General features: G+C 35.6%; 3 protein-coding genes and 1 non-coding gene across 11 annotated transcripts; 2 read left to right on the top strand and 2 right to left on the bottom strand.

The window, feature by feature from the left end:
* The first annotated feature begins 20167 nt into the window (after nucleotides 1–20167).
* Nucleotides 20168–25212, top strand: LOC141687445 (lipid phosphate phosphatase 2-like). Of its 3 annotated transcripts, XM_074492724.1 has the most exons (10): nucleotides 20168–20302; nucleotides 20453–20491; nucleotides 21544–21636; nucleotides 22816–23037; nucleotides 23143–23230; nucleotides 23324–23433; nucleotides 23537–23627; nucleotides 23823–24011; nucleotides 24104–24163; nucleotides 24796–25212. In XM_074492724.1, the coding sequence occupies exons 4-10, from the start codon at nucleotides 22822–22824 to the stop codon at nucleotides 25053–25055; spliced, it is 1014 nt and encodes a 337-aa protein (XP_074348825.1). In that variant the 5' UTR covers nucleotides 20168–20302; nucleotides 20453–20491; nucleotides 21544–21636; nucleotides 22816–22821; the 3' UTR covers nucleotides 25056–25212. The 3 variants fall into 3 exon arrangements, with proteins under 3 accessions (XP_074348825.1, XP_074348824.1, XP_074348823.1); XM_074492723.1 differs by lacking the exons at nucleotides 20168–20302; nucleotides 20453–20491 and adding an exon at nucleotides 20321–20452; XM_074492722.1 differs by lacking the exon at nucleotides 20168–20302 and having other exon boundaries at nucleotides 20355–20491.
* Nucleotides 25213–25886: 674 nt separating this feature from the next.
* LOC141684654 (uncharacterized) lies at nucleotides 25887–32286 on the top strand. 2 transcript variants are annotated; one of them, XM_074489728.1, is made up of 8 exons: nucleotides 25887–26000; nucleotides 26139–26381; nucleotides 26923–27048; nucleotides 27208–27408; nucleotides 29987–30083; nucleotides 31187–31290; nucleotides 31506–31557; nucleotides 31691–32286. In XM_074489728.1, exons 2-8 carry the CDS (start codon nucleotides 26158–26160, stop codon nucleotides 31919–31921), a joined length of 1035 nt encoding a protein of 344 aa, XP_074345829.1. In that variant the 5' UTR covers nucleotides 25887–26000; nucleotides 26139–26157; the 3' UTR covers nucleotides 31922–32286. The 2 variants fall into 2 exon arrangements, with proteins under 2 accessions (XP_074345829.1, XP_074345828.1); XM_074489727.1 differs by lacking the exon at nucleotides 25887–26000 and having other exon boundaries at nucleotides 26051–26381.
* Nucleotides 32287–33712: 1426 nt separating this feature from the next.
* On the bottom strand, nucleotides 33713–37567 carry LOC141682491 (uncharacterized). Of its 5 annotated transcripts, none has more exons than XM_074487187.1 (7): nucleotides 37419–37567; nucleotides 36254–36347; nucleotides 35967–36029; nucleotides 35818–35865; nucleotides 35668–35721; nucleotides 34547–34610; nucleotides 33713–34015 (listed from the first exon to the last, which is right to left on the bottom strand). In XM_074487187.1, exons 2-7 carry the CDS (start codon nucleotides 36317–36319, stop codon nucleotides 33978–33980), a joined length of 333 nt encoding a protein of 110 aa, XP_074343288.1. In that variant the 5' UTR covers nucleotides 36320–36347; nucleotides 37419–37567; the 3' UTR covers nucleotides 33713–33977. The 5 variants fall into 5 exon arrangements, with proteins under 5 accessions (XP_074343288.1, XP_074343286.1, XP_074343290.1 ...); XM_074487185.1 differs by lacking the exon at nucleotides 37419–37567 and adding an exon at nucleotides 37065–37311; XM_074487189.1 differs by lacking the exon at nucleotides 37419–37567 and adding an exon at nucleotides 36649–36670.
* Nucleotides 37568–40050: 2483 nt separating this feature from the next.
* On the bottom strand, nucleotides 40051–40157 carry LOC141688204 (small nucleolar RNA R71). Its single transcript, XR_012561663.1, has one exon. It is a non-coding gene; the product is annotated as a small nucleolar RNA R71 (small nucleolar RNA).
* Nucleotides 40158–72089: the final 31932 nt, after the last annotated feature.

A 72089-nucleotide genomic window follows, 5' to 3' on the forward strand; every position in this document is an offset into this window, starting at 1 on the left:
TGAGTTAAATTGATGGTTGAAGGCATAAGAGATAAATATATTTTATCCCCTGTAAGTTGGGAGGATTTGAGAAAACCTTGAGATAGTTCGAAGGATAAATATTGAGGCGCGGATAGACTGAGGAGACAAGAAAGTAAGAAATTAAGAAAATTGGATGAAGGAAGTGACCTTCAAGAATATGAAGTGTAAGACCGGTGGCTTGATACCCAAAAAGGGAGACGCCAGGTATGAAAGATATCCCAACATTGAGATGACTGTTGAGATAAACAACAAAAGTAAATAAGGAATTATTAAAAAGAAGTTCATGTTGAACATGACCAATATCTTCCAGAACATCCATGTTATCATTACCAAATCAGGAAAGAAAAGCGGATGACCATTGTTATCTTTTGGAGGCCATATGGATTGACCTCAATTTGAATAAGGATGCTATTATGAAGTTAGGTATAGACTATCGAGGTGGGAATGATTGAATAAGACACCCTTATCAGGGATATATGACTTGATTATCCATGGAAGGATGCATGTACCTTTTAAAGGTGGAAGGATAGAACATCGGTAACTTAAAATGAATCCTCGGGGAATGCATAAAGGTTGGAATTTCACCCTTAATAGGGATAATGTGAGTTTTGACAGTATGAATTGGAAAGGATTAAGGTAATAACAACCTTTAAGAATCAGTGGAGAAATTTTTCAGAAGTATATAGACAATGGTTCTAGTATTAGTAAATGGTATTTTGATATGCCCTGTATATAGGGAATACAGGAGGAACGATTGAAGGATAACCTTAGAGGTTTTACAAGGAGAAAGGAAATATTCGAAATTCTCAAGAATAAAAATGTTGATAAAGGAAATATGACATAATTATAATGATGCCAAGTGGGGCACGTGTTAAACCACGAGAAGGTATGGATCGAACCAGTAATGGTCGAAGTTGTTCAGGGCAATTAGGACTTAAGATAAAAAGATGTTCTAATTATGATTGAGAGTCAGTCGTGACAGTGATTAACCTCTAAAGACTGAGGCAATAACTTATGGAAAAATGGTAATATTTTTTGTTACTCATCAGATTTTAAAGAAAACATCTTCACATAAGCTGTGATTGAAATAAGGTAGAAAATTTATTTGGAGGTGGTTAAAATGACATTGACTATAAGGAAATTTTACTATCAGGAAAGGCCAAAGAGGTGGCCGACACTTTAAAGGTAAGAGGATAATTATAGGCGCTTGTGCCAAAGGAATACAGTGATGATGGTTAAAACTGTGAAGGTTGTATTATGGTTTGGAAGATTGACATTCCTTCTGATGACTGTGCAATACCCAACCGTAATAGTAGTTGGTAAAAGTTTAATTCGTGTAATCGCCATGAACGGGCTATCTATCTTAGGAGGTCCTATCTTGGGATAAGCCAGGACCATGTTTCCAAAAGGACTAGACGAACCTTTGAGTTAAGTCTTCTATTTAAGGCATATGATTAAGAATGGTATTAACCTGCTATCATTGCTTTGATTGAAACTCTTCTGCAATTTTATCTGCTTCATGTCATGAAAGTACGTCAGAGTTTGGAGTGTTTTTCATGAATTGTGATTGGTGGTTATGTTAACTCCTTAGGAGAATTAGATATGTCATGTATGGACTCCATATGGTTAGATATTAAGATTTCATGGAAAGTGAATGACGACAGTAGGTCAGTGGTGGACCATAGTAAGGCAGCAATGATTCTGCGAGTAATGAGCTGATTACAACCGTGAGAGTTGTATTGGAATGGGTGTTGAGATTGAGTACCACTAATCGGGTCGTGGTAGTGTATAAGTTATCATTGATAGACTAATTAAGTAGAGTATCTACCTAGTGAATTATTATTCTTTCTTATCAATAGAGAGTCGTATTATTATACGAGGAAGGTTGCGGTGCAAGCATAGAATTCTAGTAACGATGATGTATAGAATGAGATCCCAGATTCGATTTTCGATGTCGAGGGAGTTTCAAAGGTGATTGTGTATAAGCTCGAGGAAGAGCATGGGTCCATAGAATGATGGACGGAATAGCAAAAATATTTAGGCATGTGAAATAGGATGCTATAATACTTGATGTTGATATAAATACATATATGTTTTGTTCTCCTATGACAAACCTCTATAGTTCAGAGGTAGGTTCCAAGCCAGATATTTTGTGGCAGTATATTTTTTTTTATATATACAATTCTCTTCAGTTCGTTCTTTTCTCTTCTTTTCATTTCATGTAAGTTGAGAAGAACAACCCTTCCAGAAGGGGAGGTATTGCCGAATGACTGTCTATCTGTGTGATAGAAGCCTAGTAGGATACCAACTATTGTTTAATTGCTTGTCAAGTACTAAAGGCTGGCCACCTTCTGTACTAACTATGCGAGATAACAAGTGTTCATGATCATAGTGATCTCTCAATAAATTCTTTTACTTCTATATGAAGGATTAAGCTTTCGAAAATAGAAACATCTGAAAAAGGAGTAGTAAAGTTATGGTGGTATTCAGAATGGGAACACATTCGTAATACTAAGGTTGACGTGGTTATTAAAAGGTTATAGAACGCTAACGAGCAAAAGTATAACCAGTATAATATTAGGAACGGAAGATAGTAGCGACTACGAATTGGGAAAAAGGATGGGTAGTGAGAAGCAAAAGCTCTAATGCTAAAAGCTATAATGAGAGTCTGTGCAATAGACTTGAAAGAAATTGGAATGATCACTTAACACGGGTTGAGTTTTCTTACGACAATAGATCATATGTCAGTATCGAGGTGTCACCTTATGAGATTCTTGAGGGAAGATAATGTCGATCTCCCTTATGTTAGGATGAAGTTGTAGAGCGCAAGATGCTCGGACCCGCAGTAGTCCAAAGGACCAAGGATATAATAGATCTAATCATAGGACGGCTGGTAGTAGCCCAAGATGGACATAAGAAGTATGTCGATTTGACATGAAAGGACAAGGAATAGGAAGTAGGGGACCTAGTGTTGTTATAGGTATTCCCTTGGAAGGGGTTAATGAGATTTGGAAAGAAAGGAAAACTAAGCCCAAGATACATTGGACCTTTTGAGATACTAAGACGGATTGGGAAGTTGGCTTACGAGCTAGCCTTACCCCCGAACCTGCAACAAGTTCATAACGTGTTCCACGTATCAATGTTAAGAAAGTGTAATTCGGGTGCCAGATAAATAGGGGCATATGAGCGCATAGACATGCAACCCGACGTAACCTATATGGAGCAACCAGGAAGGGTTATAGAGTGAAAAGGAATAAGTGCTAGGAGAAGGGTTATCAAACTAGGCAGAGTTTGGTGGTAGGACCACAATGTGGGAAAATTGACTTGAGGGTTAGAAAGTGCAATGCTAAGAAAGTATCCCTATTCATTTCTATCTGATTCCGGGACGGAATCCTTTTAAAGAGGGGAGACTGTAATAACCCCAAATTTTTGGAAATTTTTGAAACCCTTATGAATAGTGTTTTTGCTGAATGAGAAAACTTTTCATGCCACACTATGTAGGGGTTCTGATATGGATATTCTGAGATTTTATTAGTACTTTATATGGGATATAAGTGTATGTAAAGATCGTCAGAATCCAAATCCGAACACTTTGATTTTTCCCGGAAATCCAATAGATACGGAAAGAATTGAGTATAAGGTAACAGGATAAAAGGATTTAAATTAAAGGATTATAATAGAGGATCATAAAAAGGAATACAATATATTGAGAAAGATTAAGGGAACCTAAGTAATAAGATCCCGGGTATGATCCCTCAAACGATAAACGAAAACGAAAGTTAAGCGAACCGTACAACAGATCAGCGGTCATTAGGCAAACGATTAGGAAGTTAATCAAGGGGATTAGTGGGGATGATGTCATCCAACCATTAGAAAGAGGACAAGGAGGGGAGGATGACATCATGAGGATGACACAAGCATGACATGGGAAGGAAGGAGATGTGGTGGCTTTTTAACCACACAAAATCAAGGGCAACTAGGTAATTTACTAAAACAAACACAAAAATCAAACCAACCAAGCCAAGCAAATCATTTTTCATCAAAATCAAAAAGAAACCAAGGCATTGTTCTTCATGCTCTCGGCCAAAACAGAACCAGAACACCAAAACTGCTGTATCTCCTTCATTTCTCACTCAAATATTGTGTTCTATAGCTCATTGGAAAGGTATTGAGATGGCCTACAACTCTTGTTCACAAGTCTCGTCCAAATAATCATGGTAAGACCCTCATTTTTACAGTTCTTTAAATCGGACTTTTAGAAACTTCAAAGCCTAACTTTGTGTTCTTGATTTCTTTGGAAAGATCAAGCTTGTAGGAGGCTCCCTAAGGCTTCCTAGCAACTTAACACCTCCCAAGGAAGGTATAAACTTCAAACCCTAGCCTTTACTTTATTTGTTAGTAAGTTTAATGGTTGGTGTTGTGAAATGAGAAGCATGGATTGTGATTATTAGTAGTTTGGTTTGATTTGGAAGTGTTTTGGTAATTGAAGCTTGATTATAGTTCATAGGTCTTGATTGTGATTGTTTGAGTTGAAAACCTTGGAGATTATGGACTGATGTGGTATGGTTTAGGTGAAGTTTTGTTGTATTGATGGTTATGAGTTGGTTGGTGGTTAATTGGAGTAGTTTAAACATTGGTAATCGCGTAAACATAGCCGTCGTAACGTCCGATTTTCTTTGGACTGTTTTTGTGCATAACATTAGGACCCGAGAACCCCCTGCTAGATTATGACCACTGCCATTTTTAGATAGCTCATGTGACGAGCTTCGTTTTGATATGTAGTTCGTTCGATTCCGATGCACGGTTTAGGAGAAACGACCGTTTCAAGTAACGGCGTTTCGCGAACGAAACTTTTCCCCTCGCCTTACTTTGAAACATAGGTTAAAGACCGAAAAGGGTTAATTAATGTATGAAACATTTATGGTAAGTGTGTTAGGCAGTTGGTAAGACACTCGCGAAGGAATCGCCTTAAAACTCGTAAAGGATTAAATTATTAAAAATGGTGGAGCCGAGGGTACCCGGGTGACTTAAGCAAATCAGTAAGCGTAAAACAAGCGTTAGAGTCTAAGTTAGTTAAAGAATAGATTTACAAGTGACTTTGGTTTAATTCCAACTTACTTGTTGTTTATAGGTTACCAGACTCGTCCCGAGCCTTTTATCACCCCAAGTCGCTCAGGCAAGTTTTCTACCCGTTATACTGTTGTTGTGATGTATATGTGTATATGCATGATCTTGTGATAAATGCATATTTGTTATTAGCAAATTCTTGCGATATATTGTAGCATGTGATATGGTATATATGCATGCATGTTTCATATTCTTGATTTATATATCTGTTGGTTCAAATGCTTATAGTTGCATAATACCTATGCTAGAGATAAACGGTATTTGAGTTTACCCTTAGTATAGGGGATAAAAGGTGAACATATTTCTAAACCGGGAGGCGAGGCTCCCGAGTATAATATATATTTATATATATATATATATTGATATAGTTTTTAAAACTATTAATCGAATAAGGTTTATTCGATAACTTTATTTTATTTAATGAATATTATTACGAATATTCATTCGAGGACTTATGACTCCTTTTATTTTATTATTTGAATATTATTTGAATATTCATTCGAGAGCTTATGACTCTTTTATATTTTTTATTGAATAATATTTGAATATTCATTCGAGGGCTTATGACTCTTTTATATTATTTATTGAATATTATTTGAATATTCATTCGAGGGCTTATGACTCAGTTTATATTAATTAATGAATATTATTAGTTGAATATTCATTTGAGGATCTATGACTCCGATTATTTGCTGAGATATATTCTTTATTTTATTAAAGAATAAGGTGTCAATAATCAAACTTATTTTCGATTATTCAAATAAAGATAGTACTTTCATATAAGTATATCTTTGGTTATTTAATACTCATTTCAAGTATAAGTCTTACAACTTCTACTTCAATTATTTGTATAAAGATTATTCTTTATGGGAATATTATTTAAATAATAATATTCAGACATTTTCTAAATATTCTGGGGACTGATTTACTTCATTAAATCAGCATTACTCCAAACACTCTTTAAAGTGTTTTCGAGTCTTCAAAATGATATTTAAAAGTTAGAGCGGATCCCAAAACTCATTTATATATTTAAGATCTTCCTTTTAAAGGGGATTTAAATACTCGTTCAAAACCTGAGGGATCCGGCTCTATGGTGTATTTTATATTCGAAACAAGGTTGTTGTTTTGATAAATGAATTGATTACTTGCCCAATGTTCGGGAAGTAAGCCCATCTAATTGAGTCGGCATAAGCGACAGGCCGGGGTACGGTCTATCAAAGTGTAAGTGGCTGGGTGGCAGTCCATCAACGCGTGAGTGGCCGGGTAACGGTCTAGCGCGAGGTCCTAATACGGCCAGGGTGATGACCGGTGAGGAATTCATCCATCTACAGTAGAAAAGGTTACTTATTGGTATCTTTGCCTGATCAGCAAGATATCTGGTTTATGCCAAAATTCTTTTCCTTTCCAAAATTCATTGGATATTATAACTCTGTTCATACTTTACATGACAGAGATTTTCAGGAAATGTATGAGATATATATATATGGATATATATATCAGGACTTAATGAAGTATCTCGTAACTTCATTATTTATAATGATATTTCAAAGATTGAATCTATTCAAGTCTTATCTTGTAGTCTCATCTGGGTGATGAACTTTGAAACTAATTATAACTTGAACGGTGGTAGTTCAAGTAGTATTTGGAAAAGATATAAGTATATTGGAGTATCTTGTAACTTCATCTTTTAAACTTATATCTAGTAAATGATTATCTTATGCATGATAAAGATTTTCAGAAAAAAACGTTGAGACAAGGTTAGATATATGAGATCACCTTGCAACAATATTTTTATACAGTTATAAACTGGAACTCTGTGTATATTATGTATGGAAGAGGACTTCCAAGATTGTGAAAAGTATATATGTATATATACTGAATATTTTGCGACTTCATCGCATTAAGATATCAACTTGGTTCATTTCTTTTGACCAAGACTTTCATGAGTACTATGAGAAGGCTCATATACTATTAATCATTATACATATTATTTTGGTGGGCTTGCTGCTCACCCTTGCTTTCTTCTTTCATCACACAACAACAGATAGAAAAGATGAACAAAACCAAGCTCCCGATTCGCAAGCGATTAGGAGACGTTCCGCAGTTTTCTAGAAGCACTGATGCCGCCGTAGCTGAGGTAGGAACTACCAATAGGCTAGGCTTTCAACTTCTGATGTACCAGATTTATGTATATTTATGAATTGTAATAATGGCAAAGAAATGTAAATTTAGTGAGAAAACCTTTTAAGGTGTATTGGCAGATAATTGTGGAATATAAGGACTTGTGATTATTTTTTTGGATGTTCATCTCTGAGACTATAACGTGTGGTGTGTGTGTTTATTGTGGGGTCACAGTGCAGAGTAGTTGAGAAATTATTAAGATTGGATGTTATTAAGGGAAATGGAACTCGTGACGACCCGGATCCCCGACCCCGGATCTAGGGGTGTTACAGACCCGAAGTGGTCCAAAGGACCAAAGACATAGTGGATCTCATCAGAGGACGGCTGGTAGCAGCCCAAGACAAACATAAGAAATATGCAGACCTAGACCGAAAGGACAAGGAGTATGGAGTAGGGGACTTAGTACTACTAAAAGTATCCCCTTGGAAAGGGTTAATGAGATTCGGAAAGAAAGGAAAACTAAGCCCAAGATACATTGGACCTTTTGAGATACTAAGACGGATTGGGAAGTTGGATTACGAGCTAGCCTTACCCCCGAACCTACAACAAGTTCATAATGTGTTCCATGTGTCAATGCTAAGGAAGTATCATCGGGATGCCAGACACATAGTGGAGTACGAGCATGTGGATATGCAACCAGATCTGACTTACGTGGAGAAACCAGTAAAGATTATGGATAAGAAGGAGCAGGTGCTTCGGAACAAAGTGATCAAGCTAGTCAGAGTGCTATGGCAGAATCATAATGTGGAAGAATCAACTTGAGAGCTAGAGAGCGCAATGCTAGAAAAGTACCCCCATTTGTTTTCTATTTGATTCCGGGATGGAATCCTTTTAAGGAGGGGAGACTGTAATAACCCCAAAATTTTGAACTTTTTGTAACCCTTATGAATAGTGTTTTTGCTGATATTGCTGAATAAGAAAACTTTTCATGCCACACTATGTAGGGGTTCTTTTATTGTTATTCTGAGATCGTAATAGTACTCTTTATGATAAATAAGTGTATGTAAGGATCGTCAGAATCCAAATCCGAACACTTTGATTTTTCCCGAAAATCCACTAGATATCGAAAGAATTGAGTATAAGGTAACAGGATAAAAAGGATTTAAATTCAAGGATTGTAAGAGAGGATCATAAAAGGAATATAATGTATTGAGAAAGGTTAAGGGAACCCAAGTAATAAGATCCCGGGTATGATCCCTCAAATGATAAACGAAAATGAAAGTTAAGCGAACCGTATAACAGATCAATGGTCATTAGCCAAGTAATTAGAAGCTAATCAAAGAGATTAGTGGGGATGATGTCATCAAACCAATGAGAAGAGGACAAAGGTGGGAGGGTGACATCACATGGTGACATAAGCATGACCAAAGCAAGTGTGTTGTTGGTTGAATTAGAACCACACAAAAGTTACCATGGTAAAAGGTAAGAAAACAAAGCAAAACAAATCAAAATGTCAACCAACCAAGCCAAAACATTTCATTTTCACCAAAAACACAAAATTATTTCATCTTCTTCATCAAAGCTCTCGGCTTTTCTTCTTTTCCAAAGAAAGAAAAATCAAAATCTTAGTTCCAAGCTTTGTTAATTAGCAAGGTAATTATCCAAAACTCCTTATGCATAGATATAGCTATCCTATAAGTTTGAGCTCCTAAATCATTCACAATCTCTTCCTAAAAATCATGGAAGAAGATGGTGAATAGTGTTTTTCAAGAACTAAAATTTTTGTTCTTGAGTTTTTGTTTAGATTAATCTTGGATAAGGACTTTTAAGGGTGATTCCAAGCTAGTTACTTGATTCTCCACTCTCCAAGGAAGGTATAACCCCTCCAAACCCTAACTTTATTTGAGTAATTAGGTTTAGTTTTGTTGTTATAATTCATGAGAGGCTTGTTTGTTGTGAATGTAGAGATTAGTTGGTTTTGTGAAGTTTTTGGAGTGGTAATTCTTGGATTGTTGATTAATGAACTTAAGTGTAGTCTAAATTCATGTTTAAGAATAGTATAAATTGATAATGTGGAGTTGTTGGGGCTGTTATGATGAAGTATGGATGGAGTTTGGTTGGGATGTTGATTGTGAGTTAATTGTGAGATGATTTGGAGTGGTTTAAATTTGGGTAATCGCGTAAACATAGCTGTCGTAATGTCCGATTTACTTTAGGCTGTTTTTGTTCTTAACATTAGGACCCGTGAACTCACTGCTAGGTTTTGACCATTGCCATGATTAGATAGTTCATGTTACGAGCTTCATTTTGATATGTAGTTCGTTTGATTCCGATGTACGGTTTAGGAGAAACGACCGTTTTAAGTAACGACATTTCGCGAACGAATCATTACCCCTCGCCTTACTTTGAAACATAGGTTAAAGACCTAAAAGGACTAATTGGAGTATGAAACATTTATGTAAAGTGTAATAGGCAGTTGGTAAGACACTCGCGAAAGAATCGCCTTAAAACTCGTAATGGTTAATTTATTAAAAATGGTGGAGCCGAGGGTACTCGAGCGACTTAAGAGAATCAGTAAGCGCAAAGCGAGCGTTAGAGTCTAAATTGGTTAAAGTATAGATTTATAAGTGACTTTGGTTTAATTCCAACTTATATGTTGTTTATAGGTTACCAGACTCGTCCCAAGCCATTTGTAACCCCCAGTCGCTCAGGCAAGTTTTCTACCCGTTAACTGTTGTTGTGATGTATATGTGTATATGCATTATCTTGTGATAGATGCATGATTGTTATTAGCAAATTCTTGCGATATATTGGAGCATGTGATATGGTATATATGCATGTCTGTTTCATAATCTTGATATATATCTGTTGGTTCAAATGCTTATAGTTGCATAATACCTATGCTAGAGAGAAGCAGTAGTTGCGTATACCCTGAGGATAGGGGACCCAAAGGTGAACCCTTTTCTAAAATCGGGAGTAGATGTTCCCGAATATATGATATATATATATATATTTATATATATTTATATTGATATAGTTTTCAAAACTATTAATCGAATAAGGTTTATTCGATAAGTTTATATTATTTAATGAATATTACTTGAATATTCATTCGAGGACTTATGACTCTGTTTATATTATTTAATGAATATTACTTGAATATTCATTCGAGGACTTATGACTCAGTTTATATTATTTAATGAATATTACTTGAATATTCATTCGAGGACTTATGACTCATTTTATATTATTTAATGAATATTACTTGAATATTCATTCGAGGACTTATGACTCAGTTATATTATTTAATGAATATTATTTGAATATTCATTTGAGGACCTATGATTCCGATTATTTACTGAATAATATTATTTATTTTATTAAAGAATAATGTGTCGATAATCAAACATACTTTTGATTATTCAAATAAAGATATTACTTTCGTATAAGTATATCTTTGGTTATTTACTATTCATTTCAAGTATAAATTTTACAACTTCTACTTCAATTATTTTTATAAAGATTATTCTTTATGGGAATGTTATTTAAATAATAATATTCAGATATTTTCTAATATATTGGGACTGATTTACTTTATTAAATCAACATTACTCCAAACACTCTTTAAAGTGTTTTCGAGTCTTTAAAATGATTTTTAAAAGTTAGAGCGGATCCCAAAACTCATTTTTTTATATATTTAAGATCTTCCTTTTAAAGGGGATTTAAATACTCGCTCAAAACCGGAGGGATCCGGCTCTGTGGTGTATTTTATATTCACAACAAGGTTACTGTTTTGGTAAATGAATTGATTACTTACCCAACGTTCGGGAAGTAAGTCCATCTATCGAGTCGGCATAAGCAACATGGGCTCAGTGGGCGTCCGTGAAAGTGTAAGTGGCTCAGTGGGAGTCCATCAAATGCGTAAGTGGTTGAGTGGCAGTCCAGCATAAGGTCCTATTGCGACCAGGGTGATGATCAGTGAGGAATTCGTCCATCTACTAGTAGAAAAGGTTACTTATTGGTATCTTTTCCTGATCAGCAAGATACCGGGTTTATGCCACAATTCTTTTCCTTTCTAAAAATTCATTGGATGTTACAAACTCTGTTCATACTTTACATGACAGAGGTTTTCAGGAAATGTATAAAGAGATATATATGTGGATATATATATATATCGGGACTTAATAAAGTATATCATAACTTCATTTCATTCAATAATACTTCAAAGATTTAATCTATTCAAATCTTGTCTTGTAGTCTCATCTATGTGATGAACTGTTGAAAGCTCATTATACTTTGAACAGTGGTAGTTCAAGTAGCTTTATAAATGATATAAGTATATTGAAGTATTTGGTAACTTCATCCCTTGTTTTTGCTTATATCCAGTAAGTAATTATCTTACACTTGATAAAGGATTTTAGTAAGTTATCCATTTTAGATACTTGCATTATTGTTTACACTATATATTATCTTGCGAGCTGTAATGCTCACTCTTGCTTTATTTCTTCATCACACAACAACTGTTAGGAAAGATGGCCAGACTCAAGCAGACCCAGCGCAAGAGCGTGGGAAGCGCCCCGCGCCTTCCCGTTGAGATCATAGCTGCTATAGCTGCAGAGGTAGATCTATCTGTAGATCAGACCTTCTACTTTTGGGAATCAATTATGTATAATTATAACTTGTGGCAGATAATTGCAATTAATTGTAAACTTATCAAGTAATCATTTTGGGTTGTAATAACTTTTAAATTGTGGATTCAAAGACTTGTACTTATTTCAATTTCATCTCTGAGAATATAACGGGTTGTGGTGTGTGTTAGTGTGGGGTCATAGCATAAGGTTATTTATTATAATTAAGTGAAGTGATATTGTGGAAAGAAAGACCGTGACGACCCGGATTCCTGACCCCGGATCTGGGGGTGTTACAGTAATAGACTAGATAGTTTTTGTTTTATTATCCAGTCTCATTACTTTGTAATCTTGGTGATATATAAACCAAGAAGTAGCAACTAAGAAACTATCAAAACTAAGCAACAAAGCAGAGAAACATTTGTAAGCAGAATTCTTAGCATTTCTCTATAGTCTTAGTTGTTCAATTATTGTAAGCAGCTGTGAGCATTTTGCACACAGGGTTCTCTCGATATATAATATATATCTCTGGTGGAATCATTCAAATCCACCAGAAAGTTTTTAAAGATTCTTATTTTTAATTACTTGTTATATATTCGAGTTAGAACATCTTTATTTCAAGAAAAAGTTTCAAGAATTCCATTCAACCCCCATTCTGTAATTCTTGTCATATTGTTAAGGGAATAACAATTACAATGTATAATCTTCCTCGTGAATGATAACACATATAGTGTAAACCCTAAGCTGTGTTTATATAGTACACAGTTACAAGATATCTTCTAATTGATATGGAATATAATTATGTCTCCTAAAATATATCAATCAGATATTATCTTCTACAAGTCTTCTAGTCTTCTAACTCTTCAAGCATATCTTCTATTGTTTTAGTCACGATCATTTCCTGTAAATCAGCTGCATTCCTTATCTGAAGTATCCACACTTAAGTCCTGATATGAATCCTGACGACCTTAAGTTCTGATATAAGTTCTGACTTCAATAAGTTCTGATTTCCAGTAAGTCCTGATATTAAGTTCTAAAACTAAACACAACAGATTAGACATGACATCTCAAATATATCTAACATAGTAAAACCTTTCTTTTCCAACACAAGGTTTTTCAAATGAATTCCTGATGGATTGGATTGAGACGTAAGAGACTAGTGGAACTAGTCAAGTCATATAAGAGACTAGCGGGGTTAGGCCAGTTTAAGGCTGAAATTATGCCGTAGGTACCTTAACGACCAGATGGAGGTCGGTACGGGCTGATCACCCGTATTATTATTATGAATTGAAAGTTGAAGTAGTCCAATCAAAGGTTCCCTATCACTTTATAAAGGATATTGAATACATTGCTTTAGCAAATTGATTCTTTGAAAATAAAATGGTTTATAATGATTCAAAATGAGTTGATTGTGTTAATTTTTAGCATACAGCTATGAGAACCCTGATTCTTATTCTGATATTGTTATCAATCATATAATTGATTCCCAGAGTTGAAAAGATTCTCACTTTCCATTTGAAAGATCCTTGAGATCCTGTTGATGATTTGTGATGAATGTCGGCTTTCGCCTTATCTTGAACCTTGATTCTTGAAAGCCCAACTATCCCTTCATATCCCTTTCATAGCCTAAAGACAAAAATCTGCCACCTAGAGTTTTAAAAGAGAATGCCTCAAAAGTAATTATGAAAAGATATTATTTATTGCATCATAGAACTATCATTTAGTTACTTGCTGAGTTTTATACTCATAAATTATGCTTTGTTCTAACTATGGCAGTTAAGCAAGAGGATGGTCAGACTTAGGCGCACTACTCGTAAGAGCGTACCTGGTGGCCCCTACCGTGGGTTAGGCTTCCAGATGCTAGAGCAGGTAGTACAGGTTATGTGTGAGCAAGCGCTTAGTCGAAAAGTTTGTAAAGATACAATGAGTTATCCGTCCGTTCCAAGTCGGAATTGATTATGTAAATTTGGTTTCATTTTGGGTTGTAATATATATTATATGGTTGGTAATTGTAATCTTGTCTCAAACTTAATCATGTTTGATCCTGTTATTAGTTAATCGAGGTTTATGTTTATTTATTGTTAGTTTAATGGTGTGTGGGTCCTCATTTCCTAACCCCGAGATTGAGGGTGTCACATCAATGATTCATATGACTTTCTTCACTTTGCCCTGCACACAATGACTTTTAAGTGTGTTTAGCAACCCAAACAGTGTTGGGTACTTTCTTCTTATTAACTGATTTTGCAGAAGTAGAATGAGTTGTTTCAGATAAAATAGAGTTCAATGACTGTTGTGCATTTTCTATATCTAATGTATACCCAATTTTTGTTTCTTTAAGGTCTACTCTCAGTTTGTGACAACTTTTCATCACTTTCAAGTTGCAAGGGAAACAGTCAAATTTGTCACAGAATGAGTAGGGATCATTTGCATCTGCTTCATTGTACTTGCATGCTCCTTCAGCTGGCTTGCTAACAACCTTTTTATAAAGGTGAGTTAGATGATTTACAGAGCCACATTTTTCACACTTCTTTCTTGGAGCATCTGTAACATAAGAAAAATTATTACTTTTGTTTATCCCAATTTTCCCATTTCTATTTTTCTTCTTCTTTCTTGCATCTTTAGTCTTGGTTTCTTTGACAGGTGTCTTGGAGCTTTGTTTATCCATGAGCTTCTCTTCAGCTTTGGAAGATGGAGTTGCTCTGCATCCTTCTTCTCTTTATCTTCATCAACAATATCTTGCTTGATAATCAACTCTTCCTCACTCAAGTTTACCTCACATGCCTTGAACATAGGTGAATCAACCTTTTTCAGGATGGTTGGAACATTTTCAGCTTCTGTTTCTTTCCCTTTGTCACCTATATTCTTCTTCTTGTTGTTCAAGACATCATAATCAAGACCAATGGCAATGTTTGCACTTGGCTTGTTTTTCTCAAGGTACTGTCCAATTAACTCAGATGCATTCTTAAAGGATTTCAATTTAACTTCATTCTTTTCCAGCTTCTCCCTTAGCACTGCTTCAATTTCACTTGCATACTTGAGCTTGTTCTTCAGATATGCATTTTCTTGTCTTACAGTTTCAAGCTCCGCCAACAACAATTCAGCTTCTTGTTTCTCACTTTCAAGCTTCTCATTTATCTTTGTCAGTCTGCTAACTTCTTCATTAGCAGCAACCAGACTTGTATGTATGTGAAACATTTCTGTGCTCATCTTTTCTACAGTTTCCTTATATTGGCTTACATTTAAATCAGTGGTAGTAAGAGTTGGTACCTGTGATTTTGATGAGGATGATTCTCCTTGCTCCAAGGCCATTAAAGCATAGTTTCCAACTTCCTCATCTTCATCATTATCAGAATTATCCCCACTTTTTCCCTCTGCAATATAAGCTTTACTTTGTTGTTTTCTCAGAAGAGCTTCATACTTTGCTTCCAGTTTAAGATAAGCTTTGTCTTTCTTTGCTTTCTTGGGTTTCCTGCATTCTGTAGCTAAATGGCCTAGCTCATCACAGTTGTAGCACCTTATCTTAGATCTGTCAACGATTCCAGTTTTGTAACCATTCTTGATATCAGAAGTGTACTTCCCTTTTCCTTTCCAGCTGCTGTCTTTGTTAAAAGACTGTCATTTACATTTGAAGTATCTTGGCTTCTTTACTCTAATGTTAGAGAATTTTCTAGCTAAATAGGCCATTGACTGATCTAGCCCATCCAGTTCATCAAGAGTGTAGAACTCATCTTCTTCCAATTCTAGAATGACTTGTTCCTGTGAATCATTTGGTTTTTGCTCAATTGGTGAGGCAACTGGAGTTTGAGATCTTGGATCATCATTAGATGTTTGGCTTTCATTTACAATTAAAGCACTTGAGCCATCTACAACATGTCCTTGACCAGATCTCAATGATTTCCTTTGAAACATTTCTAGTTCATATGTTTTAAGTATTCTATATAGAACTTCCAGTGTTATTCTGCTCAAGTCTCTCCCTTCCCTAATTGCTGAGATTTTCTGTTCTAAATGATCAGGGAGAGTAAGCAAGAACTTTAAGTTCACTTCTTCAGCTTTATAGTATTTGTCATGGAGCTGCAAGTCAATTATCAGCTTATTGAATCTTTCAAACACATCAGTTATACTTTCTTTTGGCATGGCCATGAAACCCTCATATTGTGAAATCAGTATCCTTCTTTGATTGGATCTAACTTCCTCAGTTCCTTCACAAAGTATTTCAATCTTTTCCCAAATTTGCTTGGCAGTGTCACAGTTGATAATGTTATTGTACATCACATTATCAAGTGACTCTATCAATATCAATTGCAAGCCACTATCCAGGGAAACTTTCTCCTTTTCAGGCTCAGTGTACTCAGAAGGGTCTTTTGGAGCATAATGAGCTGGAATGACCATATCATCATCTGTTGATTCTTCAACTCTAACCATAGGAGTGAAGGGCCCATTTTTGAGAATCTGAATATAGAGTGGATTGGCCATCCTGATAAACAACAACATTTTCTTTTTCCAAAGAGTGTAGTTAGCTTTATCAAATGTAGGAATTTTGATGCTACTGATCTTCTGTATATTCATTCTTCCAAGATCTTGAATCTGTTTACTTTCAAATTTTGATCTGATACCACTTGTTAGGAAATGAATAACACACAGAGGGGGGGGGGATGAATGTGTTTTACTGTTTTTATGATTTTCTTGAGCTTTTTATGGTTGAACAAAGTAAATGAAATCTTGTAGTGAAATGTATTACTGCATAGATTAAACATACAACAATAATGAACACAGATCTTTTCAAAACTCACTTAATTTTATATTAAAATTAAGAATGTTTTACTACAAAATTTTTAGGCTCTTTGTTGATAAAGAGCTTAGCTTCTATCTTGAGAGAGTTACAATATTTTCTATCTAAATTGTTACCACTAACTGAAGGACCAGTGTTAACTTTATAATTTAGTTAACCGCTGGTTTACACAGTGTACAATAAGACATGCTATTAACTTTAGTAAACTGTCACTTGTCATTTCTATTTTAGGAAAAGTATATCTTCCATTTTTGGCTTAGCATATCTTAGCATCATGTGTTTACTTTGATCTTCCTTTGTCAGTTAATCTTCACCATTGATCTTGCACATCCTTCAAACTACTTTTTGTAGACTTGTCAATCCAGCTATTTGGATTGTTTGTTGATTGTAGATCTTTGATATTGAACTGGTCTGCAATTTTGTACTTTGAGATTTTACCTCGAGATCTCCATTTTGGTCTATAGAGAAATTGACATCTCGATAAGTATATTAGCTTATCGAGATCTCTAATACTCCATAGTTAATTTGACTTTTAGAGGTCTCTGAGTTCTCTATAAGAGAATTTGTCTTGTCGAGATCTCCAGTCTTCATATATTCACTTTAACTTATCGATATCTCTGAGTTCTCTAGTGAATTATTGACTTATCGATAACTCGGAGTTCTCTAGTGAATTTCGGCTTATCGATATCTCTGAGTTCTCTAGTGGAATTTGACTTATCGATAACTCAGAGTTCTCTAATGAATGCTGACTTGTCGATAACTCTGAGTTCTCTAGTGAAGAAATGACTTGTCGATATCTCCAAACTTCATGTCTTCAATTTGGCTTGTCGATATCTCTATGAGTTCTCTATAAGCTTTTCTGACTTCTCGATAAGTCATTTGGAGTTCTCGAGTGACTTCTCTATAACACTAAATCTATGACTTGTAGAGATCTTGACTTAGAATATCTTTATCATTTTTACAGACTTTAGAAGTTACAAGTACAAATGCAAACTAAGATTACAATACAACTTACTTAGGGTTGTCAATTTGACTTAGTCTTGTTAAAGTACAGGCATGTCTTGCACAAAAGTTACCTCAACGGTTACTCATTCGATGAATGGCGCTCAAGCTGATGGAAGCCTTAAGATGGACAAAAATAATTGCAGAACTTCAAGTACTAGTAAATCTCAAGGACCTTATTAGGAAAGAACCAGGATATGAAAAAATCACTTGATGATTGTAATTTTTGAACTTATGTAATCATCAAATGTATACAAGTTTGTATTTGTCAATCTGTCAATTTTTATGTAATTGATTTTAGTTCGGGGTTAATCTTGTTATCAGAAATGAATTTGTGATAAGCAATCTTCTCACAAATTGGGGGAGATTGGTGTGCAAGACATGCATGTATAATAACAAGACTAAGTCACATTGACAATCCTAAGATTTAATTTCTTGATAATTAATTTTGTATAATGTATTGTATTTCTTGAGTCTATAAAAAGGTTAGAGGTTAGACTGAGGATTTTTCTGTGAACAGATTCAAGCTAAGGAATAAACTCTGGAAGAAGATCAATCCATGATCATGCCTCAGAGAAAAGTGTAGAACTTTGGAGTTGAATAAAACTGTTTTATGAAAAATGTTTTAACTCAAGATATCGACAAGTTACATATCAAGTTATATCGAGAAGTCATTCGAGAAGTCCAGAATGACTTATCGAGAAGTCCAAAATGGCTTGTAGAGAAGTCTCAAAGATATCGACAAGTCAAATGAAGATGTAGAGAACTGGAAATATCGACAAGTCATTTATGCATGTAGAGAACTCAGAGACATCGAAAAGTCAAATGAAGATGTGAAGAATTGGAGATATCGACAAGACAATTTCTCATATAGAGATCTCAGAGATATCGACAAGTCAAAATGTGTATATATAGATCTCAGAGATATCGACAAGTCATTTCTACATATAGAGATCTCAGACATATCGACAAGTCATTTCACATGCAAGTATCTAGAGACCTCGACAAGTCAAGTATACCTTTAGAGAACTCAGAGATCTTGATAAGTCATTATACTTATCGAGATGTCACTTCTCTATAGAACAAACTGGAGATCTCGACATACTACTCAAATACAGAATGCAAAAAAGTTCAAGATTCAAGATTATTAGTCATCAAACGATCTATCAACTAGATTGAAAAGTCTACAAAGTAGCTGGAAGAATAGAAGATCAAGGGCCAAGATTAACTGGACAAATGATGGGCACAGACATGCAAGATTCTGCACAGATTTGCTAAGCTAGAAATGGAAATAGAAAAAGGTTACTTTAGAAAGTAGTTTAGTACATTTTAGTGCAAGTCTTGAAAATCTGTGCTGCTATTTTATAAAACATGCACTGATCCTTGGTTCTCACATGTAACAAACAAATCTAGATTTTCTTGTATTATATTAAAATAGAAACTGAGTTCTTATTTTCTTAAAAACAACGAATTTGTAGCAATACCAACTTAATACAAATTAAGTGAATTTTGAAAATAATGTGCTTGTTGATTTATTTCTGTAAACACAATATCACTACAAAATCTTAACCGCTTTGTTTACTTAAAATCCAAACAATTTTAAAAAGGCTAAAAATTCAAAAAACACATTCACCCCCTGTGTTGCATTCAATATCTAACAAATATGCAACAACCTCGTTGGATCCTCGAATTTCTTGATTTCTGCGATTTCAACAACCTCAATGAACTGTAATTTTTGGGTTTCAATTTCGTCACTTTCGATTTCATGCCCCGAGGTTTAATTACTTGACCAGGAGTATCTTTAACGACATCGAATTCGAAATCACGATTTGTAGGAGAAAACGGTGGTAGTGATAAAAAAACATTAATCTCATAATCAAGTTTAATTTTCGGTGCTTAATTGTTATTAAGCTGTGACTCCGTTGAATCGAAGTTTTACGTGCGTAAATAGGGGATACAAAGTCAAAAAAAAGGGGAAGATGATCTTTTTGGAGAGAAAGAGTAAAATAAGCGGGAGAGAGTAAAATCTGTACTAGTGGTATAATTAATGTAAATTAGCGGAATTAGGTTGTATATTAATTAGGGGGTGGGAGTAAGTAATTAAATATTATAAAATAATAAGATGCTGACCTTTGTTTAATATATAAAGTTTACTATTCTAGGTAAGTTTGTGTAATGTTAAGAGATGGGAGGGACTTCCACCCAAAAAAAAATGAAAGTGTAAAGAATTGATTAGAACGGAGTAATATTTTAAAAAAATCAAGTGAAATTATTATCTAATTTTTGAATTCAAGACCAGGAAGGATTAAACAGTGATTTTAAAATCTATATTCCGGTACTGTTTGAGTTCGTATTAAAAACCGGGGCAGGGCATAATTTGGATCTTTAAAATTGGGTCAGAGTGGATTAAAAAGAGTAAGGCCCAGTAACAGTATACAGTCTGTCCAACAAAACGTGGCGCACTCATACACATGCCAGCACATTGACAACACAGTCGAGTCAGCGAGTTCTATCCTTTCTCTCCACTCACCACTCTCACTCTTCACGCGTTATTCATGCCCAAAAATTACAAGGCTTTAATCCCCATCCTTGTCGCTGTAGAATTAAATTGGAGGTAGTAATATTTATTTATTCACTATTTTCAACTCTTTTTGTTTTTGTTTTTTATATTAACATCTCTACATTCATTTTAATTGTAATCCCAATTTCACTATTATATATGACATCCTCGTCTTCTTTTAACAATTTGCGTGCTTCATCACAGGTTTGTTGCCCCCTTCTCAGATTTTTGGGATTCAATTTGGTACCTATATATACTTTACACACTTATTTTTCACTTTAGTTTGTTCATTTTATTGGTTATGTTTTTTTTTTGAAGAAATTTTATTGGTTATGTTGAAATAATCTTGTTAGTGTAAACTTTCCCTGCACATTATTATTATTCTGGAAGTAAGATTGTGAATATTATTGAGATTTTATAACGGTCCACTCAGTACGGGTGAGCGGGAGTGTTAGAATTATAATATTCGTCGCTTTTACTGATACATTGTGTAAGCTAACTCGAGTTTTAAATTGATGTTTAAGTGGTATTCACCTAATGCTCCATTTCTTATAGATTAAATTGATTAACTGTATCTATTAAGTACATCTTTTTTGGCAAGGTTAAAGATGTTGATTGTCAAGTTTATAGTTAAGTAATTTATGCAAAACTGAGTAGTTGAATAGATTGTCACCACTATACAATTTGATGTTTGGGGTATAAACTCGAGGGATTAGTCAGCCACTAATGTCTTCCGCTAGAGATGTTATAAGGGAATATTAAACTTAAATTGCATTAAGAGATAACCAATCCCGGTGCTGTTGAAAGTTGCAATGCAAAGAGACCCAGCCAATCCCTTTTTTCAGTAATAATAATATATCTGGCATTAATAGAGTGTGTTTAAATTGATTGTTTTTTAAGAATCTCTCAGACTTAAGATAAAGAATTGATCAGTTGCAAATTTAGATCCCTAACCTCATTGATTTGACGCTGTATATAAGGTACATTTTATTCTTCTTAATCGATTGAGATTGGACAAATAATATAAACTTGGTTTACGGTAGCATAACATAAGTAATTCTCTACTGCTTAAAACAGTACAAAACACTCTGAGTGAACTTGCAGAGTCGTTTGACATGACATAATAAATCTTGCATGATAGTATTTTAAGGTATTATTGGTTATCTGCTGCCTATGATAAACTTATGTGAAATCCTATTTTTGGTGGCATTAGAATATACGTTAAATTTTATGGTTATTGGATATTGTAATTCAAATTTATCGTACTGAAGACTCATGTCTTGATGATCATCCAGGATGAACCGAGCCAGAGACCGGAGGTTTCTGCATTTAATACTGGAAATTCTTCTCCGCTCTATTATCCCTTGTTAGAATCCAAGAACATAGAGGTTTGTTTTCTTTAGCATGTATATGATGTTCATCACTTGATTACTGATAGACCATAAGCTATACATTTAAGATATGCACAGTAATTTTCTATAACTCGTCCTTGATGTGAAGAGGGCAGTCTGTAATTTGTGCTATTTTAAAGTGGTTATGTTGCTAGTTATCTGTGGGACATCTTACCTTATGCGTATTGTACGAAGCATCTACCATTTCAGCTACTCTTGCTACGTATCTTAGAGGAAGAAGTTTCTATACGAAGCATTTGGTGCAACCAATTTTTGTTAATAATTTACTCTTGCTAAGATTTATTTCATTATTACTTTTCGTCTCAAATGTGGCATGTTTTTTACGTTGCGTTTCGGGTAGTGATGAAAACAGTTTGCGTGCCGAGTCATGAGCTGCATTTTTTAGGGAAGCTTGTTGATGCAGGAAGAGATGTAGCGAAATTGTTAAGGTGGCTTAGTGGGCTTTTGAAAGCTTTTTTTGAATTATTTACTGTCTGGTTTGTATCATATCTTTAGGGTCCATAGCATGTATCCGGGATCTTAGTAATACATGCAGATCTAGGTCCTACTTGTTTCTACTTTCTTAATGCTGATCAACTGCATTATTTTTCAGAAGTTCTCATGTGTCCTTGAAAATAAACTCAATGGTAATGTAGGATAAAGAATTAAAACAATAAATGGGATAGATTTATTGGATTAACCACCAACCACATACGAATTATTACCCCTAGGATTTGTTAATCGTAGATCCCAATCCCTGATAAGGGACACAAATTCTCAATCTCAAGAAATCAATCAAGTCTGTCAATGATGAAATATTACGTGTCCTTATATGGAGCATTACAACTCTAATATTTGACCAACAAGTAAAATCCTAACATTAAGAAACAGTTTCGCCCTTTAGAAACAGGGAGAGGGCTAACCGTTACAGCCTGGTTGTTAGGTTACACATTAACTTTTTTGAAGTGGTTATAATCATAACTGGCTTAGAACCATGCCAAATATGTTGTCTTATGAAGGAAATGTTTAATATAAATTTATAGAAACTGAAAACTTGGGCAGTTGGACTTATTAAAAGATTACTTTATAATAGTATTATATTTGCAAAGAATATCTGCTTTACACACATGAGTATATTGTAGTCGCAAAAATATCTAAGTCGTATTTTATTTGCAGAAACGGATGATGGAAGCACAGTCTGGGTCGCATACTGTCAGATCTCATGGATTTACTGTGGCTAGGACACACATGCATGACTGGTTCATATTGATACTTCTGGTGGTGATGGATGGCATTCTAAATATAATTCATCCATTTTATCGGTATGTTGGAAAGGATATGATGAGCGATCTCAAGTTTCCCTTAAAAAGTAACACTGTTCCAGTATGGGCTGTTCCTGTGAGTTATCCTTTGTCGTCACCATCTCTTTATCACTGTTGCATCTGTGATCACAGTAGCAAAGTGACTAACATATCTTGTATCAAATTTTTCTTGGGTTGATAGATATATGCAGTCCTGTTGCCAATGGTCATTTTCCTCATCTTCTATTTTCGTAGGAGAGATGTTTATGATCTTCATCATGGTGTATTAGGTGATATTCTTTGATCTTAAGACTTATGCCGGTCTTATTGAAACATTAATCATCAAGTAAATTAACAGTTGTTTTGATCTTATCTTATGGCAGGCCTCTTATTCTCTGTTCTAATAACTGCGGTTATAACAGATGCAATAAAAGATGCTGTTGGTCGACCCCGGCCAGACTTTTTCTGGCGTTGTTTCCCAGACGGAAAAGATGTATGATGCTATTAACAAGCAATACTCAGAGATCAAACCTCTTCGCTTTAAGCAATCGTGCTAACTGCTAACTTGGAAATTTGGCATTTGCTCATTTTTGCAGCTTTATGATAAATGGGGAAATGTTATCTGTCATGGTAGCATAAGTACTGTAAGAGAAGGGCATAAGAGTTTTCCAAGTGGACATACTGCTTGTGAGCAGCAATTTCTTCTAACTCTGCTTGATTATTTTATTTTCCGCGATAAAAAGTGACTGCATGTTAATTTTAATGAGGTTTCATGTCGAATATGCAGAATTTAAATGATTATGATTGTTTTGCATGATATTGTAGCTATGTCAAATGCACATTTCCAGACCACCTCTTAGCTTGTAAATTGAACGATTGCAGGGTCATTTTCTGGGCTGGGATTTCTGTCACTCTATCTATCTGGAAAAATTAAAGCATTTGATCGTGGAGGCCATGTTGCAAAACTCTGCATTGTTTTCTTCCCACTATTAATTGCATCCCTTGTTGGGATATCTCGAGTGGATGACTATTGGCATCACTGGCAGGATGTTTTTGCTGGAGGTCTCATAGGTAGTTCAACTAATGTTTCAGTCTTCATTCTTAAGTTAATGCTACACAGTGGTGAATTTGTTTGTAAAAGCTAAACGTTAGTCCTTTTGCAGGTTTGACAATAGCCACATTCTGCTATTTGCAGTTCTTCCCACCTCCCTATCATAGTGAAGGTATCCTTCTAAGTAAATTATGTAGTATATGGTTTTATCAGTAGAGAGTTCTCTCTTAGTTATGGTTGTAAATGTGTTGAAATGTCATAGCAGCTCAGTGTTCAATTCGATAGAAGTTTGTTCGTGTTTGAATGAGGATAAAAAAAACTGATTTTGAGCTCAACCATAAGCGAGCCCAACTCGAATAAGTATATTGATTCAATAAACTTCATCAGTAGCTTGATTAGATTTTCTGCAAAAATGTCCAAAAAATGCTTGTCACCTAGCTAGCTTATGCCTTTATCCTAACTATAAAGCATAGATATGCTCCACCAAGCTAGCTTTATCCATGTATTTATTTTTTCACCCAGTACCTGCCCACCCTGGAAGCTATGCCCCAGGCACAAATCATCAACTGTAAATTATTCTTAACAAAGATCTGAGGTCTGCTTATCTCTGGTGGAATATGCATCAACTTGATATCTTAAAGAGGCAGCTTGGGAAGAAAGTACATAAACCTACTCATAGCACCATGATTAATACATCCAAAGATGGTGCTCCTATTATCATTTTAATGTGATTATATATTTTAGACTGATCATAAGACGTAATAAAGTTGTGTGTTTTAACATCTGCTAACATATGTTTTGTAGGTTGGGGTCCCTATGCATATTTTCGAGTGTTGGAGGAATCACTAGTAAATGGGCGTGTCCCAGATGCTGCAAATACCCGCACTACACAGCTTGGAGTCTCACAAACTGAGCTGCAACAAAATGATACCCGCAATACACAACTTGGAGTCGCACAAACCGAGCCACAACAATATGATAGAAATTTCAGAGGAGGAGCTTCAAATGGTTCTGCCACTCAGCAGATAGTTGTAGATTTAGAAGCCGGGCCTGGGAGGAGCTAGTGTTGAAGTACAGTTATCTATCCTCCTCATATATGAACACAAATGTGAATATTACTCTTTTAGCTTATGTTTTTATAGAGGGGGAGTGGTGGTATCAAGTGAATAATGATCTATGGTGTGCCTTAGCTTAATTTAATGTGATACCGAGATTAGCTCATCAATTAACTGTTTTTAAACTTTTTGCTTCAAACTATTAAGTATATTATTTTAATAAAAGATTAAGTATAAAGTTAGAAATACTTCTGGGGAATTCCAAACATGTAACATTATATTCAGAGGAATAAAATAAAAGCCATCTTTCGTAATTCCCCTTATATATATATATTAATATAAAATAAATAATCCAAATGAGGATATTCTCCAACTGAGAGAAAAACCTTAAGAATTGTTATTTTTCTAAATATGGTATGTGTTTAGTTCAATAAAAAAGGTCGAATGATTTGACACCCGAGTACCTGACTGTAATTTTAATCAAGTATTCCTGTATTAGTTAAATTCAAGGGGCAACTTTAAGTTTAAGGTCATTTTATATGTACTTGATCAAATTATATTGGAATTAAGTAGAGTCGAACTTCAAGATATCAAAATATGGTGACTTCAATGAATATACACGTTTTTTTTTGTTATTTCTGCTTATTACATTAAATCTTGGATTATGTTATCAAATCAAATTATGCAATGCACTCCAATTTACTGAAAATGTGAGAAAATGTTCAACTTAAATTTCTAATAAACTCTTTCCTTTTTTGTCAGGATTTTCAATAATTTCTTTCAAATACTTAAAATTTCATGATTTTTTCTGATCAAATATTGAAATGGATTAGTTTTTATTTTTATTTTTTAAAAAGACTAAATAACATAAATATCTGAATCTGAAAAAGAAAGAAAAGAAAGAACAAAATTCACAAATTGGTTGTTGTTGTCATCCGATGTGGCATCATCTTGGTATCGATCTTCAAATAAACCTTCTAATTATAGTGTCATTACTCTCCAGATTATATTTACTCTCTCTCTCTCTCTCTCTCTCTCTCTCTCTCTCTCTCCATATATTTCTTAAATCATCCCCCTTTTCTGTTTAATTAGGGTTTCTCTCTATCACACTATGGCCGTGATGATTAGACTCCCCCCACCGGAAGACACCGAGGTCGTAACGACGCGTCCACCGGCGACTATCTCCGATCTAATCTCCGACGACGACCGCTCTATTGCCGCGGATTCATGGTCTATTAAGAGCGATTACGGCAGCACACTTGACGATGATCAGCGTCACGCTGATGCTTCCGAAGCTCTCTCTGCTGTTATATATCCTCCTATCTCTGATTACAGGTTATATACTTCTCCTCTGCCTCTGTATATTTCTATCTATTTGTTTCTGTGTATTTATTGTTTTATGTTGATGAATTTATCTGTATTTGCAAGTGATGAATTTCTTGGATCGATGATTGTACTTGAGTTTAAGTAGAATTTAGGAGGTTTCTTATGGACTCATTGAGAAATTGATAAGAAAATGTTGATGAGTGCTTTACGGTTGGTACGGTGACCTAGTGTTTGAGAATTAGTTGTTTTGGTTTTAATTTTAGTTTACAGAATTTGTGCTAGGAATGCATGCTAATTCTCGTTGTGACTATTTATGTCTGGTATGTTTGATGTTTTTGGTTATTTAGATTTTTTGGTTATTTTTGAAATTTAGTTGTTTCATTGTTTATTTAGATTACGGAATTTGTACTAGTGATGAATGCTGATTTACGGTATGAGTATTTATGTTAGTATATTAGAAGTATAGATTGGTTGTTAAGGACGTAATTAGGATTGAATTGCGTTTGGGAAGCGTCATGATTTACTAACGCTTGAGATGTTGTGTAAGCAGTTCTGATAAGGAGGAGCCGGATGCTGAAGCAGTTTCATCGATGCTAGGTTATCAAAGTTACTGGGATGCTGCATATGCAGTTGAACTGGCAAGCTTTCGTGAGCATGGACACACTGGTGAAATTTGGTACGTACTTTTACCTTGTTTTTTTGTTTACTTTGTAAATGCATCTGTAACTGTGTGCAACTGTGCAAAACTTTTTATATTACAAAGATGATTATATTGTCACTCTCGGGATTTCAAATATTTTGGCAATCTTAAATCTGGATTTCGGTTATTATGTAGGTTTGGGGCTGATGTTATGGAAATGGTTGCATCCTGGACCAAAGGCTTGTGCAATGACATAGCTCGTGGTCAAATGCTTAATCACGCGGATGATGGTACATCAGTACCTTTTGAACAGGGTGAAAAGGATTTACAAGACTGGAGTGTGCTTGATGTTGGGACTGGTAACGGTCTGCTGCTTCGAGAATTTGCTAAGCAGGGGTACTTTTTGAAGCTTAATAATTCTAATATCTCCTACATGTGCGGTGTGGGTGTGTGTTTTACAGTTCAATGCTAGACTTTGACTTAAATGAAATCCAACTTCAGGAATCTCTTCCTTTTTTAACAGAAGTTGAAAAATATTGTATAGCAAGTGGTGGTCCTGCTGGTTTTTTTTATATTATTATTAATGATAACTGCTGTTTGACGTTCTTGTACACTAAAAACCTTTATATTTTTGAACCCGCTTTGCATGTTTATGAATAGAAATCTATACCTTTCTGAATGATTACTGGAAATGTGAAGCTGATAATGTCAAATACCCTTTTTCGAGTTTAGGCCAGCCCTGGTTCGTTATCAGGGAGGGAACTTTTTGCGCGGGAAATAAACTAAACTTATCCCTTATTGGTTCTGGTGTTGTATCAAAAGCTTGAAGGGCGTTAGTTTTAGAGACATTTATTTAAACAAAAGCATGATTCCAAGGCATTGGACATATTGGAGGAAAAGGACTGCTTTTACTTTGAAATAAGGAAAGTTTGATGCCTGGAGCTATATAATATAGTATTTTTTGGCAGAATTCTATGCGGTGCCTCGTAATAATACTCTTTTAGGTTCTGGGCATAGTAATGGTGCGGTTTGTTTTCTGTACAAGGCTTCATTCACTACTTCTTTTTTGTTGGCTGGTTGCAATATGTTTTCCGCTTGCCTTTGTATACCCCAAGTCAACGACTATTTTCCTCCTGATTTGTTGTGATTTGATTATGACACCACCTTCTTTCATTGCTTGTTAATAGAATATCTTCAGAAAAGGGTAGAGGTTACTGAATAATAATTTAATATACTATTTAGAATGCATTTCTATCTATGTAGTTAGAGGTGTAGACCATTTGAGTATTTCACTTGTCCATGATTCCATAGTTGTGGAAAGATTCCGTAAGCTCATAGGTGATTACAGGAATGCGACAAGAGAGATTGCTTTTTGTTTATAAGCTGCAACTCTAAACATTCACGCATTGCGTTGCACTAAATAAAAATATGTGAGCATTTGACCCAAATTTGGTGGGTGGGGGAGAGTGTTGCGAGGAGGGAATTAAATTTTCTACTAGATCTGCTAAAGGAATTAATATAGACTAGATCTCATAAGGGAATTAATATTATACTAGATCTAATAAGGGAACTAAAAAACAAAACCCGATTGCCTTTGAGTCGCTAGAACCCGATTGCCTCTGCATCGCTAGAGAAGGAAATGAACAGGTTGAATAGGACTAACCTATAATCGACGCATGATGGATATAATCTTTCTTCAAATCTTCATTACTTTTATCAATACAATTTTTTTAATTTAAGAATCTTCACTTCTCTTGGATATGCATCCTTGTCCGACACCCGTACTTTAGTCCAAATAGCATAACTATATGGATTAGATTATATAATAATATTAATTATGTAAAATATTTTTCAATGTGAATTAGTTAAATAATATGTATAAACTTAATGAGTCAATAATGTTGCTATTTAATGTCAAAATTATATCTTTATTGAATACCAAGTACTCCCTCCATTCCTTTTTAGTTGTCATGTTATGACTTTTGATAGTCAAATTGACCGAAATTTGTCTGAGATTTAAGTATATTATATATTTGAAATTATTTTCAAAAATTATATCATTAAAAACTATAACCAATCTATTTTATTATGTAATTTTCAGTTTTTTAAAATAATAAACGAATAAGTTTTAATCATTGGTCAAAAGTTGGTTAAATGTGAGAACTAAAAAGGGACGGAGGGAGTATTTTTTTTTGCTAAATCCTGCATGATTGCACACCAATTCATATTTATTGATTTCCCTTGTGCCACTCGTCAAATTAAATTAACTACTTAATTTTTCTTAACCCTACTTAAATCGCGACCCCGACAAACCAACCCAAAACTGATAATACCGTTTATGATTCAGTTAGAGGTATTCAGTAAAACCGTCGAGTTTCTTTTGTTGGTTTTGGTTCTCGATAAACCAAATTCCTTTGAACCAAACGATAATTATTTAAAATTAAATATTATAATGGTACACATTCTTCTCTTTTCTAATTTTTCTTACTTAAAAATATATACCATGTGTATTGTTTTTGCCTCTAGTTCTTTCTCTAATATACCTTAATATATGGATATATCAAATATATCCATTTAAACTTATATATTAAGTTCCACATATATGATATTTGTAGCTAACACTATTCTTATTTTTTATTATATTATCTATATTCTTTGTTTCTTATTAAATTGTTAAGCTAAACAAATATAATTTATTTTTAGAAAACATAAGAATAAGTGATATTCTTTTGTTCCAGTTTAACAATGTGAAAAGATCAACAATTTAATATTAAAAGTAGCCATATAATATTATTGCAAGTTGCCCTTGTTTTTGGTTACTATTTGCAAGCAAAACTAATTTAGTATTTTGTTTGGTTTTTATATAATTGAGATTTATTCTTCACCTGAATTGTCTAAATTGTTTTATCACCATTGTAATGTAGGCATATGACTTGAGGTTAAACTGACTGGTTTATTGTGTTCGTGGATGCAGGTTCACAAATCTTATTGGAACTGATTACAGTGAAGGTGCAATTGATCTTGCTCGAAGCCTCGCTGATCGTGATGGGTTTTCCAAAATCAATTTTTTGGTAGGGCAACTATCTGAAACCAACTCTGAACTGCATTCATTTCATGATTTTATTACCTTTGTGTACCTGTTTGTTACCAAATTGTATTGGGCAAAGCTATTTTTAGTTTTTGCCACTTGTGTTTGCAGTTGTAGGCCCTTTAATTCTTAACTTCTATACTTAACTTTGAAACTTTTCAAGAGGCTGTTTTTCCAAAATTTGACTGACCTTTTTTTCTTCTTCTTACTTTATATTCCATTAAAGACTTTGATGAATTATTATGTTATTTTCTTTAATTTTTGTTCTGTTTGGGGCTTTGGGCACTAGCACCCATATACTTTCTTAAGGTTGGTTCTGAATACTGAAACATCTGCCTCATCAGTGGCAGATATTTTAGTTTTTCATATAATATCTGTAGAAAAGTGAACAGTCATGTCATGATTATTGAACTTTCGAAAATTAATGGTTATTTAATGTTGTTATCATGCCAAGCTGTCAAATTACTAGGAAGTTTAATTCATTTTATAAAAAATTACTAACTACATCTATGAAGTTTTTCTTTAGATAAGCAGGGCAGATGAGCCATTAATAGGAACAAAGTTCGTGATCTCAATGAAGGGATTCATGCTTTTAGTTTGTTCATGAGTTAAATTATGTAATGATAAAGTGATAGTCCTTTAAAATAAGACCTAAATAAAACAAACAAGCGAAATAAAAGCATGGAATATTTAGTTAGCCCGTAGGAGTCTAGGTAGCTGAATACGAAAATACCCTTGTGTAAGCCTGTTGCTACTTGTTAGGGAATTAACTCGGCGTAGAGGCATCTTTTAAATTAAGATGTGTTTTGATTTCTAAACTGGAGTTATCTCACCAAAGTGGTTAACTAATTTTTCTATGACAGTAGTTTGTAGGGTTTTGCAGTCCGAGTCATTATTTTGTTAGTTCTTTTTCTTTCAGAAAATGTAGTCATTATTTTGTTAGTTCTTTTTCTTTCAGAAAATGTAAAAGGCTACTTGCCATTCCTGTTTTTTATTTTATATTTTATAATGACTAATAATAATTAATCAGTTACATGTGGTTTGTTTATGAATATTTTCTGTTTTTGTCATTGATATAATTTGCAGGTGGATGATGTTCTTGAAACGAAGATAGAGAGAAAGTTTCAGATTGTGATTGACAAGGGAACTTTAGATGCCATCGGGTTGCATCCTGATGGTCCCATCAAGAGGTGTGAACCAAGTCATAAAGTGCTAGTTGGCTATCTGTCTTGCTCTATTTCTATCGGTCATATAAATTTACTCATAATATCCTAGCTCATGCAGTTATCTCATAGCAATTGGATTTTAGAATTATTTGCAATAGAACTGTAAATCTACATTGTGTACCTAAATTGATATTGAAAGTATGAAGGATTGAGTACTAAATGCAGCCTGCAAATTTCAGAATCATGTATTGGGATTCAATCTCAAAGCTTGTTGCTCCAGGTGGACTGCTGGTAAGCATTGTTTTGGGCAGACATATTTACTCCACGAAAATTGTTGATAGTCTGATGTCCTGATTTCCATTTTTTCTGTCTAATGATTTGCTTCAGTAGTATTCATTCTTCATATACTGGTTTGACTTTGTAGGTAATAACCTCATGCAACAGTACAAAAGATGAGTTGGTGCAAGAAATGGATAATTTCAATCAAAGAATGATTGCTGCATCCCAGGATCCTGACACCCCTCCTGTGAACCATGAAGCTGGCTGGGATCATCCTTTGCTTGGATACCTTGATCACATTCGTTCATATCCGACATTTATGTTTGGCGAATCAGTGGGGTCACGGATTGCAACAGTGGCTTTTTTGCGGAAATGAAGGGTTTTGAATGTTTTTTCTGTCTTTATAGGGGGCTGAAAAGTCGGTTTGATCATATTTTAGGGAATGGAGATGGGGAAAGAGTGCTTGACTTGTGGAATTTTATAGAATCAGCGAAAGATTTTTTTTTTGTTGATCTTGGTCGAAGATGAAGTCTTGCATCTTATGTGTAGAATTGTATTGTTTTCAGATTAATGAGATTGGATTAAATCTTGTGCTACCTGATTATACTTATTAAACTGCAATGAAACTTACGTTGAAGAAGTTTGCTGTATACCTGGGAATGGGGGAAAGCCACAAAAGAGTTGGATTGTACAACTTATTGATTAAATTTTCTATTTCAATTTAAGTTCCTGATTGTTTGATGTAGATAGTTGTGTTTTCTAAAATATTTTCCATTTCCTTCAAGATGAAAATGTTTTCCTCATTTTCCTTGGTCCTTTAATTCTGACTTGGACAATAATTTTCAAAAAAATATAATAAAAATATATTTTTATTCGCAAAAAAGATTAAAAAAACAATTTGTGTGCCAAAGAATTGGGGCACACTGAGTTGGTTCTAATTTCAGTGATTCTGTTTTACCCTCTGGATATAGTTTGCAAAACCGATACTTTGGCGAATAGGTTAATATGCCAGAATCGCAAGCGTTGATAAGTGCTACGTCTTATGTCATGGAGTGCATTATTTAACAGCCTTGCCAGAGTTTTCTTTGTGTTCTCCCGGGTAGAAACTATACTTTATAAACCCAAGCTGTTTTAATGTAGATATCTGAATAAAATATGCAAATAAGCAATTCAAACATCTGTCTTCTTCGAAGAATTCTCTCACGTTTTGAAAATGACAACTTTTGAAGTAACAAATTTGGATATCTGTATATAGTTTTGTTTTGCCACGAAAAGCCAAACTAGTACTCGGTTTTGGCAGTTCAACCAAATGCCATAGATATTGCTGGAACATGTTATAGGCATCCGCATTTGTGTATCTTTATTTTAAAATTTTCCTCCTGTTTTATTCGAAATCCTCCTACTTTAGGAATTGTTATTTTTTGTAATCCTTAGCCTGAACGTGCACAGGTTGCTGTAATTCTTTCTATTATACATACTGAATTTGAGCCCGAAATATTACAGATTTGTCATGAAAAAAAATGGTAGTGAGTTATATAAAGCGTCCCTGTCGGAGAGTTCTTGCTTAATACTCCCCCGTCCTGTGCATATTAAAAAACATAAAAATGCATATTAAAATAGATTACATGTACTTTGTAATGATATAACTTTTATAAATTTTTTTGATTCTATATTATATGAAATTTTTGGTCAAAATTGGGTTAATTTGACCACAAAAAGTCAAACAAGACAGATAAATTGGGACGGAAGGAGTATGAAATTCAAGAATACAAATTAACCCTAGAAAGTTTAGCTACTCCATTAACCTTTGTTTCCATTATTTTCAGTGCTATACATTATGTTCTATTAATGGGAGTACCATAGATGTCTGAGCAGTGTGCACCAATTTCTTTTGGAGAAGAAGAGTTGCTTGTGCATATATTTTAGCATATTGGTTCCCTCTATGTTATAAAAAACAAATTTGGATATCTCCAATTTCTTGTAAACAAATTTGGATAGCTCTTGGCTAACATGCTTCCTCCCCTCATCATGACAACGCAATACCTTTCCGGAACTAAAAAACTCCTCTTCCACATGACATGAACCCAACGATTCTTCTGACGGTATTAGCATCCGCAGGTGGTGGTGGATGGTAGGACATAGAAAAAGGTTGCTTGCTCAAGAAACGTCTCAAATGAGGTAAAATCAATTAATAACGTGTGTTGCTAAACCAGTAAATTAGGATGGTGCACTTACATATGTATTGAACCTCACCATTTGGAGAGACCTCGAAAAAACACTAATCTGTAGGAGATAAACATTTACTTTTTTTCCCAAGTCAATATCAAAATATTGTCAACAAATTTATTGAATTGGACAGTATCAGTAACTTCATAGCTATCTGAATAACAATGGGTATCCCCTGAGAACAGAAAGAGCCCAGCATCAGTTTCTTATTCATTTGAAGGTGAACCTTGTGAAGGACTTCCATCTATCATGCATTGGCACAAGAAAAAATAACCGTTAGTCCTTTCTTGTAAATGAGTCGTTATTTTTAACACAACAAGGACTAAACGTCCCTCCTATAAAAATAAACTTGTTTCCATTTTGTAGAAAGGCTACATATTTAACCAATGGTGTTTATCGTCAAGGTTGGTACCTTGCTAACTTTGTCAAGCTACCACTTCTTACTAATAAATACTTTTCTTCAAACATGTATAACATAAACTTCTATATATTACTCCCTCGTTTTTGACCAACATACCACGTTGGGCACTTGAGACAGACATACCCTTGCCAAACACTCGGACATGATACTAATTCTAGGAAGGAACAAAGAAAGGGATGCAAAAAAAAAAGACGCCTAATTTGCAAGGCTATTTACAAATTTATATTCAATTTAAGTTTTATAGTGGTTTTTTTACCATGAAATTTCGATTAGTATAACATTGCTTCAAATAAGTACATATTTAACTAATTGAAATTTACTTCTTTTACAAGAGGGAAGTAGATGAATGTGTACCTTCTCCATCTGATGGAGCACAAGGAGATTTTCGGTATCGTGTTGGTTGATGTTGATGTGTTGGCTGAACATCAAGTGAAATAAAGAATTAAGTTTTGTAATACTCCAAGTAATAACTTAAATTAGATCAGCGAAGTCATAGGTCTTGCATGTAAGTTAACTTATTTAATGACAATGGCAACTAAATGAAGCTGCCTATGCTATGCTTTGGAGCTTCTACTAATTTTCAGTGTTTTTATGAAGCAGTGAATTTGCACACAATGCGCTGAAGAGTGTGCAAAGTTATGCAAAGCACAAGGTACACACTTTGTAAAAGCATTTTATTTGTAGAACAATAACAATCAGTAAATAAAAATTAACAAGTTATAAGGTCAGTATGACTGGATTGCTGGATTGATGTGCCAAATCTCAAAACCAAACATTTTTTTCTAGAAAAGCATCATGGTCTACTACTGCAAGAAAGAAAAATGAAAAAGAAAATAAACAATACTCCTTTTCCATTCAAGTAAAACAACTGCAACTAATATTTTGAGGAGAACGATATTCTAGAAAACATCATCATGAGCTAATTTTCTAGTTGCTAGTCTAAAGGTTAAGAAAATAAACTATATTATGTTAGTTTGAAAAAGTCCGCTACCTTAATTATGGAAACAATTTCAATTTGAACAGAAAAAGAATTCTTTCACACACAGAGATAGAGAATACACAAGTTAAGCCACAGAAGACCTCCAAAACAACAACGAACAAAATACACAGGCCTACAACTTCAAATTGCAAAAACAGTGATGCTTATAACTCTACAAGCATGTAGATAAGTTTTAATGTTACAAGTTAAAAGAGAATATAAAGCAAAATAAATAGGTCCTTCAGAATATTTCTGGGCATTAAAAATATATATATATACAGAACTTGTGGAATAACACGACAAGCGCCAAACCTGTAGGGTGCACTAGATGTCTTTGACTAAAAACAAAATTAATATTCGAATTCCAAGGGACTCACTATAGATGTGCAAAATATCATATCTACCAGTAAGTAGAGTAACAGTATACAACTTCATTAATTTGTAAGCTTGCGCATTAACCAAAATAAGTCAAGGGCGACAATGTTTGATACAGTACCTCAAGTTTTGGCCTAAGTGCCTCCGGTGGCGCTTTAGGTTTCTCTGCACCTTGCTGTTATGATCCATCAGCAAAACAAAGCAGTATTTTAGTGACAACACATGTACATGCTTCAGGGAGAAGTAATGATGAGTTCAGAGTACAATGAACCTTTCCCAAAGCCCAATCAGCAGAATCAAAGTAAGCACGCTCGTGATCCTGATATCACAAATTGACCCTCAAAACAGAAAGATAAGCTCATATAAAAATATAGAGAGAAAGTGCTTCTAGGACTACCATAGACCACGAACAAATCTAACCTTAGAAATAAGTGGTGTTTTTTTTGGCACAATCCCGCCATACTTCTTTTTAATTACATCCTCCTACAGAAGACAATATGCAATAAAGAGGAAAGCTTGTGAAGGTCTTAAAATAGTATAATCCCGATAACAAAGACAAAGATGTCTATTGCGCATTACACCATTATCAGATGATCCAAAAAAAAGGGTGGTTCAACCCTTTTTAAAAGGAAGGTCGGTAGGTGAGACAACAAGAGTTCAGAAAAAAGTAATCCATAATTATGAAGTTCATGAATTGGGAAACTAACCTCCTTTTGGGCTGAATGCGAGGAACCATCTCCTTTGACTTGTTTGGCATCATCCGTTCCCGACATTATGTTTGCACCAGTAAACAAACAGTAACTGCAGTAGCATAATTCAGTCAGTAGGATGGTTTTGCACTTAATTTTATTTTCTCAAAACATTTTATGGAAAGTGTATAGCTTAAGTAATTGCAGTAGCCCAACTTAGTCTGCAAACAAAACAAGAAATGGCAGATCGACTAAAATTAATTCTCCAGGTTCTGACATTAAGACAACCACTTAAAAAATTATTTTATAATTTAATCAAGCTTAAAACCACAGAGAGGTGATAAGCCAGCTGCAACCACATCTCTCAACCATCCTTTATCTGGCGATGTCTGGAAAGTCAATGATTTAGCTACCTTTATGTGAAGAGGTTGAAAAAGGTAATTAGTGTATTACTGACAGACTTAGCAAAGTGTGAATGACAGAGCTGACTTTTAAGTAATTATTAACTTATAAGCCACTCTTAAGTTCACAAAAACAGGCCCTGAATAACATAATAGCGCATTACTTTGTTAAGACACTTGTGTTTCGATATAATGTTTGAACACATTACAATTGATCCTCCTCCCTAAGACTTTTAAAGAACTTGAAAAAAATAAAAATTGGCAAGGGCATTGAATCATTGCAGACAAAATATGAAAAACTGTATTTGACAAAATGACGCGACATCAAAACGATCCGAAAAGAAATAATTAGCGTCATGATCGCATACATCAAAGCACACTTATTTTCCATAACCTAGCCGTTTTTCTTTGTATAAGTAGCATCTAACCTTTGCATTAGATCATGAAATACTCCTGAAACTAAAGTTGAATCATCGGCTTTCTTCATATGAATTACATGTTCCCGTCTTCATACTTAAATGATTAAACAATGTGCCTTGATTTTTTGTCAAACAAAGCGAATCAAGATAGACCAAAATATAAACAAACACCGAAAGTTAAACTGATCAATACATCATAAAAAGCCTAAACATATATGAATAACATTAGGTGATCAAACAAAAACATTACAAGATTAGGACAATTATTATACAATGTAATTAGTATTTACCTGTTGACATGCACATAAACATGTAAAAAGGAATAAACAAAATGTATAAAAGTAGATTAAAAAAAGAAAGAACCTTGAGGGGGGTAGGTGATAGGAGGATGAAGATGTTAGCGTTGAATTCAACGGCGTAGATCGGAAAAATGATCAAAGCAATAAAAAGATTGAGGTAGAGCTGCACGACAGCGTATCTCTAATCATTTGTATTTATAAAGTTTTAAAACAAGTCCCCGACCCCGTCATACTAAATTACATTGTAGTGATCGTATTTTTAACTGATTTTTAAAACAGTAATCAAAATTTGGTATTCTCAAAATATGTCCAACATTTCTTTCCATTTTTTAAAATCGTTAACTTTGATTTAAATTTTCTTCGTTAACTATTTTCTTTGTCCCATTCATTTACAAATAATTTGGGCAGAAGTTAAAACAATAATTGAGAGGTTAAAAGTATAGAAAGTAGGTAATGTGATGAGATCATTAACTATTTAATGAAAAAAGTGAGTGTAGTGGATATACTTAATTTTTATATTGTAATTTTTACTAATCTTGGTCATTTTTAAAATGTATATAATTGGGAACTGATAAGTGGCATTTTATACCACTTAGAACGTCTTAAAATGGCTTAAATTGGTGTCTTGAAATCAAGTATTTTGTGTATTTGATGCGTTTTTCTAGTGTTTATGCATTTCAGGGTATTAGTTGCATTTCGGAGGAGTAATCATCAAGAATAAGCCTTGGCATGTGTTCACCATTGCGAGAGGAAAAGAACGGGCAGATTACGGCGAAGAAACGGAGCAAACCTGGAAATTTTCCAGTAGGGTCCTGCGCGCCCGCGCAGCAATGCTGAGCGGCCGCGCAGCAGCCTTGCGCGCCCGCGCAGAAATGCTGAGCGGCCGCGCAGGGTCGGGGAAAATAATATATTGTTTTAGACTTCTACTTCTGTTTGGCTTCCAACTTCTATGTAATCTGAGTTTTATGGGACTATTATATAAGTAGATTTGAGACGTTTTTCACAGGGTATTAAGAGAGGATTATGTTTTAGACTGTGTTTTGCAAGAAGCGAAGGAGATAAGGAAGAAGACCGATTTAGCACACAGCAACGAAGAGGAAGCATATATTCTTGTGATTCTTGTTTCGTTGTAACGTTGGATGCTAGTTTTCTTGCTTTGACTTATTTACTCTTGTGACGTACTATGTTTTAATATAATTAGTTTAGTTGTTATTTTCTTGTGTTCGTTTGTCATGATTTCATATGAACCCATGATGGCGATAAGTTCTATTATGGGCTAATCGTGATCGTGGGGTTGCAACGGATTTATTATAGAATTCTTTAGTTAATTGTTTAATACTTTAGTGTGTGATGATTGCATGATATCTAGTATTGGTTGTGCGTATTCGTCTTATGTGCGTCGCGAACATATAAGATAGGGTGTTAATCTCTTGTGAAGCGACAGTGGATCTTGAGATTTAGAACTTGCCATGCTAGCATAGGTTCATGTACGTTGTGCATGATTAGTGGGTAACTCTAACAGTTTTATTTGCCCTATGTAATCAAAAGGAATAACTTGTGCTTAAATCGTTGTGTTGTCAATTTCTGTAGACATATAGGAACTCAACATAATTGATGACTATTCAACTTCTATCTTAATTGTGGATGTTTGGTAGAATGGTATTAGTACAATGAAAGTTGGCTTTTATCAGTTTTGTGTTATTCGATTAATATCATCACTGTCACATGCTAAAGGTAATAACTATGGCTATAGAAGGAAGTAATAATGAAGTTGTGATCTCATGAGTGTTTTATTATTGATAAATTGCAGTGTTAGTTAAGTGGTTAATTAAGTAGTTAATTATAGTTAATATTCAACCAACAATTTTAAGTGTTATTATCTTAACATTGAGAAGTAATCATACATTGGTGAGTGAGTTAAATTAGACAATAACTTAGTCTGAGTCTCTGAGGGAACGAATTAGAAAGTATTCTATATTACTTGCGAACGCGTATACTTACGTGAATATTAGTGCGTGATTTCGCCCTAACAAGTTTTTGGCGCCGCTGCCGGGGACTCGGCGTAGTTGTTTAGTTTATGTACTTACCATCATTGGTCATTAGGACTCAGTGATTAGGACGTAGTAGTTAATTACTCTTTTCGGTTGTGTTTCAGGTACTTTAGTGCGTTTATGCAAACTCGTTCTCGTGCTCGCAAGAGGACCTTAGATACAGCTGAGGAGAAAGACGAAGTTCTTGATACACCGGGGAAGTTAGATTTTGAGGATTCGGATTCAGGAACTGCGCAGAAAGAACCAGTAAACATGGGAGATCATATTGTTCAAGCTGATCCAGCTCTTATGGATTTTTCTCGGCCTAAAATTGATGACATTCAGTCAAGCATCCTTCATCCGGCTATTCAAGCTAACACCTTTGAAATCAAGCCGGGCACTATTCAGATGGTGCAGAATTCTGTTTCTTTTGGAGGAGCGGCAACTAAAGACCCCAACATGCACATAAGGAATTTTGTCGAGATCTGCAGCACTTTTAAGTATAATGGAGTGACTGATGAGGCTATCAAGTTGAGGCTTTTCCCATTCTCACTGAGGGATAAGGCTAAAGACTGGTTACATTCTGAACCAGCTGGGTCAATCACTACGTGGCAAGATCTTGCGCAAAAGTTTCTGGTGAAGTTTTATCCAATGGCAAAGACTGCTGCTATGAGGAGTGCTCTTACTCAGTATGCGCAGCAACCTACAGAATCTATGTGCGAGGCTTGGGAACGCTACAAGGAAATGTTGAGAAAATGTCCACATCATGGAATGCCGAATTGGATGGTAATCACTGGTTTTTATAATGGTTTGGGGGCTCAATCTCGGCCCATGCTCGATGCAGCAGCTGTAGGCGCCTTATGGGCTAAGAGCTATACTGAGGCGTATAATCTTATTGAGACGATGGCTGCAAATGAGCATCAAAACCCAACTCAGAGGATGACATCAGGCAAGGTAGCAGGTATTCTGGAAGTTGATGCAGCCACCGCTATTGCAGCCCAGCTCCAAGCGCTATCAATGAAGGTTGATTCTTTGGCTACGTATGGAGTTAATCAAATAGCTATGGTTTGTGAGCTTTGTGCAGGTTCTCATGCTACGGATCAGTGTTCTCTTGTCAACGAATCTGTTCAGTATGTGAATAACTATCAGCGACAACAGCAGCCTGTGCCAGCAACCTATCATCCTAACAACAGAAATCATCCAAATTTCAGCTGGAGAAATAATCAGAATGCTATTCAGCCACTATATCAGCAAGGAGTGAGTAAACAGTTTAACCCACCTGGATTCCAGCAACCACAGCAGTATGCTACAAGACAATCATATCCTCAACAGGGAAGTGCAGCTGCACCTACTAGTGCTGATTTTGAGGAACTTAAGCTGTTGTGCAAGAGTCAGGCGGTTTCTATCAAGACCTTGGAAAATCAAATCGGTCAATTAGCCAATGCAGTGCTCAATCGTCAACCTGGCACTCTTCCCAGTGACACGGAAGTACCAGGCAGGAAGGAAGCTAAAGAGCAAGTCAAGGCTATTACCTTAAGGTCTGGAAAAGTAGCTGATGCTGAAAAGGCAAAAGAAGTCGAAGCTGAAATTCGAGATGAAGAATCTAAGCAAAGGGAGAAAGCGGCGGAACCAAGGAAGACTACTGTTGAACACACTCTGCCTGAGGCTAATACAGGGGAGAAACAGCTCTATCCTCCACCACCTTTTCCTAAGAGATTGCAGCAACAAAAGCTGGATAAACAGTTCGGGAAGTTTCTGGAGGTGTTCAAGAAACTTCACATCAATATACCTTTCGCTGAGGCTCTGGAACAAATGCCTAGTTATGCGAAGTTTATGAAGACTATTCTTTTAAGGAAGGTGAAACTGGATAACCTTGAAACCGTTGCTCTCACGGAAGAATGCAGCGCGGTTCTGCAACAAAAGTTACCACCAAAACTGAAAGATCCAGGAAGCTTCACCATTCCTTGCACCATTGGCAATCTAACTTTTGACAAGTGCCTTTGTGATTTGGGAGCAAGCATTAATCTGATGCCGTTGTCGATCTTTAAAAAGCTGGATCTACCTGATCCAAAACCCACATACATTTCGCTACAATTGGCGGACCGTTCCATTACGTACCCAAGGGGCATAGTTGAGGATGTGCTCGTCAAGGTGGATAAGCTCTTCTTTCCTGCTAATTTTGTTATTCTGGATTTTGAGGAAGATAAAAAGATTCCCATAATCTTGGGGAGGCCTTTCTTGGCAACTGGCCGTACCTTGATAGATGTGCAAAAAGGAGAACTTACTATGCGGGTTCAAGATCAGGATGTGACCTTCAACGTATTCAAGGCAATGAAATTCCCTACAGAAGATGAGGAGTGCTTAAAAGTGGATGTGATTGATTCTGCGGTTACTTCGGAACTCGATCACATGCTAATGTCTGATGCATTGGAAAAGGCCTTAGTGGGGGAATTTGACAGTGATGATGAAGATAGCAACGAGCAATTATAATATCTGAACGCTTCTCCCTGGAAGCGAAAGCTAGATATACCATTTGAATCTCTTGGTACTTCTGACCTCAAGAACGCTGAAGGGAAGCTCAAACCATCAATAGAGGAAGCGCCTACCTTAGAGCTCAAACCATTACCTGAACACTTGAGGTATGCCTTTTTAGGTGATTCATCTACGTTACCTGTTATTATTTCAGCTGACCTTTCAGGTAGTGAGGAAGACAAGCTCTTAAGGATTTTGAGAGAATTCAAATCGGCTATAGGATGGACTATAGCAGACATCAAGGGGATAAGTCCCTCATATTGTATGCATAAAATTCTGTTAGAGGAAGGTAGTAAGCCAACTGTGGAACAGCAGCGAAGACTGAACCCAATCATGAAGGAGGTGGTGAAGAAAGAAATTCTGAAATGGCTAGATGCAGGCATCATTTATCCTATTTCTGACAGCTCGTGGGTGAGCCCTGTACAATGTGTTCCTAAGAAGGGAGGTATCACTGTGGTCGCAAATGAAAAGAATGAGCTCATCCCTACTCGAACAGTTACAGGATGGAGAGTATGCATGGATTATAGAAAATTGAACAAAGCCACAAGAAAGGATCACTTCCCTCTCCCATTCATTGATCAAATGCTGGACAGATTGGCGGGACATGAGTATTTTTGTCTTCTGGATGGGTATTCCGGGTATAATCAGATTTGTATTGCACCAGAGGATCAGGAAAAGACTACTTTCACTTGTCCATTTGGCACATTTGCTTTTCGTAGAGTTTCGTTTGGGTTATGTGGCGCCCCGGCCACCTTTCAGAGATGCATGATGGCTATATTCTCTGACATGATTGGAAATAACGTCGAAGTGTTTATGGATGACTTCTCCGTCTTTGGACACTCATATGATGAATGCTTGAATAATCTGCGCGCCGTACTCAAAAGATGCGTGGAAACTAATTTGGTGCTTAATTGGGAGAAATGTCATTTTATGGTGCGTGAAGGCATTATCCTTGGGCATAAGGTCTCTAGCAAAGGTCTGGAGGTGGACAAGGCCAAGGTGGAAGTCATTGAAAATCTTCCCCCACCTAATTCAGTGAAAGGAATCCGTAGTTTTCTCGGTCATGTGGGTTTTTATCGGCGATTCATTAAGGACTTTTCAAAGATATCTAAGCCGTTGTGCAATTTAATTGAGAAAGATGTGCCTTTCAAATTTGATGATGAATGTTTGGCAGCATTCGAGACTCTCAAGAAGAGTTTGATCACGGCACCAGTTATTACAACACCAGATTGGACAGAACCGTTTGAGATGATGTGTGATGCGAGTGACTATGCGGTAGGTGCAGTTCTGGGATAGCGCAAGAAAAATCTCTTCCATGTGGTCTACTATGCGAGTAAGACTTTAAATGGGGCCCAATTGAACTACACCACTACTGAGAAGGAGCTTTTGGCTATAGTCTTTGGCTTTGAGAAATTTCGATCTTATCTGCTTGGTACGAAAGTGACAGTATTCACTGATCATGCAGCTATTCGCTATCTGGTTTCTAAGAAGGATTCGAAGCCGAGACTCATTCGTTGGGTGCTTTTACTTCAGGAATTTGAGTTAGAGATCAAAGATAGAAAAGGTACCGAGAATCAAGTAGCTGACCATCTCTCAAGGTTGGAGAATCCTGATTCTACTTCACAAGATAGGACGTTAATCAATGAATCTTTTCCGGATGAGCAGTTGTTTGCAATTCAGGAGGAAGAACCATGGTTTGCAGATATTGTAAACTATCTTGTCAGCAATATAATGCCTCCCAATTTGACATCCGTGCAAAAGAAGAAGTTTCTGCATGAGGTGAAGTGGTATATGTGGGATGAACCATATTTGTTTAGACAGGGAGCTGACCAGATCATCAGGAGATGTATCCCGTTCTGTGAGACGGAGGGGATATTACGAGACTGCCATGCCACGGTTTATGGTGGACACTATGGAGGTGAGAAAACGGCAGCTCGTATTCTGCAAGCAGGTTTTTTCTGGCCCACCTTGTTCAAGGATGCTCATCAGTTTGTTTTAAGGTGTGATCGTTGCCAAAGAGTGGGAAATTTGTCAAGGAAGGATGAGATGCCATTAAATGTGATGCTTGAAGTCGAGGTCTTTGATGTATGGGGAATCGATTTCATGGGGCCTTTTATCTCGTCTTGCAATAATCAGTACATTTTGCTGGCAGTCGATTATGTCTCCAAATGGGTCGAAGTTAAAGCTTTACCAACAAATGATGCAAAGGCAGTGCTAAATTTTCTTTATAAGCAAATTTTCACAAGGTTTGGAACACCTCGGGTAATCATAAGTGATGAAGGATCGCATTTTTGCAACCGTAAGTTCACTTCTATGATGCAGCGTTATAATGTGAATCATCGAGTAGCTACTGCCTATCATCCGCAAACAAATGGTCAAGCGGAAGTGTCTAACAGAGAGATAAAGCGCATTCTAGAGAAGGTTGTTTATCCATCAAGGAAGGATTGGTCTTTAAAGCTCGATGAAGCTGTTTGGGCTTACAGAACAGCATACAAAACTCCACTTGGGATGTCACCGTTTCAGTTGGTGTACGGTAAGGGATGTCATCTACCGGCGGAGCTTGAGCATAAGGCCTACTGGGCATTGAAGAAATTGAACCTGGATTTAGATGCAGCTGGTAAGAAAAGAATGCTTCAGCTTAATGAACTTGATGAATTTCGACTTCAAGCGTACGAGAATAACAAAATGTATAAGGAAAAGGTGAAAAGGTGGCATGATAGGAAGCTACATCCTAAGTTGTTTGTGCCAGGGCAACAAGTTCTGTTATTCAACTCTCGGCTCCGACTTTTTCCTGGGAAGTTGAAATCAAGGTGGTCTGGACCTTTTATTGTCAAAACTGTGTTTCCACATGGAGCGGTGGAAATTTTTGAGAATGATTCGGACCAAGCATTCAAGGTTAACGGTCAGCGGTTGAAGAACTACTATGGGGACATGGCAAACCGAGAGGTGGTTAGTGCCAATTTGTTGACTACGTGAGAAAGGAACGGAACGTCAAGCTAATGACGAGAAAGAAGCGCTGCGTGGGAGGCAACCCATGAATTGTTGTTACAGGAACCCTTAGAAGTTAATAACCTATCCAAAAACACAAAAAAATCAGAAAACAGGGGCTGAAATTTTTTTTTTCCAGAGACCCTCTGCGCGCCCGCACAACTATGCTGAGCGGCCGCGCAGCTTGCTGCGCGCCCGCGCAGAAATGCTGAGCGGCCGCGCAGGGGTCGAGTTCCAGAATTTTTTTTTTACAGTTCAGAAAAAAAAAAACAATAACACAAAAACCCATTACAGCCCATAAACCCACGAATTCTTTTCCCATTACCCCATGATTTTATACCTCAACCCCACTCCTAATCTAATTTAACCTACTCCACACCCTATATATACATACACCTATCCTACATATCTCCCACAACTTCCTACACTTAAACCCTCTCATAAACATCAAAAATCAGTTCTAACACACTTTTATTCACAAATCAATGGCACCCAAGAGAGCACGCACTATTGACAGCAGCAGCACAGTTCCTACTGCTGATTCATCAAGGGGTACTGCTGCGAGGCCTCGGTTAACTGACAGAGCCGCGGAGGAGGAGTACACTAGGCTGTTGGGGAAGCCGATTCTGAAGGAGAGGGGGTTTTTACCATCAGGGAGGGATGGTGAGTTGTTGCCCATGATTGCAGAGAAGGGGTGGATAGCTTTTTGTGAGTCACCCGAAGCAGTACCGATGAGTGTTGTTCGCGAGTTCTACGCGAACGCGAAGGCTGAAAAGAATGGGTTTTCTATAGTTCGGGGGCTGACGGTTGATTATCATCCTGCGGCGATTTGCCGAGTGATTGGATAGCGAGAGAGGAAGCCCGAGGAGGAGAACTGGAATGAAAAGACTGTTGAGGATTTTGACTTGGATTTGATTTGTGCGACTCTCTGTCGACCGGGCACAGTTTGGAACCGCAGTCCAGCCAATAATGAGTATCGTCACTTTCCGGCGATCGCCATGAACAGGTATGCCCATGCATGGAACGCATTTATATGTGCTAATATTTTGCCTTCTTCACATGCACACGAGGTCACAGTTGAGAGAGCACAGTTGTTGTGGGGAATTTTGAATGAGGAATACTATGTGGACCTTGGTGAGTTTATCTACCAAGGAATTCTGAAGTTTTTGAGGGGAGCAAAGCATATGAACATCCCTTATGCATCCACGGTTACAAAGCTATGCCGTGCAGTAGGAGTGAACTGGCCGGCTCATGAGCAGTTGCAGTTGCCAGCAGCTCCTATAGATTCTGGCACTCTGAATGGGATGCAGGAGTGGACCGGTGGTGAGCCTGAGGAGCATGGGCTGGGTTATCGTCTTCCAGGAGGGCGTCCAGCACGAGGTGCTACTATGGCCAGGCGAGGGCGTGGTGAGGCTAGTTCTTCGAGAGCTCAGGAGGGTGCTGGGATGGGTGATGCCCAGTATATGAGGCTTTCACGGTGGATGGATGCCATGTATGAGACGCAGAGCAGGTTTGCTCAGGAGCTCACCCTTGCGTTAGGGACTGCTTTTCGAGGCCTTGGAGCTGATATCCAGTGGCCAGTTTTTGGTGAGGACTCTGCATACTCGCCGCCTGATACTCCACCCACTGAGGGTGATGATGATGATGACTCCGAGTAGGTATACCCTGTATTCCTTTCTACTACCTTCACCGGGGACAGTGAAGATTTTAAGTTTGGGGGTGGTAGTTAAGGAATATTTTGTGTGTGTCATATAGTTGCATATTCATGATAGTTAGTTCATATAGTTGCATAATTTTTGCCATATAGTTTTTTTTATAGCTTTATTTGTTGTCATATCATATAGCTCATGCATATACCATGATCCCTTTTGCAATGATTTATCGACTGAATTGTGATATTGATGCGAGTGTAGTGATAGCATTAAAGTGATAGTAAGTTGTGTAGGTTGATATGCATGCTAGAAGCACTTGTATTGACACTAAGTCTTAGAGAATGCTGAAGGACTAGATTGTTGTTATGATCTGATTATTTTCGAGGATAATCTATTTATTATGCTTAGAATTTGATAATAGGTTCTTAGTGGTAAAGGCATGAAAAAGAAAAAAATGGAGTAAAAATGGAATTTGTTGCTAGTTATGGCTAGGCGTCAAATGGCTAGTAGTCGGCTCACATGTTATGCGAGTAGTCTAGGGTTGAGCAAGATGGAGCGAAACGCACTTGCTCAGAGAAAAAAAAAAGATTTTTTTTTTTTTTTTTTTTGCGTAATTGATCAAGAGTGGGCTCTTTGGTATTCGAGTTATTAAGTTCTTAGGGGACTTTGTGCCTAGTGACCTAATGCTTCTAGAGTCTGGGATCCGCTAACCTAACGCTTGTTACATGGATACCATTGTATAAGTCTTTTGTGGATCTCACTCACTGCACGGTCAAATAAGCATTTGCGTTGTGAATAAAAAGCACGATTCCGTAGTAAGCTCTAAAGTTCTTGTAGTGTTGTATATCACTTTGTGCCTAGAATTTTTATTCTTTGTATAATCGTAGGATTGCCTTGAGGGGAGTCTAGTCATAGTAATTGGTCTAGTTCCGAAGCATATCTGTTAAGCATTTGCACACACCACGTTTCTGGCGGTATGTCCGTTTGCATGAGTTTCTTGATCTTTAGTGTCTAACTGCATTCGTTGAGACGTGACAATTTGGTTGGTTAATTGTAGTAAGGGGGATCGTTGCATTTTCATATAGATTGCATTCATGCATATTTTTATTTGTTTTTGAGTCTGTGACGCTTGAGGACAAGCATTGATTTAAGTTTGGGGGTGTGATAAGTGGCATTTTATACCACTTAGAACGTCTTAAAATGGCTTAAATTGGTATCTTAAAATCAAGTATTTTGTGTATTTGATGCGTTTTTCTAGTGTTTATGCATTTCAGGGTATTAGTTGCATTTCGGAGGAGGAATCATCAAGAATAAGCCTTGGCATGTGTTCACCATTGCGAGAGGAAAATAACGGGCAGATTACGGCGAAGAAACGGAGCAAACCTGGAAATTTTCCAGTAGGGTCCTGCGCGCCCGCGCAGCAATGCTAAGCGGCCGCGCAGCAGCCTTGCGCGCCCGCGCAGAAATGCTGAGCGGCCGCGCAGGGTCGGGGAAAATAATATATTGTTTTAGACTTCTACTTCTGTTTGGCTTCCAACTTCTATGTAATCTGAGTTTTATGGGACTATTATATAAGTAGATTTGAGACGTTTTTCACAGGGTATTAAGAGAGGATTATGTTTTTGACTGTGTTTTGCAAGAAGCGAAGGAGATAAGGAAGAAGACCGATTTAGCACACAACAACGAAGAGGAAGCATATATTCTTGTGATTCTTGTTTCGTTGTAACGTTGGATGCTAGTTTTCTTGCTTTGACTTATTTACTCTTGTGACGTACTCTATTTTAATATAATTAGTTTAGTTGTTATTTTCTTGTGTTCGTTTGTCATGATTTCATATGAACCCATGATGGCGATAAGTTCTATTATGGGCTAATCGTGATCGTGGGGTTGCAACGGATTTATTATAGAATTCTTTAGTTAATTGTTTAATACTTTAGTGTGTGATGATTGCATGATATCTAGTATTGGTTGTGCGTATTCGTCTTATGTGCGTCGCGAACTTATAAGATAGGGTGTTAATCTCTTGTGAAGCGACAGTGGATCTTGAGATTTAGAACTTGCCATGCTAGCATAGGTTCATGTACGTTGTGCATGATTAGTGGGTAACTCTAACAGTTTTATTTGCCCTATGTAATCAAAAGGAATAACTTGTGCTTAAATCGTTGTGTTGTCAATTTCTGTAGACATATAGGAACTCAACATAATTGATGACTATTCAACTTCTATCTTAATTGTGGATGTTTGGTAGAATGGTATTAGTACAATGAAAGTTGGCTTTTATCAATTTTGTGTTATTCGATTAATATCATCACTGTCACATGCTAAAGGTAATAACTATGGCTATAGAAGGAAGTAATAATGAAGTTGTGATCTCATGAGTGTTTTATTATTGATAAATTGCAGTGTTAGTTAAGTGGTTAATTAAGTAGTTAATTATAGTTAATATTCAACCAACAATTTTAAGTGTTATTATCTTAACATTGAGAAGTAATCATACATTGGTGAGTGAGTTAAATTAGACAATAACTTAGTCTGAGTCTCTGAGGGAACGAATTAGAAAGTATTCTATATTACTTGCGAACGCGTATACTTGCGTGAATATTAGTGCGTGATTTCGCCCTAACAGGAACGATATCCAAAATAAATAAATTATATAAAAATGAATGAGAGAGAGGTAGTAGTAAATTTAAAAGGTAAATTACATAATGGTGGTTATATTTTACATTGATTTTAAGATACCAGCCAAATTTGCAAATTATCAAAATAGTGGCTGATTTTTCATTCCACCTTAAGGATGGAAAAATAATCCGATCCGACGGATACCCGATCCGAAATTCGAAATTTTGGATTTACCGAACTCGACTTTTTGGATTTGGATTTGGATATGGATTTAATTTTTAAACCCAATTTTTTTGAATTTGGATTTTAGGTATATCGATTCGAAACCCCATCTGAAACCCGAAACTCTATCCGAACCCAAAATCTGAAAAAAACCCTGAATTATTATATATATATATTAGTTATATATATAATATTAGAATTTTATATATTACACACAATAATTTTATATTATAATATATATAAATTCTTTAATATACATTTACATATTATTATATAATTCTTATAACATACATTTTTATATTTATGTTAAAAATTAACTAATTATAAAGTTTAATGAAATATAATTATTCAATCATTTAAATGGGTGATAAGGTTAACAAAACATTTTTTAGTAATAAATCTAAAAAATTAGGTATCAATTAAGTTGATTTTTTTAAATATTAGTTATACATATAATATGTGGTGGAGTGGTTGAAGATGACACGTTAAAACTCTTTCTCTGCAAATCGCGTGTTCGATCCCAAACACTTGTAATATCAATATTATACAAATTTTCAGATTTTGGGTTCGGGTTCGGGGTTCGGATTGGGGTATGAATATCCAATTAAAAAAAAATCGGGTTTCGGGTATACCCGAATTCAATCCGAAATTCGATGGATGGGGTTCGAGTATTCATTTTCGGGTATTTTCGTGTTCGGGTCGGGTTCGAGTATGGATAAATTTTCGTGTTTGGATATGAATTCTGCAATACCCGAGCCGATCCGACCCGACCCGATTGCCATCCCTATTCCACCTTTTAAAATAGACTCCCATGAAATCAAGTCCATGTTTATTATTATTATTATTATTATTATTAATATTATTATTATTATTATTATTATTATTATTATTATTATTATTATTACCAAACCGATGAAATACATGAAATCATGGGATAATTTATTGATAAATTGAAACAAATAATCATAATGTATCATATATGTAGTGTTCAAAAATCAGTTAAATTGAAAAGTAATGGTCCATCGGAGGTGAATCGCTTTATATGATCAACCGAGTAGATGCTCAAAACAAATATCGAGTAAAATCAATATATGATTTATACCGAATAATTATATATATAATTAAAGTGTTCTTTAGTAATCAAGTTATACAAGACACATTATACCTAAGTTGGCCACCCACTACCAGTATAAAAGTGGACGCATGAGATGGGGTGGAGAAGTCAGAGCCCTTATGAAAACAAAACGGGCAGGGGAATAATAACATTTGAGGAAGTTTCAAGGTAATCCTCAGAATTGGTAATCTTAACCTCAACAAATTGAATTAGTGAGTGTTCTAAAGATGTGAGCGAGACAATTGAAATCCCATTTCTTGGATTATCGTACAAGTATTATCCAATCCCCTGCTGCTCGCGATAGGAAGAAAGCGGGGGGTTTTACTCTCTGACAGACCCCTCATTGCTCATCTTCATTTTCGTGTCTGGGATGGTAGAACATGAGACATTTCTAGTTGGAAATGAAGACAGTGAAGGTGAAAGGGACAATAGTGCTGATGAATTTGATGAAAAGATGATAGGACGATTTGTTTAGCTAAAATATTATAAGATTAATCTTAATATATGATATTTAACGGGAAATCGTCCGCGAAGAAAGATAAAACCAAAACCCCGTCTCCCGCATAATAAACCCGTGACACCACATACTTTATTATCTGATAGAGCTACCCTTTCCTTGTAACTTCTTATTACTTAGATTCAATGCTTTTGAAGTTGGATTCGGCTTTAAATCGAACCACCCTACTTACCTTGTTGAAGGAAAGATTAGACCCCAGGTAATTCTTTTCTTTAAAGCAAGAACTTATTAAAATTTGACAGCCCCGATATAGAATGAGGATCACTAAATTCACCGGGATACAAACAGAACCATAAAATAAATTAAGGGTGTTATAAATTTGGGTTTGTATATCACAGAATATTGCTGCATTCAGAGCCATGCCTGATATTAAGAGTGTTAGTGTATACTGAAAATATTTATTTGAAGTATGTACATTTATTTCTGGCCAGTTTATTTGAGAATCATTTGAATGTTTACATGTTGTCTAATATTATATATTGTGAACAATCTAGTATCAAATGGGATACAGAATATTAGATTGTTAAATACGGTTATATAATATAATAAGGTTCACAGCATAGGTGGTGTTGGACAATCCACTGGTATGGCTGTAGTATTATTTAGATTAGTTTATATTGACTAATAAATAATACTAGTATACTTTGTGTATATTGAACAGGATCAAATTTAGAATTGTTCCCTTAATACTGATTAAGAAGGAGAACTAAGATTTTATGTTATTATTAATGCTTAGGTTCTTAATCCGGAAATAGTAATTGACACGTGTATATTATTTACATGCTTTGATTTATATATGAAATAATTCTTTTGAATTATATTATTATATTTTGGGTGATGAAATTATATACATGGATGATATTATTTATTGAAGGAATCTATGTCCTGATAATATTCGGGTTAATGATGTCCCCTTGAAAGCTCAAAAAGATTTAATTATGTGAAACCCTGCAGGTGGAATTTATTCTGGCATAATTAAATAAAGGTTGAGTGGATGATCAAGGATAAAAGATATTAATTAGATAAATTATCAGTAATTTATTTAATTAATGGACATATGATATTTTAAACATGGGAATTTAATAAGCAAATAATATTGGAACCGAATTAATTAAATTACGGTATTAGGAAAGGTAGTGCAAATATTAATTCTTTAGTGGATTGAATTAATATTTAATTACATTGGGCTAGGCTCAAGATGTAATTAGAAGGCCCAACCTAATTATCCATGGTCCCTATTGTAGCCTATATATATTTTATTCTCTTCTTGCTTGGAATTGTGTGAAAATATATTGTAGCCACCAAGGAGCAAGAAGAGAGGATAACTTGAGAAGACGGAGGCCACACTTCCCTCAAGGGAATTTGGGAATACAATAGAAGAGTGTGGAATCAACCATTAACAAGGTAGTCCTCTTTTCGTAATCTTTATCGTAAAACGTAGTAACACCCTAAGTCCGTGGTTCCCAACAATTGGTATCAAGAGCCTGGTAATGGGTTCTACGTTTTATGATATAATGTCCATGTCGTAATTATATATGCGTGTATATAGTGTTTTGCTTGTATTGTTTTTGATGCAGGTTGTTAATCCACTATTATGGCCATGTATATTTTAATTATGTGTTTGGATCCCACGTGGTTTAATCGTGGTTAATTTTTGTTTTGGTTTCCACGTGGTTTAATAGTGGTTGTAATTTACACGAGGGTTGATCGTGTTAGAATAGATTTTACAAAATTAGTTTTGTATTAGATCTATTTTTTTTGTAATTGTTCCGGGTATTTTTTAACAAGTTATGTGCGATCGGAAATCAATTCCGGTAGTTTTTTGTTCCGCTGTGCGATTACAAGGGGCTGCTGTTGATGTTTGGATCGAACAAAATCAAAACAAAACTCACAGAAAAGCAACAGGCGCGCGCGCTGCGGTCGCTGCGGCAGCTGGGGCTGCTGGGGCAGCTGGGACTGCTGGGGCTGCTGGGGCTGCTGGGGCTGCTGGGGGCGTCGGGGCGCGCTTGGGGCAGATTTTTTTTGAGAGCTGGATTTTTTTTCAAGGGCCATAATAGTGGAAAATTTATTTTAATTTTTTCCATTAAATTTTAATTATTGCTTTAATTTATTGATTATGCGTGTCGTTAATTATGTGTGTAATTCTTTTAAAATTGCATGTTTAACTTAATTAGGACGACATGGACATAAAATTTATTTATTGCTTTAATTAAATGTTATATGTTGCTAAAATTATGTGTGTATTTTGAATGCATGATTAGACATAATTATAACAACATAGGGCCCCATTTAATTTTAAAATTCCTCAATTTTATAAAAAAAAAATTCTAAGTGGGAGAGGGAATTAATATGAAATTAAATTCCATGGTCTCCATTAATGGTTGTAGGTAATTTAACATAAAGACGAATATAAATTATATATATGTCACCCATCGTGGCATGTAATTTATGGTGTCTAGAATGTTATAGAAATTACTAGAACAAACTTCTTAAATTAATAAATTTTGAAAGGAATAAATACGGATTTTCTTTATTTCTGATTTGGGGCGATTTTGTCAAAAACGGGTTCATCGAACTTGTAAGGCTGTGGGTTTTAAGCGAGACCGATGTGATTCCTCCACTACCTGGAAATCAAACCATTGATGAATATTGAATTGAAGTATTCTATTCAAGGCAAAATTACGAATATTGGAAGGTATATACGCCACCCATCGTGGCGTACCAAGTTCCATAGATTTCGAATAATTTAAGATTTGATGATGGTATACACTTAGCTATGAAAAATAATATAGTCCACCCCAACGTGGCATATTGTTTAGTAATAGGACCGAAGTAACATTTAAACAAAATTAGGTGGTATACATGTCACACATCGTGGCGTACCAGAAGCTTATGGTGTTTAGATGTTAGTGCATTAAATTTTAATAATTTAGATCTTAATAGTTAATGCACCCTTATTTATGTGATGTTTTTATGCATGATTCTCAGGATAAAATGGGCTTTAATCCACTATTCACCATACTTAAGGATAACAAACTTACCGGACCTAACTATATTAAATGGAAACGAAATTTGGACATTGTGTTGACTGCTGAGGAGTACAAGTTTTGCACTTATGAACCCAAGCCTGAACAGCCTGCTACTGATGCTCCTGAAGATGAGAAAGAGTATTATAAACGGTGGATTAAGGCTGATGAGATGTCGCGATGTTACATTCTGGCAGCAATGTCGGGTGTTTTGCAGCATCAGCATCAGTCTATGGCCACTGCTTCGGATATGCTCTTTAATCTCAAGGAACTTTTTGGAGATCAGAATAGGGCTGCTAGGCAAGTAGCCATGAAGGCTTTAATGAACACTCAGATGGCTGAAGGCACACCTGTAAGGGATCATGTTCTCAAGATGATGTCGCATCTGAATGAGATAGAGATCCTTGGTGCTGAACTTGACGGGGAAACCCAGATTGACATTATCCTTATGAGCTTGTCCAAGAGTTTTGAGCAGTTCCGCTTGAATTACAACATAAACAAGAGGCAGTATAGTCTTGCGGAACTGCTGACAGAACTTCAGGCAGCTGAAGGATTATTTCGGCAGAGTGTTCAAGTGTATGTGGCTGAGAAAGATTCTTCCTCTAAGTCGAAAGGTATTAAGAAGAAGAAAAAGGCTCAGACACAGAAAGCTGTGAAGGCAGTGGGAGTTCATGGTGGTGTGAAAAAGCCTAAGGAAAAGTGCTTCATATGCAAACAGTCAGGTCACTGGAAACAGGATTATCCTCTTCCTAAGAAGACAAACAATACCGGTATGTCTCTTTCTCTAGTTACAGAAACATTTATAGTGGCTATATCTACGAGCACTTGGTGTGTAGATACAGGAGCCACTGATCGTGTTTGTAATTCTATGCAGGGGTTCCAGCTATCCAGAATGCTTAGAGATGGTGAGATATACGTGTTCATGGGAGATGCTACGAAAGTAGCAGTAGTTGCAGTAGGAGTTATTCATTTATCTTTTGGTTCTGATAGGATTTTGGTTTTAAACAATTGTCTTTATGTACCTTCTTTTAGAAGGAATTTAATTTCGGTTTCTAAACTAGCTTTGGATGGTTATAATGTTTGTTTGGATCGTAATGTTTCTATTATGATGAATAAATGAATTATATGTTCTGGTACATTGCAAGACAATTTTTATATAATTAATCCTAGTCAACCTGCACTGCAACTGCAATTTAGGGAATTGAACAACATATCTTCTAACTCTACTAAAAGAAAGGAACCTTCTAGTTTGAACCAAACTTATCTTTGGCACTTGAGATTAATTCATATTAACTTGAGGAGGATTCAAAGACTGGTAGTAGACGGGCCTTTAAGCTCATTGGCAGTGGAGCCATTTCCAGTTTGTGAATCCTGCTTGGAAGGTAAAATGACTAATAGGCCTTTCAAGGCGAAGGGGAATAGAGCCAAACAAGTATTAGAATTGGTTCACTCTGATTTATGTGGACCCATGAATATCCAAGCAAGAGGTGGTTATGAATATTTCATCACTTTCATTGATGATTATTCTAGATATGGGTACGTTTATTTGTTGCGCCGTAAGTCTGAGTGCTTTGATAAGTTCAAAGAGTACAAAGCTAAAACGGAGAAGCAACTTAATAAAAGTATCAAGTCACTACGATCAGATCGTGGTGGCGAATACTTGCTTGGAGAATTTAGGGAATATTTATCAGAAAATGGGATATAATCCCAGTTAACTGCACCAGGCACACCCCAGCAGAAGGGTATAGCAGAGAGAAGGAACCGGACTCTTTTAGAGAGTGTTAGATCGATGATGAGTTATTCGGATTTACCCAAGTCGTTTTGGGGACATGCCTTAGAGACAGCAGCTTATCTTCTGAACTTAGTACCTTCTAAGTCGGTTCCTAAAACCCCCTTAGAATTGTGGACCGGGGATAAACCGAGTCTAAGACATATTCGAATATGGGGTTGTCCAGCACATGTGCTGAACAAGAACGCGACTAAGTTAGAATTTCGTACAGAAGTAAAGTTGTTTGTAGGCTACCCCATGGGAACGAAAGGATATTTATTTTATAGTCCGAAGAATCGGGATGTCATTGTTAGCACCAATGCAAGATTCTTGGAGGAGGACTATATAATGAATCACAAACCCATGAGTAGTGTCATTTTAGAGGAACTAGTGGGAGGGACAAATAATACCCATGAAGCTGTTGTACAAGTAGAACAACCACAACATAATGTACAACCTGTCACTAATACCGCACCAGTGCCTCGTCGTAGTGGGAGGGTTGTTCAACAGCCTGATAGATTCATGTTTTTGGGAGAGTCTTCAGACTTGGTCCCTGGTGAACATGATGATGATCCCCGTATATACGAAGAGGCAGTACAAGACAAAGATGCAGATCTTTGGCAAAAGGCGATGGAATCTGAGATAGAATCAATGTATTCTAATCAGGTCTGGGAGCTCGTGGAACCACCCAAAGGTATAAAACTTATTGGATGTAAGTGGATCTACAAGAAAAAGAGGGGATTAGATAAAAAGGTGAAAGCCTGGAAAACAAGACTTGTTGCGAAAGGGTATACTCAGAAAGAAGGTATCGATTATGAGGAAACCTTTTCACCGGTAGTCATGCTTAAGTCAATCCGTATTCTTTTATCTATAGCAGCTCATCTCGATTATGAGATTTGGAAAATGGATGTCAAGACAGCTTTTCTTAATGGAAGTCTTGAAGAAACCATCTATATGCAGCAACCAAAAGGATTCATTAAGGAAGGCCAAGAGCATCTGGTATGTAAGCTTAAGAGGTCTATTTATGGACTTAAACAAGCTTCTAGAGACTGGAATATTCGTTTTGATCAGGCAGTCCAGTCATATGGATTTGATCAAAGTCCAAGCGAATCGTGCGTGTATAAGAGAAGTGAAGGTAATGCAGTGGTTTTTCTAGTACTATATGTAGATGATATTTTACTCATTGGAAACAATGTTGAGATGTTATCATCAGTAAAGGCATGGTTGTTCAAATAATTTGACATGAAGGACTTAGGTGACGCGGTATACATCCTTGGGATCAAAGTTATAAGGGATCGCAAGAAAAGGATGTTGGCTTTATCTCAAGAGCCCTACATTGATGAAGTATTAGCTCGTTTTAACATGCAGAACTCCAAGAAAGGTTTATTACCTTTTAAGCATGGAGTTGCTCTATCTAAGAAGCAGTGTCCTTCGACACCTTAGGATATAGAGAGCATGAAAGCAGTTCCTTATGCTTCAGCATGTGGAAGCTTAATGTTTGCTATGTTATGTACGAGGCCTGACATCTGCTTTGCTGTAGGCATGGTTAGTAGATATCAGTCGAACCCAGGTCAGGAACATTGGAGTGCAGTAAAAACTATACTCAAGTACCTGAGAAGGACTAAGGAGTATATGTTAATTTACAAGGCCTCAGATCTATTTCCTTTGGGATATACTGATTCAGATTTCCAATCATATAGGGATAAGAGGAAATCAACCTCGGGATATGTTTTTACTTTGGGAGGTGGAGCCGTTATATGGAGGAGTGTAAAGCAGAAATGCATTGCAGACTCCACCATGGAGGCCGAGTACGTGGCGGCCTCTGAGGCTGCCAAGGAGGCTGTATGGTTCAGAAACTTCCTTTTGGACTTAGATGTGGTACCTAATTTGCCTAGGAGCTTGACGGTGTATTGTGATAACACTGGTGCTGTGGCAAATTCAAAGGAACCGCGAGACCACAAAGCAGCTAAACATATTGAACGTAAGTATCATCTCATACGAGGAATCGTAAAGCGAGGGGATATAGTTGTGGCTCACATATCATCAGAAGACAACCAAGCAGATCCTTTCACAAAGAGCTTGCCAACCAAGGTTTTTGACAAGCATGTGGAAGCGATAGGAGTCAGATGGATGGACACATAGATTTTTATGTAATAGTGGATTAAATAAACACTGATGTACACGTAGAATATTTTGAGTATAAGTGGGAGATTGTTAGTGTATACTGAAAATATTTATTTGAAGTATGTACATTTATTTCTGGCCAGTTTATTTGAGAATTATTTGAATATTTACATGTTGTCTAATATTATATATTGTGAACAATCTAGTATCAAATGGGATACAGAATATTAGATTGTTAAATACGGTTATATAATATAATAAGGTTCACAACACAGGTGGTGTTGGACAATCCACTGGTATGGCTGTAGTATTATTTAGATTAGTTTATATTGACTAATAAATAATACTAGTATACTTTGTGTATATTGAACATGATCAAATTTAGAATTGTTCCCTTAATACTGATTAAGAAGGAGAACTAAGATTTTATGTTATTATTAATGCTTAGGTTCTTAATCCGGAAATAGTAATTGACACGTGTATATTATTTACATGCTTTGATTTATATATGAAATAATTCTTTTGAATTATATCATTATATTTTGGGTGATGGAATTATATACATGGAGGATATTATTTATTGAAGGAATCCATGTTCTGATAATATTCGGGTTAATGATGTCCCCTTGAAAGCTCAAAAAGATTTAATTATGTGAAACCCTGCAGGTGGAATTTATTCTGGCATAATTAAATAAAGGTTGAGTGGATGATCAAGGATAAAAGATATTAACTAAATAAATTATCAGTAATTTATTTAATTAATGGACATATTATATTTTAAACATGGGGAATTTAATAAGCAAATAATATTGGAACCGAATTAATTAAATTACGGTATTAGGAAAGGTAGTGCAAATATTAATTCTTTAGTGGATTGAATTAATATTTAATTACATTAGGCTAGGCTCAAGATGTAATTAGAAGGCCCAACCTAATTATCCATGGTCCCTATTGTAGCCTATATATATTCTTATTCTCTTCTTGCTTGGAATTGTGTGAAAACATATTGTAGCCACCAAGGAGCAAGAAGAGAGGATAACTTGAGAAGACAGAGGCCACACTTCGCTCAAGGGAATTTGGGAATATAATAGAAGAGCGTGGAATCAACCATTAACAAGGTAATCCTCTTTTCATAATCTTTATCGTAAAACGTAGTAACACCCTAAGTCCGTGGTTCCCAACAAAGAGTGCCCTGTGCAAATTCTAAAAAATGCGCCCTAATAATTTTAAAAATATTTCTATTAAAAAAATAAAAATATATAAAAGTACTTGCAATAATAAAAATCAACTGAAAATTGTAAAAAAAATACTGGTGCATAAAAATACTTTTTACATATTGAAAAAATTAACTGAAAATTGTTAAGAAAACAAGTATATAAATGGCGTTAATTATCTGAAAATTGTTCTTCTAGAATTTTTTGAACCAAACTCACTAATAATATTTTTATAATCAACATTTTCTAGTAAACTATTTTCTACGGATAAAAGTGTTAATCCATTCAATATTTCCTACGACATAGTTGACCTTAAGTATGATTTCAACAATTTTAACTTAGAGAAGCTCCTTTCAGCAGATGCAACTGTGACCGGTTTAGTCAATAATATCTTGTAAATAATAAAAACATTTGAAAAATAATCAAATCTTTTTATATAATTCAATATCACTATGACATGTGTTGTCTTCCTTGGTAAAATGGTTCTTAGTAACTTTAGCTCCTGAAATAATTCTTCACAATCAACATCAAAGGCATCCTTATGCTTTAAAATAAGTTCAAGATTATTACATGCTAATTTTAAAATTATTCTCAATCATGGAATTCAACTTTTGGTAAGAAAAAAGAAATCTAAAATTATTTTTATAGGTACTGAACTGCTCAAACCTTTTTTTCTAATGACCCAACTAATTGATCTACCAAATAAAGAAAATAATTAGTTCTTAAATAATCTTTTGGTGATTGAGAGTTTTCGGGAGAAATTATTTTATCAAAACATTTATTTTCTACGAATTACACGATTAACCTGAATAATGGGATCAATTTTCATTTGTATAGCAATATCCTTAGCAATTTTCATGACATACATAAATCCAGTCGCCTTGTATTCTTTTAAAAAAATTAATCAACCCTTGTATCTCATCAATAACAACATCAACAAACATATCACTAGATTGTAAATGTTTACTAATTAAATTCACTGCATGCATATAATGTGCCTTATTGATAACAATTAAGAATTATTTAAATATATGATTTTTTTTTTGCATTTACAAATTTTATCCTTAAAAATAAAAATTAAAGTTTTGTTTGCTACTTTTTTTCATTTTAACCATACATAACATATATGTATACACCTTATTAGGTAATGAATACAATACAGAGGGGGGGGGGTGAATGTGTTTTTGAATATTTTTAAGGCTTTTTGATTTACTTTAAATTGGTGAACAAAACAGATAAGAAATGTAACAATATTATGCTAACAAAAAATAAACAGTGCACACAATATTTTAAAACTCACTTAATTTATATTAAAATTAAGCATGTCTTGCTACAAATTTCCGGGTTCTTTGTTGATAAAGAACTCAGAGTTACAAGAAAATTTAGATATATTTGTTACTTCAAAAACAAAGGACCAGTGTTTACTTTATAGATCAGTAAACACAGGTTTTACACAGCATGCAATAGCATATACTAAACCCGACTTTAAGTTATCTAAAACTTTCCATTTTTGGCTTAGTGTATCTTTGCAAATCGTGCATGTCTGTGACTTTCCTTTGTCAGTTAATCTTGGCCTTTGATCTTGTTAAAGATGTTTTTGTAGACTTTTCAAATCAGTGATTGATTTGTTTGTTGATTGACAATCTTGGATCTTTAACTTGTCTACATTCTGTACTTGAGCTTCATATCGAGATCTCCAGTTTGAACTATAGAGAACTGACATCTCGATAAGTATAATGGCTTATTGAGATATCTTAGTTCTCGACAAGTGTTTTGACTTATCGAGGTCTCTAAGTTCTCGAATGTGAACTTGACTTATCGAGATCTCTGAGTTCTCGAATGTGAACTTGACTTGTCGACATCTCTGAGTTCTCGAATGTGAACTTGGCTTGTCGAGGTCTCCAAGTCTTTGCATGTAGAATTAACTTGTCGATATCTCCAATCTTCATATCTTCATTTTGGCTTGTCGATATCTCTAAGTTCTCGAATGCAGGAATGACTTGTCGATATCTCCAATCTTCATTTGGCTTGTCGATATCTCTGAGATTTCTCTATAAGCTATTTTGGACTTCTCGATAAGTCATTCTAGAGTTCTCGAATGACTTCTCTATATAACTTGATCTGTGACTTGTAGATATCTTGACTTAGAATATTTTTCCTAAAACAGATTTATTCAACTCCAAGCTTCTTCATAATTTCTCTGAGGCATGATCTTCTTCCAGAGTTTATTCTTAGGCTTGAGACTGTTTACTGGAAAAATACTCCAGTCTAATCTTTGACACTTTTACAGACCCAAGTAATACAGTACAAAACACAAATTTATATTATCATACAACTAATTCTTAGGGCTGTTAATTTGACTTAGTCTTGTTATAGTACATGCATGTCTTGCATAACAATCTCACCCAATTTGTGAGAAGATTGCTTATCACAAATTCTTGCCTGGTAACAAGAATAATCCCAAGTTATAATGAACAATAAAACATTACATAAAAAATTGACAGAAATACAACTTTTGTACATTAAGTGATTTCTTGAGTTTGAAAGATACATTCATCATAAAACTTCTCATCGCCTGTTTCTTTCTAATGAGGTCCTTTAACTCTACAAGTACTTCCAGTTCCTTTATGATTGGTGTCCCTCTTAGAGCTTCTACAAGCTTAAGCTTATCATCCAATTGATAACTGTTCAAGAAACCAACCCTAATTATTGAGAATCTGTCAACCTTGATATTTATTAATTGTCCATCCTTGGTAATTCTGCTCATCCCCTTTGCTTTGAGTTCTTCAGATCTTTGTATAAACATTTCTATCTCCTCAATATACTTTCTATTCCTCTCCTCTCTTTCAACTTTTTTTCTTGCTTTTCTTTCTTCTCTTACTATCAACCATACAGCCAATACCGACCTCCATATCATTGTACCGGTATCCTTATCCTTTAGTAAGCTTATTACCCTTTTTATCTTTGTAATTGAAAATATATCCATTAGATTTCTGCCAAGTAAGGTGTAGGATCTATCTTGATAGTAGATTCTTACTTTTCCTAATGATACAACCCAAACTTTGACCATTTATTCAGCTAATTGTTGAAATTAGTCTTCATATATGATGCACCGGTTAAGAGGTAGAAAATCTTTTTCATTAAACCAGTTCCAGATGGCCCTCTCAGTAACTTGTATTTTCTTTGATTTTCTTCCAACAGATTTGTAATGAGTTTTGGTTATGGCTTAAAAGAAGGCAGGTTTAAGATTTTCTTTAGAGAATTCTGGCTTAAGGTGATTGGTATTTTCAGTATGGTGTTAGCAGTGTGTTTTTACAAGAATTTAGGCTTTCAGGTCAAGGGTAGTTGAGTGTTTGAGCTTATAGGTTTATTGGCTTAAGCATATTGGATTTGGATTGATTGGACATTTCTCTTGGTTCTTGAATCATCCTCCTTTTTCTTTCTTCTCCTTTCTTCTCATCATTCCCTCTCTTTTTATCATCTCCCTTCTTCTCTTTGCTTCCAGTTGCCTTGGAAGAGTGACTTAGATTTGAGCAAGAAGATTTTTGATCATCTTTCTTCTGCTCATCATCATCCAACTCATTCCTATTGAATTATGTTTTAGGCAAATTGGCTTCAGGATCTCTTAAGTATCTCCCCAAAATCTTTTTCATCTCTATATCATCTTCTGTATTGTTCTTCTTTATCTTCAAGGAAGTTTCCAGAGTCATTATCAGCTTTTTATGTGCCATGACACAGTGTTTGGGAACAAGAAATTTCTTGAGTTTCTTGGTGTTTGGACATATGTAGGCCACTCTCTTGTGAGGAGGAAGGTATGCTTCTGGGAAAGCAACTTCTTGAGCTTTTTGTAATTCCCTCAGCAAGAGAGTGTCTTTATCAATTACACTTTTAACTTTCTCAATAAAGAAGTCCAATTCAGATGCCCTTCTTGATATAAGAAAATTTAGGGACACTTGCATATTTCTGTCTACGCCTGAGTCATTTATATTTATCACCACTCTCTTTTCTTGAAAATTCCCTTTGGTTACTAAGATTACCCTTATGAAGTTAATGGTCTTGTTCAAAGCCCTCTTGTAGGTGATGAAGTTGTTGTTGAGAGAAGCCCTGAGAGCCTTTAGCAAATCTTCAAATTCCTTGCTTAGACTAGGTTCCTCAGCTGCTTTGATAACCCTCTCCATTCCAACAACTTGAGATTTGCCTTTATTGATAGCTTGAGCTTGAACAGATGTGGATGTTTGAGTTTGAGATGAGCTTAGTATCCTAGCCTCTATCTCCCCTTTAGTCTTGTTGGCATGCATGATAAGAGGTTTAGAGATTTCAGGTCTCACAGCTTCTGGAAGTGCATGCAGGGGAATGTTAAGTGCACCCATGATGGCTCCCAAACACACATAATTTTGCATCTGTAAGTGCTTGTGAGAGTCCACCAAGGTATGTATATCAGCCTGTTGACTTACTACCATTGCTGTGAGTTGGGAGACTTGAGATGTCAAAGACTCATTTGCTGATTGAAGAGTAGAGACTTGACTTTAGAGAGCTTGAATCTGTAAATTTGTAGAAGTAGAGATAAGTTATTGAGAGCTTGAAGGAAGAGAGGTACCAAAGGTGTCTTGCACAGCCTGCTTGATGCCTTCCATCAAAAGAGCAAATGACTCATACCTGCTTTGATAAAGTTGGTCTAGCTTTAGTCTTGCGTCATTAGATTTAAAAATATGCTATTGGACCACTTCATGCAAGGCCATAAAGGATTGTCTTAGATTCTTGATGTGTGTATCTACAGAAGTGAGATCAAATCTTGACATTTGTTCTGCAAAATGCTGGAATCTTGATTGAATCTTGACTTGTGAAGGTATAAGTTCATCCATCTTGTCCCTTACCAGCTTTCTGATCTTGTCTTGATGACCAGTTAGAGTCAATTCTAGTGCTTTACCAAATAGGTGAAAAGCTTTAAGTTGAGCTTTGTGGACCTCATTAACTGCATCATAGACTTCCTCAGGAGTTAAGGCTTTTGCAATGCTGCCTAGTATGGTTCGAGAGTCTTCCCTGAATTTGGCTAAAACAATATCCCTCTCAAGACTGTAGTCTTTGTTCAGCCAAACATCACAGTTGCCATCTTGTTCAGCTTCATTGACAATTTAGTTGTTGTTTTTGGACCTTGGTCTGATATGTGAGTATTATGGCCTGATAATCCCGGTTGGACATGTCTGAAGTCAGTAGCTGTTGAGAGATTTGAGCAAGTCCAGATTGCTGATTAATTAGAATATTAGTTAGAGTCACAGTTTGACTCATAGATTGCTCTGTGGTTTTGACAGTTTGTTGTTCCTCACTTTTGGTGGGAACCTCCATCGGAAGTGGAGGGAAGTTAGCTTGATTACTTTCATGTACTCTAGCCTCAAACCCTTGCTCATTTTATAGTGAGCTTGCACTTGAATATGCTAAACTTGCCTCCCCTATGAAAGGATCACTGGCAATTGAACTCATAACTTCAACTATGAGAGCAATCTCAGCTAGGGTTGTGAGGGGAGTTATTCCCACAAGAGGAACCTCCAATTGAATTGGAGAATATTTAGATAACTCCCCTTTAGGAGTACTACCCTCAAACCTAGCAACCTGTGAAGGTTGATTTGCACATGAAGGTGCTTTTGTATCTATCACAGGGTCTTCAGTAAAAACTGACGAAATCCTTGTGTTTGTGTTGGTGTCATCAAGGTCTACCCCGACATGTAGCCTCCCACCAACTAAGTGTGGTTCCTGGGTGGTAAACACAGTTTTTGAACCATATCACTTGATGTTGGCAACTCTTGAGAACCAGATTCAAGAGTTTCATTGTAGGAAGAAGAAATTTTAGAAATAAGATTTTGAATGTCAGAATTGAGTTTTGGCAGCTCCCCTTGAATGAATGAGGGAGCTTCGAGGGATGTGCTCTTCTTGTGTGTGCCATCATTATTTTCCTTCCATACACTTGAATTTGTTCAAGTGTTTGTGCTGACTCTGTACAAGGTACACTAGGGAGAGTGCTCTTTTCAATAGAGACACCCTGTTGAGAGGATGCCTTAGAGTATGTTTTTGTCCCTCTTTTCAACTACACCCTTTTGAGAGGATGCAGAGGTGGTTTAAGTGGTCAGCTCAGTTTATTTAGCCTTCTTTATCTTTTTGACCAAGGGTGACTCAGGTCCTGTTTGTTCCTCACCACTCTCATTAATGATTGACAAGGTTGCCAGCTTTCTCTTCTTTTTACTCACCCCACCCTTTTGAGAGGATGAAATGGTTGGTTTCCTAGCTTCTAATGGTACAGAAGAAAGGGTCTCAGCATTGGAAGGTCCCTGTTGGTGTTCCTATGTTTGTTCTTCCACAGGTTCAGGGACCATTACTGCACTAGATATTGATGTACCTTGAGACCTCATATCAGACATGGGGTAAGGGTAAGTCTTAAATATCTCCAACATAAAAGGAGCGATTCTAAGACTTACAGGTATCGTGTTTTTGTTGTTGTAAGTGATCCAAATAGAATTTTAGATACTTGTTTACAATTGCCAGATCTATTAATACCATTAAGTAAATGTATGTCCTTAACCTTATGATTTAAAGTGGACATAATAAACCTAGGAAAAAATATTTTCTTACCTCGTGCAGCTAGTGGCATTGTGAGTCTGGTGCTTAGTTCTTCAAGGATTAACAAGCCCACATTCAGATGTCTGTTGTAGGCTATGGAGTACATCAACTTCTGTACAACACTTGATATGTTGTCATAGCCTGTCTTTCTGCAGGTGAAGGCCCTTATGATTGAGTCAAATAAGAAAGACCACTCTCTCCTTAGATATTTCTTGTTGAGACTGGCTAGATTGATCTTCTCACAATAATTGACAAAATCCATGAACTCATACAGTTCCTTTTGAGTAGGAGCCTCCATCATGTTCTCAGTTGGAATGCCCAAAGCTGCATTCACATTTTGCATAACTGTCCTCACCATAGTTGTTGTCCAGAACTCATACAGAACATCCATGTAAAAGATCGAGTTAGCAGTTAAAGCTCCTGCAAGATAAGACTCAGATGAAAACTTAAAAATCCCCTTGAAAATATCAGGAGCTTGGTTAACATTTGTGAAAGCAATATAGTTGGTGCCATTATTAGGGATTTCAGGTCTAATGTTGTTTAGTGTCATTGTAGTTGAGTAAGAGTGAATGTGTATGAAAAATTGGAGAGAAAGAGCTTGAAATGAGCGAGAAATCGGTTAGGATTTGAAAGATTAGGTCACTTGGAGTTCTCGAAGGCGTAAAGAGGTGTATGTCGAGATGTTTGTGTATTTATAATAAAAGGTAAATGACTTCAAAAGAACTAAAAATGGATGTTTGACATTTGCTTATCGAGAAGTCATATTAAGAGAATAGATACATATCGATATGTCATTTTCCTGACTATTATCGAGAACTAGAAAATGACTTGTCGAGATGTCAAATAAATACCCAGTTTGTCCTGAATGGACTGAATTGTTTCCAATTTTTATTTGAATAAATAAAAATAAAATCAGATTGAATTTTATTAAAAGTATCATACTGAAAATAATTTATTAGATAAAATTATTTCATTCCGAGTTAGAGATAAGTTTAAATTAAACTTGTTGAGAACTCATACTAGTTTACTCGAGAACTCCACAATACTTATCGAGAAGTCATAAAGTGACCTATCAAGTTGCCCATTCGGGAAGTCTACTAATGACCTTATTCGAGAAGCCAATCGAGAAGTCATAATACCTTATCGAGAACTCTATTGAGAAGTTATAATGACTTATCGAGATGTCTTACTCGAGAAGTCCAAGAATGACTTGTCGAGAACTACTTCGAGAAGTCTCAACATGACTTATCGAGAAGTCATTTATACTTATCGAGAACTCAGTTCTCTATATATTTTTGCTGATTTTGAGATCTATCTTTTATTAGCTTTATATATTGAAAATTTGAATTAACAAATGCAAATTCCAAGTTCAATAATAGGTAAAATGAATAATAAATATGCAGAGAAATCTGAAATATTTATACTTCATATTTCAGTGAATTTCCAATTAAATCAACTTAATTTTTGATTTACTATAAATTAATCTGCAGCAAAATATTAGCTGAGTTCTTGCCTTTAGGATGAAAAATTAAGCATTCCAATTTCACCTTCAAGTCTAGTGAAAGTTGCTTCATCCAAAGGTTTAGTAAATTTTTTAGCTAATTGTGTAATAACCCCAGTTTTTGGAAATTTTTGAAACCCTGATGAATAGTAACTTTTTGCTGATTGTGTTGATTAAGGAAAATTGTCAGACCACACTATGCAGGAGTTCTTTTATTGATATTTTGAGATCTTATTAGTACCCTATACGGTATATGAGTGTATATAAAGATTGTCAGAATTCGAATTCGAACACTTTGATTTTTCCCGAAAATCCACCAGATACCGAAAGAATTGAGTATAAGGTAACATGATTAAAATGATTTAAATTAAAAAATTATAAGAAAGGATCATTAAAGGACTATAAAATATTAATATAGGGTTAGGGAAGCCCGAGTAATAAGATCTCGAATATCATCCCTCAAACAATCAACGAGAACAAGAGTTAAGCAAACCGTAAAATAAATAAACGACCAAGGGGCAAGCACATACAAGTAGCATGAGAAGGAAGCTTCCAAGATAAGCTATAACATGTGGTTAAAATCAAGGTGACATCATCACACCACAAGAATGAAATATGTGGCAAAGTAGTGATGCAAGCAATGACATAAGCAAGTGATGTCATCACTTTATCAAGATATTTGTTCAAGAATTATCCTCCACCAAGCATTTCTTTCTCATTTCCCAAGGCAAACCAAGCAAGCAAAAGCTCTCCCCCATTTTATTCTTCTTCCATTTGACCTTTTCATAGAAATGGTGAAATAGATTTTCAAAACTCAAGCTCTAGGCCATGGAAAATTACAAGGTTTGTTTCTTTGGATCCTATATTTCATAACTTAGTTATGCTATAAGTTTGAAGCCAAGATTCCAAGGATTCCTTAGTAAAACAATTCCTCAAAGTTCTTGATGAATAGTGTTTTCAAGAACTAACATTTTGTTTTCTTATGTTTTCTTTAGGATCCAAAGCTTGGTAGAGATAGTTAGAGGTTCCTAGAGGCTTGTTAGTAATTCTCCGCTCTCCAAGGAAGGTATTGTAATAACCCCAATTTTTGGAATTTTTGAAACCCTTATGAATAGTGTTTTGCTGATTATGCTGATTAAGAAAACTTTTCATGCCACACTATGAAGGGGTTCTTTTATTGATCTTCTGGGATATTATTAGTACTCTATGTGGTATATAAGTGTATGTAAAGATCGTCAGAATCCAAATCCGAACACTTTGATTTTTCCCGAAAATCCACCAGATATCGAAAGAATTGAGTATAAGGTAACAGGATAAAAAGGATTTAAATTCAAGTATTGTAAGAGAGGATCATAAAAGGAATATAATGTATTGAGAAAGGTTAAGGGAACCCAAGTAATAAGATCCCGGGTATGATCCCTCAAACGATAAACGAAAACGAAAGTTAAGCGAACCGTATAACAGATCAGCGATCATTAGCCAAGTAATTAGAAGCTAATCAAAGAGATTAGTGGGGATGATGTCATCAAACCAATGAGAAGAGGACAAAGGAGGGAGGGTGACATCACACAGTGACATAAGCATGACCAAGCAAAGTGTGTTGTTGGTTGAATTTGAACCACACAAAAATTACCATGGTAAAAAGGTAACAAAACAAATCAAAAGCAATCAACCAATCCAAAACAATTCATTTCATCAAAATTAGAAGTTGACTTCTCTTCTTCAAGAACAAAAGCTCTCGGCTTTTTCTTCTTAAACCAAGGAAGAAATTTCAAAACCCTAGCTACACACCTTTAAAAATCAAGAGGTTTGTTTCTTTAGCTTCCATAATTCATAACTTAGATGAGCCATAAGTTAAAGCTCAAGATTCCATGATTTACATAGCTAATCAATTCATCAAAGTTCTTGGTGAATAGTGTTTTCAAGAACTAACTTTGTGTTTTCTTATGTTTTCTTCAAGATTCAAGCTTAGTAAAGATAACTAGTGGTTAATTAAAGCTTCCTTATTGATTCTCCACTCTCCAAGGAAGGTATAACCCCTCCAAACCCTAAATTTATTTGAGTAATTAGGTTTAGTTTTGTTGTTATAATTCATGAGAGGCTTGCTTGTTTTGAATGTAGAGATTAGTTGGTTTTGTAAAGTTTTTGGAGTGGTAGTTCTTGGATTATTGGTTAATGAACTTAAGTGTAGTTTAAATTCATGTTTAAGAATAGTATAAATTGATAATGTGAATTTGTTGGGGCTGTTATGATGTAGTATGAATGGAGTTTTGGTTGGGATGTTGCTTGTGAGATGATTTGGAGTGGTTTAAATTTGGGTAATCGCGTTATTATAGCCGTCGTAATGTCCGATTTACTTTAGGCTGTTTTTGTTCTTAACATTAGGACCCGTGAACTCACTTCTAGGTTTTGAACATTGCCATGATTAGATAGTTCATGTTACGAGCTTCGTTTTGATATGTAGTTCGTTTGAATCCGATGAACGGTTTAGGAGAAACGACCGTTTTAAATAACGGCGTTTCGCGAACGAATCATTACCCCTCGCCTTACTTTGAAACATAGGTTAAAGAACTAAAAGGACTAATTGGAGTATGAAACATTTATGTAAAGTGTGTTAGGCAGTTGGTAAGGCACTCGCGAAAGAATCGCCTTAAAGCTCGTAATGGTTAATTTATTAATAATGGTGGAGCCGAGGGTACTCGAGCGACTTAAGAGAATCAGTAAGCGCAAAGCGAGCGTTAGAGTCTAAATTGGTTAAATTATAGGTTTATAAGTGACTTTGGTTTAATTCCAACTTATATGTTGTTTATAGGTTACCAGACTCGTCCCAAGCCATTTGTAACCCCCAGTCGCTCAGGCAAGTTTTCTACCCGTTATACTGTTGTGGTGATGTATACTTTTGTATATGCATTATCTTGTGATAGATGCATGATTGTTATTAGCAAATTCTTGCGATATATTGTAGCATGTGATATGGTATATATGCATGTCTGTTTCGTATTCTTGATACATATATCTGTTGTTTCAGTTGATAATACCTATGCTAGAGATAAGCGGTAATTTGCATATACCCTTAGTATAGGGGACCCAAAGGTAAACATTTTTCTAAAACCTGGAGTGGATGCTCCCGAGTATAATATATATATATATATATATATATATATTTATATATATGAATAGTTTTTAAAACTATTATTCGAATAAGGTTTATTCGATAACTTTATTTTATTAATGAATATTATTTTGAATATTCATTCGAGGGCTTATGACTCCGTTTATTTTATTAATGAATATTATTTTGAATATTCATTCGAGGGCTTATGACTCCGTTTATTTTATTAGTGAATATTATTATTTGAATATTCATTCGAGGACTTATGACTCTGATTATTTACTAATTATTATTCTTTATTTTATTAAAGAATAATGTGTCGATAATCAAACTTACTTTTGATTATTCAAATAAAGATAGTACTTTCGTATAAGTATATCTTTGGTTATTTAATATTCATTTCAAGTATAAGTTTTACAACTTCTACTTCAATTATTTTTATAAAGATTATTCTTTATGGGAATATTATTTAAATAATAATATTCAGATATTTTCTAATATATTGGGACTGTTTTATTTTATTAAATCAGCATCACTCCAAACATTCTTAAAAATGTTTTGCGAGTCTTCAAAATGATTTTAAAAGTTAGAGCGGATCCCAAAACTTATTTTTTTATATTTAAGATCCTCCTTTCGAAGGGGATTTAAATACTCACTCAAAACCTGAGGGATCCGGCTCTGTGGTATGTTTTATATTCGCAATAAGGTTGCTGTCTTGATAAAAGAGTTTTTGATTACTTACCCAATACTCGGGAAGTAAAATTCTTGGAACAAGTTAATCCATTAGCAGGCATCACCTGGGAAATATTGGTGAGTTTTCCTTTCCAACTAGATACGACTTCTTGGTGGAGCCGTATCAACAAGTTTCTACTTGGGGAAAGTGGGGACGAGCTTTATGTTTCAGAGTCATGGATTTCATCTGAACTAGGAGTGGCGTAAGTGGTCGAGTGGCGCCGGCCCAACCTAATTATATTGGCCCAAATGGCCTGGAAGTTCCGCTAAGCCGGTCCATTCCTTAGGAGTCCAGTGTTCGGTTGACAAGTAAATCCGACAGGTTCTCCTCTACATGTAGAAAATGGTGGGGTTGTACTACTGTGACTGATCATCGTAAGTGGTCTTCCTGGCGCGACAAACTCCCGTAATGAGTTCATCATCCAGTTGGATATTTCTGCAACACTACCCAGAGCACCTCGATAGAAAGGCTACGGTTGGGCGATCGTTGAGTGTTGGCAGGGTCAAGCTTTCAAAATGATGTTTACATCAAATGAAGTATCTCGTAACTTCATTTTATTTTGATGATATTTTAATGATTGATTCTATACAAGTTTTGTCTTGTAGCTTAATCTATGGGATGAACTAATTATAACTTGAATGTTGGTAGTTCAAGTAGTATTCGGTAAAGATATAAGTATATTGGAGTATCTTGTAACTTCATCTTTTAAACTTATATCTAGTAAATGATTATCTTACGCATGACAAAGATTTTCAGAAAAACGTTGAGTCAAGGTTAGATATATGAGATCACCTTGCAACGATATTTTTATACAGTTATAAACTGGAACTCTGTTTATATTATGCATGGAAGAGGACTTCCAAGATTTTGAAAAGTATATATACATGTATACTGAATATTTTGCGACTTGGTCGCGGTAAGATATCAAACTTGGTTCATTTCTTCTTGACCAAGACTTTCATGAGTACTATGAG

This window comes from Apium graveolens, chromosome 9, assembly GCF_009905375.1.
Source record: "Apium graveolens cultivar Ventura chromosome 9, ASM990537v1, whole genome shotgun sequence".
NCBI classification, from domain to species: Eukaryota; Viridiplantae; Streptophyta; class Magnoliopsida; order Apiales; family Apiaceae; genus Apium; species Apium graveolens.

Coding starts and splice junctions, on each gene's coding strand:
- LOC141682491 (XM_074487185.1), bottom strand. CDS start 37,123: ATGAAGAAAGCCGATGATTCAACTTTAGTTTCAGGAGTATTTCATGAT. Junction 36,030..36,253: donor CGCATTCAGCCCAAAAGGAG/GTTAGTTTCCCA, acceptor TGTCTTCTGTAG/GAGGATGTAATTAAAAAGAA. Junction 35,866..35,966: donor AAACACCACTTATTTCTAAG/GTTAGATTTGTT, acceptor TTGTGATATCAG/GATCACGAGCGTGCTTACTT.
- LOC141687445 (XM_074492722.1), top strand. CDS start 20,408: ATGACATCCTCGTCTTCTTTTAACAATTTGCGTGCTTCATCACAGGTT. Junction 20,492..21,543: donor GATTTTTGGGATTCAATTTG/GTACCTATATAT, acceptor ATGATCATCCAG/GATGAACCGAGCCAGAGACC. Junction 23,628..23,822: donor TCCAAGTGGACATACTGCTT/GTGAGCAGCAAT, acceptor GAACGATTGCAG/GGTCATTTTCTGGGCTGGGA.
- LOC141684654 (XM_074489728.1), top strand. CDS start 26,158: ATGGCCGTGATGATTAGACTCCCCCCACCGGAAGACACCGAGGTCGTA. Junction 27,409..29,986: donor CGAGAATTTGCTAAGCAGGG/GTACTTTTTGAA, acceptor TCGTGGATGCAG/GTTCACAAATCTTATTGGAA. Junction 31,291..31,505: donor CCTGATGGTCCCATCAAGAG/GTGTGAACCAAG, acceptor TGCAAATTTCAG/AATCATGTATTGGGATTCAA.